General features: G+C 47.5%; 3 protein-coding genes and 1 pseudogene across 19 annotated transcripts; 1 reads left to right on the top strand and 3 right to left on the bottom strand.

Annotated features, from left to right (window-relative positions):
- The first annotated feature begins 5,775 nt into the window (after positions 1-5,775).
- LOC125515703 (receptor protein kinase-like protein ZAR1) lies at positions 5,776-8,778 on the top strand. Its single transcript, XM_048681218.1, has 2 exons — positions 5,776-7,301; positions 7,785-8,778. Exons 1-2 carry the CDS (start codon positions 5,864-5,866, stop codon positions 8,444-8,446), a joined length of 2,100 nt encoding a protein of 699 aa, XP_048537175.1. The 5' UTR covers positions 5,776-5,863; the 3' UTR covers positions 8,447-8,778.
- Positions 8,779-20,071: 11,293 nt separating this feature from the next.
- Positions 20,072-21,462, bottom strand: LOC125532893 (putative cyclin-dependent kinase F-2). Its single transcript, XM_048696761.1, has 2 exons — positions 20,191-21,462; positions 20,072-20,083 (listed from the first exon to the last, which is right to left on the bottom strand). Exons 1-2 carry the CDS (start codon positions 21,460-21,462, stop codon positions 20,072-20,074), a joined length of 1,284 nt encoding a protein of 427 aa, XP_048552718.1.
- Positions 21,463-33,690: 12,228 nt separating this feature from the next.
- LOC125515714 lies at positions 33,691-42,418 on the bottom strand. Of its 17 annotated transcripts, none has more exons than XM_048681296.1 (18): positions 41,726-42,418; positions 40,402-40,476; positions 40,066-40,130; positions 39,775-39,830; positions 39,124-39,195; positions 38,954-39,049; positions 38,784-38,816; positions 38,177-38,239; positions 37,996-38,091; positions 37,831-37,911; positions 37,151-37,222; positions 36,979-37,074; positions 36,815-36,895; positions 36,152-36,223; positions 35,951-36,046; positions 35,785-35,865; positions 34,548-34,658; positions 33,691-34,476 (listed from the first exon to the last, which is right to left on the bottom strand). In XM_048681296.1, exons 4-18 carry the CDS (start codon positions 39,812-39,814, stop codon positions 33,977-33,979), a joined length of 1,590 nt encoding a protein of 529 aa, XP_048537253.1. In that variant the 5' UTR covers positions 39,815-39,830; positions 40,066-40,130; positions 40,402-40,476; positions 41,726-42,418; the 3' UTR covers positions 33,691-33,976. The 17 variants fall into 17 exon arrangements, with proteins under 17 accessions (XP_048537253.1, XP_048537190.1, XP_048537194.1 ...); XM_048681233.1 differs by lacking the exon at positions 40,066-40,130 and adding an exon at positions 40,657-40,850 and having other exon boundaries at positions 41,020-42,418; XM_048681237.1 differs by lacking the exon at positions 40,066-40,130 and adding an exon at positions 40,657-40,850 and having other exon boundaries at positions 37,160-37,222; positions 40,966-42,418.
- A 16,299-nt stretch (positions 42,419-58,717) lies between these two features.
- Positions 58,718-59,813, bottom strand: LOC125532894 (annotated as a pseudogene).
- Between the last annotated feature and the right edge of the window lie 6,772 nt (positions 59,814-66,585).

A 66,585-nucleotide genomic window follows, 5' to 3' on the forward strand; every position in this document is an offset into this window, starting at 1 on the left:
AACAGATAAGTATTTCAAGACCCATATTTCTTAAACCGACGCTTTGGGAGCTGAATCAAAGGAGTTATTCTTCACAATATTTCTGTGACAAACCAATGTCGGAAAATTGATTATGAAGCTGGTCTGTTGACCCGGACTTCCCAGAAGGAGGAAATAACAAGGACTTAAGGGTGATCAGGTACCGGTTTACAAGAATTCTTAACCCGGAGCATAACCTGTCAAATTTGTTCTTGTGTTTATTTTGCAGCATAAGTTTACCATGGATAAATCCAAGCTAAACTTGGGGGCTAATGTCGGGGATATACCCCGCGGCGTAAACCGGCCGGAAGTATAACCCGGCCGGACTAGGTGTTTCATTGGTAAACCGCCAGAGGATTGGCGGTTTACGTGTCTGGCGGTTTACTGGTATGACAATTTACAAGCCTGAAGACTCATTGGTGAACCGGCGCGTGTTCCAGATGGATGACAAGGCCCAAGGTCCAGCAGGCCGGTTTAGGTTAATGGTGGGCCGGTTTAAGAGGAAAGGCATGAGGAACATTTATCGTACAAGGAGTTAAGACCTGGACTTGTATCCGGTTTGTATTAGAGATAGACTAGTCCTAATCCTAATAGGACTCTACATGTAACCCGCCCCTCCAACATATATAAGGAGGGGCGGGGCTCCTCAAAAGGGACAAGATTCACAAGTTCCACAGGTTGGACAAGTTAGATTTAAACAATAGCTCTCGAGATAGAGCACTCTTGTAACCGTGATCATGATCATCAATATCAATGAAGCAGGATGTAGGCTTTTACCTCCACCGTGAGGGGTCGAACCTGGGTAAAACATCGCGTCTCTCATCCCGCTCAACCCCTCTCAAGCTACCACATAGATGCGTTGGCCTCGCGACTAAGTCCTGACACTAAGGACATCTGCCGTGACAGTTCCACGACAATGACCATGGTGGAAGAAGATGCACCACCCACATGGTTCCATCACGATGAAGATGACCACGACTTGGTCTTCGACACCTCACCTACAACACATGAGAGATGCTCCGTAGGTAACATAGGTGATGGTGATTCTCTTGTCCCACTAGTGGACTATCTCACCAATGATTGCTTGCATGATGTTGATCCACCTATTCCTATGTTTCATGCTAGTGCGACTTCTTCATGTCATGACTCACCTATTTATGATAAATATGATGATGAGCATGTTGATTTGCCTAGTTGTGATGTTATGCTCCATAGGATATCATGTGAAAATTTTATTGGTCACATCATGTTTGACAATCCATTAACCTTGTCATATGCTATGAGTGAGATATCCCATATTGGATCATTTCAATCTCAACATAGTGACTATGCATGCCCCGTTACAATAAATCCCATTTGCACTTATGGCATAGATGACGAGATGATGGTCATTGGCTTTTGTTTTTCTTGTGATGATATTGCCATGCTTCCTTTACATGATTTGCGCAATTCATCTACTATGCCATGCCATGATCACATTGTTCCAAATATGCATTGTTTTAAATGTTGTCAATATTCTCCGTGTGATGTTTCCACTAATGATCATGAGGAGACCCCCATAGTTTCCTCATGCGTATTCGGAGATTTTGACGCATTCCATACTTGGCATGATTCCCATAATTGCTTGCACCATATGCATTCCATGAATAACAATGCTCTACATATATCCCATGATGCATTACACAATTTGAGTCTCCATTATGCTATACATAACAACAAACCTATCATGATGGATGACATGTTTCTATATCACGCATCTCATTTATTTAAGCATTGGCTATTTTGTGCTAACAAACACTTGCACGTGCGCATCATGATGGATGATGTGTACATCTACCACGCACACACAATTTTCCCTTTGTCTTTGTTTTGTGTAGGTACTCACGTATAATCGTCAACCTCTCAATCCCAAGAGTTGACAAAACGAGCTCTTGAGAGCAAAGATGACTTGGGATCCTGTGAACTATCCTTTCCACCACTCTCTTCGCGCAACGACTACGCGCATCTCTTTCACTTGGCTCTCACACGGCTATGGGCTATATACCGCTTCTTGCTCATTTTACCGTGTTCACTTTGCATGCTATGCTTGCTTCTATGCCTTTGCCATGCAATTGTGACCCTTGCTTGCATCTACCCATGATTCATCATTATGCTACTCCTATGTGTATTTGCATGCTTGGTGGAGATCCTTGTTGCTATTGCCATGTTTATCATGTGCCTCATGCTATTGATGCTATTTTGCTCATATCTTGCATTCATGCTTGTGCTGTGTCTTGTGCATTATTCATGACTAGCATTTGCACACATGACATACTTGATATGATTCCTTCTAGTACGTTGCATCTTCGCACTACTAGCTTGCTTGCCTTGATTCATATGATTGCTTGCTTTGTCGCATCACCCATGTTCCATTGTTACTTGCTTTCTTGGGTTGATGACGTATATATTCATGCCTCTCACATGATATATTTTGTTCATTGTCGCTTGCCTCCAATTGTTGAGTCTATGATTATTGATCTTGGAGACTTGTACACTTTACTTGTGATGCATGCTTGCTTGATTGCGCCTATTCTATTTGGTTGTTCTCACATCATATGCCTCCGTACTATGAAAGGCTCCCTTGCCATTTCTTATGATGAGCATGATACATCCACTTGTTGGGTATCTTACCACTCGAATGATAGGTTTTGCATCTCCGCTAACCTCATTTGTTTTTCCGAGTGTTTGTCATGTTCTTTCATTTTGAAGGATTCACAAGGCGGTACCGTCATGAGACAATTTGGTCATGTGAAGGCATACACGATGTGCAACACCAACATTTGCGAGAATCTCCTAAAGGTGAACTCCTTCCCTTTGAGCCATCCTCAATTACGCATATTGGATGGGTCACTCTTTCATTTTTGTCTTCTTCTTGTTGTCTACATGATACATCTCGTGAACGGAGGAGCGACATGGGAGATTGGCTCTATGGACCTTCAAGTTGAGGAGTGCTCGGACTTAGTGGATTCACCATCGGACCACCACTTCTACCACAACATTGAGCTATGGTACAACACCACCCATAACAAATTTGCATCTTATGCATGGATTGACTCACATTATGATTGCCTTGTTGCATCTCTTTCCATGTCATCCATGATATATGAGCTTGTGAATTTCCTTAGAAAATTTGTTGTGATCTTTCTTGATGGCATATTCATACATCATGATCATATTGCCCACCATCAATTGCATGATCACATAGTTACATTGAGCACCAATTACCATGTTCATGCTTTTGATACACCGTCTCTCTATGACATCATTTTGCACCGTGGTTGCATTTATCATTTTCACAACACAATTGTGTGCATAATGAATGTTTTCGCTCCCATGAATGCTTTGCATACCATTCCATCTCTTTTGGATAAGCTTCATGCACCTTGTCATGCTCAATCTTGTTGCACAGACTCATTCTTACATGACGGACACTTTGTGTGCTCTAACCATTGTATTTCTGAGTGTCGTTTGTGTTTGCTATTTTCGCATGTATACCACTCCGGCGACACCTTGGAGTACTTGGATTGCGCAACGTCTTCCACTCCATCCAACTACAAGTTCGTCCATGACAACCGTTTCCATGGTGATGAGGTTTTCGATCCGATGTCGGATCTTTCCCAAGGGAGGGGAGATGATGCGGAGCATCCTACGATCATCCCCATGTACACTTCGACTACTCCCCGAGCCCCAAGAGGACATACGATGAGACCTCGACCATACACCATTGGACACAAGGTGAACTCACTCCTCTTCGAACCGTCACTTTCCACATATGAGACATGGCTACTACCTCATGCATGGACCTTGCATATACTCAGGTACAACCGAGACGACCATGGAGGATCCAAGGACCAAGGCCAAGCATGGAAGAGGAGAAGCAAGAAGAAGCAAGGACAAGCTTCTGGAAAGCCCGGAACTTCCGGCCTCCGCCCGGAACTTCCGGCCCCCGGACCTTCCGACCTTCCCGGAACCTCCGGCCCCGGAGTCCAGACCAGCCCCGAGCGCGCCAACTCTCTGGATAGCCCGGAACCCGGCCGGAACCTGCCCGGAACTTTCGGAGCCCGGAACTTCCGGCCCCACCCGGAACTTCTGGCCTGCCTGCGTGCAAAGACTCGGGCCAAGGGCCCATGTATCCCCCCTATCACTTACCCCTTCGTGGGCTAGCACTATATATACTCCCCCACCTCCTCCTAGTTAGGGCAGCGTTGTGATAGCTCATTTGAGAGATAGAGCCTCGCTCATCCATATCGGATCTACTCCTTGAGAGAGACCGCGGCCCCTCTTCGGAGAAGATCCACCTTGGATTCAAGACCCCTTTACGGGAAGATCCCCTTGTGGATTCAAGACCTCCTCACGGAGAAGAACCGGTTACCCTATGTATCGTCCTTTGTTGGATTTGGATCGTGTATCTCTTTGTGTTTCGAGGATCTAGCACATGTGCGACTATTTCTTGTTGGTTGAGTGATTCTCTCGTGTTTTCCCTCATGATTTCCCTCGTTTTCCCCCTCGTGTTCCTCGTGTTCTTCGCGGGATCCGCTCCTTTCGTGAAAGATCGGGCCACTAGGGTTCTACCCTACATCATGTGAAAGCTTGGGTGAAGACCCTGTCTCGGCCTTGTGCCGTGACCAGCGATGGCGGCGGCTGTGGCCGTCGTGACCTTCTAGGAGGCTTCGCTGATTTGCTACCGCACCCCTTCTGCACGGATCCGACCATCTCGGCCTCTCCAGGGGAAACCCTTGATCGTTTGATCGGACAATGGCGGCGTCTTGGCGGCGTTTTCCCTCTTGGGGGCTTCGTCTCGGAGCTCGGCATCGGCAAGCGGAACCGGTGGTTGGCGGCGGTTGAGGCGTCCTAGCTTCTGTGGCAACGATGACGGCGATGAGCAATGTCGGAGGCGTGGCCTTGGTCGTGGTAGTCGGCTCTTCTTCTCCGGCGTGTTCGTGGGAGTGCCTCGACTGTCTGTTGTTGTGAAGTCGAAGTCGCCGTGGGGGGCCAGTGGTATACGATGACGCGGGACAGGTGGTTCGTTCGCTGATCCTTCGTGACGCCACCCATGCCTAGTTTTTTCTTAGTAGTTCATCGTCGGAGTCGGAGCTGCAATGTCTAGTATGGATTGTCTGGAGTGTTGTGCTGCAGCTTTTAGGCTGTTGTTTGCATCATGATTGAAAGCGTTGTTCACGCATTGTTAGTAAATTACAACATGATGGCTCGCACGATACTTTTGAAATCAAAACATTAGAATCATCGCAAGCTATGCACAAAAGAAGGGGGGAAAGAGGTCAAAATTTTCAGGTTCGAAGGATGTTAAAAACTTGTTGAACATCCAACGCTTTTGTTTTGCATAATCAAGTCGCTATTGATCAAGATAAAATTGGACAAACAGGATAGGAGGGACGACATATCCTCCGATTGAATGACCTCCAACGCGCCCGTACACTACCGTGGACATTGGATGATTACATTTGCGTTGAAGATGCCTTAGCTAGGTTGAGCAGGCACGTGCAGCCGCGTTACTTTCTCGAACACAATGCACTATTGCCCGTACTCACCAACTGTCGGCAATCATCGTCGGTCACCACCGCTCCTCACCAGTAAAAAAGTGACAATAGAATAACCCAAGCGAAGTTAGGAGGATTCCGGTGAGAAACCAGTTAAACACGAAACTACAACGTACAAGAAAATAATGCCACTGCCAGTTCTAATGAGTGCCGCCGGTCTTCATAAACGCAACGACTCCGAGCCTCACTCAGTGCCCCGGTCGGCCAGTCCCCACTGGAAAGCGCAGCGCCGCGTTCCGCCTCCTCCCATGGCCGCCGTCCTCCCGCTCCTCCTCCTCCTAGCCCTCGCGCTCCCCGCCGCCACCGACGCGCTCACCGCCGACGGCCAGGCGCTGCTCTCCTTCCGGGCCGCCGTCCTGCGTGACCCCACGGGGGCCCTCGCCGACTGGAACGCCTCCGATGCCGACCCCTGCTCCTGGAACGGCGTCGCCTGCGACGACGCCGCCATCCGCCGGGTCGTCGCGCTCTCCCTTCCCAGGAAGGGCCTCGTCGCCGCCCTACCGGCGTCCGCGCTCCCGGCCTCCCTCCGCCACCTCAACCTCCGCGGCAACCGCCTCTACGGCGCCCTGCCGCCCGCGCTCCTCGCCGGCGCCGCGGGGCTGCAGAGCCTCGTCCTCTACGGGAACGAGCTCGACGGGCCCGTCCCCGCGGAGCTCGGGGACCTCCCCTACCTCCAAATCTTGGACCTCTCCTCCAACTCTCTCAACGGCTCTCTCCCCGGGTCGATCCTGAAATGCAGGCGCCTCCGCAGGCTGTCCCTCGGCCGGAACAACCTCACGGGCCCGATCCCGCCGGGGTTCGGCCGGGAGCTCTCGGCGCTGGAGCAGCTCAATCTGTCCTACAACCGCTTCTCCGGCGCCGTCCCGGACGACATCGGGAACCTGTCCAGGCTCGAGGGGACGGTGGACCTGTCGCACAATGGCTTCTCCGGGCCGATTCCGGCGAGCCTGGGGAAATTGCCGGAGAAGGTCTACATTGATCTCTCCTATAACAACCTGTCAGGGCCGATTCCGCAGAATGGGGCGCTTGACAACCGTGGCCCCTCGGCGTTCTTGGGCAACCCAGGGCTGTGTGGGCCGCCGCTCGAGAGCCCCTGCTCGCCGCCATCGTCCAACCCGTCTGTTCCGAAGGATGGGGAGTCCGGTGCCGGGGGCAACGGGAGTGGGAGGAGCAAGGGGTTGGGGAAGGCTGCCATTGTGGCCATTGTTCTGGGTGATGTGGTAGGGATCTTGATCATTGCCCTGGTGTTCTTCTACTGCTACTGGAAGAAAGTTTCCCCCAAGGAGAAGGGACATGGTGCGGGCACCGGCTCCAAAGAGTCGAGGTCTGGTTGTTTTAGCAGGGACGAGCCTGAGACTCCAATAGAGCAGCACGACCTCGTGTTGTTGGACCAGAAAGTGAGGTTTGATCTCGATGAGCTGCTCAAGGCATCAGCATTTGTGCTCGGGAAGAGTGGGATAGGGATTGTGTACAAGGTAGTTCTTGAGGATGGGCTCACCATGGCGGTGAGGCGGCTCGGCGAGGGGGGATTGCAAAGGTTTAAGGAGTTTCGGACTGAGGTTGAGGCCATTGGCAAGGTTCAGCATCCCAATATTGTTACCTTGAGGGCCTACTACTGGTCGTTTGATGAGAAGTTGCTGATATATGATTACATTTCAAATGGCAGCCTCTCTTCAGCAATTCATGGTATGTGTTATCAACTGAGTCGAGCTCTCTAATGCCTAGTTTACATCATGTTTCCATTATTTTTTTGTCATTTCGTAGAACAGTTGACCAGTGATATTAATATGTAGATCAGGATCCTCATACTGATGTAATGCACTTCGACATTGATTAGTTTTGCCTTTGTGATACGATTTTTGTTGTTAACGCCGAAACTAGTACCTGGAGTTCAAGTGATATCTCTAGAATGCTCTTTCAGTCCATATAAATTGCTTTGATACAATATTGTCTCATTGGTACTCTGTTAAAGTTTGACTTTATTCATTTCTTTCTAAAAGTAATTTTTTAGAGGTAATTTACTTCTTTCTGGTGTACTGCCTCTTATATTTATGTACAGAGTGAGTAATTCTTTGCTAGCAAAGGTTACTAGAGTACATCCTCACTGCGTAGTACGACCTCTGTGTTTATTTAAGGCTAGTGTTGCATTGGCTGATTTATTACTTTCAGGTAAACCTGGGACAATGACATTCACACCATTGACATGGAATGCACGTCTAAAGATCATGAAAGGAGTTGCAAATGGGATGTCTTTTTTGCATGAATTCAGTCCCAAGAAGTATGTACATGGGGACTTGAGGCCGAACAATGTCCTTCTTGGAAAGGACATGGAACCGTATATTTCAGATTTCGGCCTCGGGCGACTAGCAAACATTGCTGGTGGAGCAGCACCTTCTTCGCAATCGGATCGGATTGGCGTCGAAAAGGCTCAGAGTCTGCAGCCAGATTCCTCAATGAGCCCTCTTGTGAGCAAAGAAGGTTCATGCTACCAAGCACCAGAAGCACTGAAAACATTGAAACCGTCGCAGAAATGGGATGTCTACTCCTATGGTGTGATCTTGCTCGAAATGATTACTGGTAGATCGCCCATCGCTCTCTTGGAAACTATGCAGATGGATCTTGTCCAGTGGGTCCAGTTCTGTATAGAAGAGAAGAAACCATCCGCTGATGTGCTCGATCCTTTTCTCGCCGGGGACTCTGAACAGGAAGGTGAGATGATCGCTGTACTCAAAGTCGCTCTCGCTTGCGTTCATGCTAATCCCGAGCGAAGACCGACGATGAGAAATGTCACAGAAACCTTGGAGCGCCTGAGCGCTTCAGTTTCAAGCTAGAAAAGCACCACCACGAAAGGGCGGCGATATGGTTGCAGAAAACATTTGATGGTTGTAAAGCTCAAGCATGGCAAAGAAGGTTAGGGGAACACCAAGTGACATTTAGTTAACCATGTAAAATTATCATTTTCGGGACCTTTAACAAGTTAGGTACCTACCATGTGTTAGCCTTTCTTCTTCTTTGGGAGCAGAGCATGTAGTATCTGTTGGTATTTGCTAGTACTCTGTGTGAGAAGGAATTCTGTGCACAGCTGCAGTTAACTCAGCGATGAATGTACCACTAGGTTGATCGGTTGAAGACTTGCAATGAAATCCCTTTCCTGATTGTTGTCTATCCTTGCAGTGAATATCAGGTGCAACAATTGCTCATGTTGCAGACAACTTGGCAGGTCCTCAATTGCAAATAGTGCACACAAAAATGGAAGCATGATATTAGGAAAATAAACATAATTTTTTTGTTCCTCTAGTGTATGATAGGCATGGATGCATGGTCAGGCATGTTCCTCAATTGCAAATATCATGTTGCTTAATTAGATAGGATGGAAGCATGCATGATAGTGGCATACTGTTGAGTACCTTTTGTTTTGCGGGGGATAGTGTTGAGTACTTTTGGTTCCTCAGATATCACAACTCTTGGTATTATATCATTAGAAAAATGATCCATTTGAAATATTATGTATGTATATCGCCTCTAGTGTTCTAAGGACCTCTCCGATTCAAAGGATTTTCTATTCGGATTTTAGAGGGTTGTAATCACCTCTCTGATCCAAAGGATTTTCTATTCGGATTTTAGAGGGTTGTAATCCATAGGATTTTTTCTTCGTGGGGTTGTTTGATATGTACTAGGATCCATCATTTGCACTACATTTGGAAAATCTTTCCATCAACTGAATTCTCTTGACAAAATCATCTAATTTGATAGGAATTTACTTTTGTAGAATTCTAGTGGTCATGATAATGTCATCCTGCATTTTTTTCTTCCTATTTCAGCATCTTTGGAATTAGGTGAATCAAAGAAGCCCTAGAATTTTGCTTTGAATACTCGTACGGTCTCCAAAAACAGTTTGCACAATTAATTTGTAATTACGATGTAATTGTATAATCTAAAGGACTGTGATATTTGGCACACGTGTGCCATATAAGCAAAACTGTCACACCGCTCACATGATCCCTCATCCTTTGACCTCGCCTCCTCCCAAACGACCCCGTAGGCTCGCCCAAGAAACCTGCTTCTCCCGCACATCTCGGGCACCCACCCCCGAGAAAATTGCCACTTCTTCACGTCTACCACATATTTTTTTGAATTTTTAGGGGGGGGGGGAGGAGAAAGCCTCCCCCACCTGAATCTTATATTTCCACGAACCAGTAGATACAAGGCGGGGCGGTCAGAGCGACACGCGAGGACGGCACATTACAACACGTACATATACAAGAAGGGAGAGAGGGGGGGGGGTTATGGGATTAGCCTCGCGGAGCAGCGAGCGCCAGAAGCTAAGCATCGATGTGGACACGATCCTCCTCGCGAAATCTCCCCCGCCAGAGCACCGCGTCGTCCCTACAGCATTTGAGAGTAGCACCCAGAGAGGGGTTTTCCCCCCGAAATACCACCGCATTCCTCCGTTTCCAGAGGTGCCAGACGCGGAGGAGGAGGAAAGCCGTCGGTGAGGCCTCCCCCATGGTCGGCCGGACGTCGAAGAGATGGAGGCCGCGGGCCGTCCCGGTACGCGGGTTGACGCCGATGCAGCGCCAGAAACGAGCGGCCACCTCACACTCAAAAAAGAGATGGTTGGCCGTCTCCAAGGAGGCCGGACAGCACGGGCAGCCAGCCCCCTGGGCGTCGACGATAGTTTTTCGGAGAAGGACGTCCCGGGTGTGAATCCTGGTCAGGGAGAGCAGCCAGGCGAAGAACTTCACACGGGATGGGGCAGCCGAGCTCCAGAGGAAGCCGGCGGCCGGCGACGAGACGCCGCCGAAGCGCAACATGGTGTACGTCGATCTCGATGAGAAAGCACCATGAGGAGCGCCACAGAAGACGGACCGGCGCCCGTCCGGAGCGGGCGTGCCCGGGCAGTCACGCAGCAACGAGAGCACCTCGGCCAGGTCCCGAGCAGCAGCGCAGATCAGGCGCGGGACCAGGTGTTGGGGAACGTAGTAATTTCAAAAAAATTCCTACGCACACACAAGATCATGGTGATGCATAGCAACGAGAGGGGGAGAGTGTGATCTACGTACCCTTGTAGATCGACAACGGAAGCGTTAACTTGGTTGATGTAGTCGTACGTCTACACGGCCCGACCGATCAAGCACCGAAACTACGGCACCTCCGAGTTCTAGCACACGTTCAGCTCGATGACGATCCCCGGACTCCGATCCAGCAAAGTGTCGGGGAAGAGTTCCGTCAGCACGACGGCGTGGTGACGATCTTGATGTACTACCGTCACAGGGCTTCGCCTAAGCACCGCTACAATATTATCGAGGACTATGGTGGAAGGGGGCACCGCACACGGCTAAGAATATGATCACGTGGATCAACTTGTGTGTCAAGGGGTGCCCCCTGCCCCCGTATATAAAGGATCAAGGGGAGGAGGCCGGCTGGCCCTCTATGGCGCGCCAAGGAGGAGTCCTCCTCCTAGTAGGAGTAGGACTCCTACTAGGAGGGGGAAAGAAGTGGGGAGGGAGAGGGAAAGGGGGGCGCCGCCCCCCCTCTCCTAGTCCAATTCGGACCAGGGGGGAGGAGGCGCGCGGCCCACCTTTGGCTGCCCCTCTCTCTCTCCACTAAGGCCCATATGGCCCATTACTTCTCCCGGGGGGGGGGGGTTCCGGTAACCCTCCGGCTCTCCGGTTTTCTCCGAAATCACCCGGAACACTTCCGGTGTCCGAATATAGCCGTCCAATATATCAATCTTTATGTCTCGGCCATTTCGAGACTCCTCTTCATGTCCGTGATCACATCCGGGACTCCGAACTTACTTCGGTACATCAAAATTCATAAACTCATAATATAACTGTCATCGAAACCTTAAGCGTGCGGACCCTACGGGTTCGAGAACAATGTAGACATGACCGAGACACGTCTCTGGTCAATAACCAATAGAAGAACCTGGATGCTCATATTGGCTCCTACATATTCTACGAAGATCTTTATCGGTCAGATCGCATAACAACATACGTTGTTCCCTTTGTCATCGGTATGTTACTTGCCCGAGATTCGATCGTCGGTATCTCAATACCTAGTTCAATCTCGTTACCGGCAAGTCTCTTTACTCGTTCCGTAATACATCATCTCGCAACTAACTCATTAGTTGCAATGCTTGCAAGGCTTGTGTGATGTGCATTACCGAGAGGGCCCAGAGATACCTCTCCGACAATCGGAGTGACAAATCCTAATCTCAAAATACGCCAACCCAACATGTACCTTTGGAGACACCTGTAGAGCACCTTTATAATCACCCATTTACGTTGTGACGTTTGTAGCACACAGAGTGTTCCTCCGGCAAACGGGAGTTGCATAATCTCATAGTCATAGGAACATGTATAAGTCATGAAGAAAGCAATAGCAACACACTAAACGATCGGGTGCTAAGCTAATGGAATGGGTCATGTCAATCAGATCATTCACCTAATGATGTGATCCCGTTAATCAAATAACAACTCCTTGTTCATGGTTAGGAAACATAACCATCTTTGATTAACGAGCTAGTCAAGTAGAGGCATACTAGTGACACTCTGTTTGTCTATGTATTCACACATGTATTATTTTTCTGGTTAATACAATTCTAGCATGAATAATAAACATTTATCATGATATAAGGAAATAAATAATAACTTTATTATTGCCTCTAGGGCATATTTCCTTCACTAGGAGGGCCGGCAGCCCCCCCTCCCCGCCGCACCTGGGCAGCCGTAGCCTCAGGCAGGGAGGCATGCGAGAAGAGGGCCGGGAAGGCACAACGCAGGGGACCGGGGGGGCAGCCAGCAGTCGTGCCAGAAGGAGGTCCCCCCCCCCCCGTCCCGACGGCAACCTTGGTGAGCGCACGGTAGAGTGGAAGAAGCGCCAGCAGGTCCGCCCAGTGCGGTCCTCTGTCCGCAGTCGCGCCGGCGCCAAGCAGCGATCGCCCGTGGTGGTCCGCCCAGAGCCACCGCGCCCACCGAGCGGGGGCCGCAGCATGGACACGATGCAACAGCTTGAGTAAGAGACAGTCATTTTGAGCAGAGATATCCCGCACCCCCAGCCCTCCCTCCGCCTTCGTCCGGCAAACCATGGACCAGGCAACCAAGCATTGGGCTCCCGATGCGCGGTCCGCCACGTTCCAAAGGAAAGAACAGCGGAGAGAGTCAAGCGCGGCCACGACCTTGGGCGGGAGGCGCAGAGCGGACATGGCATAGGACGGAATGGCGTCGAGGACGGCGTTGATCAACACCAGCCTCCCAGAGGGAGAGAGCAGGCGGGAACGCCACCCCGCCAGGTAGCGATCCACCTTAGCAATCATGGGGGCGAAGTCAGAGAGCTTGAGCTTGTCAATGGACAGTGGGAGCCCGAGGTAGGTCTGGGGGAACCCCCCAACTGCACACTGGATGGCAGTCACCGCCCCGGCGACCGTCGCGGCGTCCACGTGGATGGGGACGAGAGTGCTCTTGTGGTAGTTGATGGAGAGGCCGGTCACGGCGGCGAACAGGTCCAGGATGGCCCGTAGACGGGCAGCCCCCGCCAGGTCGGCACGCATGACGATGAGGGTGTCGTCTGCGTACTAAAGCACGAGCGGGGGCTCGCCGTCCACCAGCGGGTGCATCAGTACATCGTCTTGCCGGATCATGCGTTGGAGGACGTCGGCCACCAGGAGGAAGAGGTAGGGGGAGATCGGATCCCCCTGGCGCAGACCGCACCGGATCGTGAACCACCGCCCCGGCACACCGTTGAGCAGGACGGTCGAGCGAGAGGACTAGAAGATGGCGTCCATCCAATCACACCAAAGCTCGGGGAAGCCCTGAGCCCTCATGATCCGGCGGAGGCTCCTCCAGTCAATGGAGTCGAAAGCTTTCGCGAAATCGAGCTTGAGGATGAGGGTCGGGGAAGATCGCCGGTGACAGCACTGCACAAGCTCAGCCGCGTACGCGAAGTTTTCCGCAATGCTGCGCCCGGCCAAGAAGCCGGACTGGTCTTTGTCGATGAGAGCCCCGATCTGGCGCTGAAGGCGTGTCGTGAGGCCACGTCAGAGGATCTTCACGTCCCCGTTCTGCAAGGAGACGGGGCGGAAATCGCTAGGGCCAGGCACCCCCTCCTTCTTTGGCAGGGGGGCAATGTAGGCCCTGTTGATCCCATCGAGGCGGACCGCCCCGGCGTGAAACCCGTCGAACAAGGCCTGCAGGTCGCCCTCGACAGCCGGCCAGGCAGCCTGGTAGAAGGCGGGGCCGAACCCGTCGGGGCCCGGTGCACTTCCACCGTCCAGCTTCGACACAGCCGCTTTCATCTCGTCATGGCTGAACGGAGCGACGAGCGCGCTCCCGTCCACCCTGGGGGAGTTGGTGTAGAGCAGGTCGAGGTCGAACCCCCAGGAGGCGGAGCTGGGTTGCCCCAGCAGAGAGGTGTAGAAGACGCGCAGCGCCTCTGCCTTGCCGTTGTGCGACACGACCTCCGCGCCGTCGACCATGAGCGCCCGGATCGCGTTCCCGGGCCTGCGCTGAGACGCCATGGCGTGGAAGTAACGGGTGTTCTCGTCGCCGAACCGCACCGCCTTGCACTTCCCCCGCTGCCTCCAGAAAACACACTGGCGACGAATCGAGGCCACCAGGCAAAGACGAGCGTCGCCTCGCAGCAGGTCCTCTTCAGAAGAAAGAGAACGAAATTCTTCCAGGAAGTCAAACAGATCAATAACAAACTTGCAGTCGTTATCGGCTGTCGGAACAAATTTGTGCCGCTGTTTCCACACTTTGGCCGCAGCCCTAGCCGCTTTTTTATTGGACGCCAAGTTACCCGCCGCACAGCGTTGTCCGCCAGCCCTAGACCAGGAGGGAAGGATCAAAGGGAGGAAGAGAGGGTTTAGGAGCCAGGCGCGCTCGAAGAAGAACCTGGAGGAGGCTGGGATGCGAGTGGAGGCGACGGCCACTAGGGGGAAGTGATCCGAGGTGGTGCGGGGACGGGAGCTCAGAGAGGATTCGGGGAAGGTAACGTCCCAGTCGTTGTTGAAGAAGGCCCGATCGAGACGAGCCAAGGTTGGGGGGAGCGTTTGTTCGTCCACGTGAATAGACGGTTCGAAAGGGGGAGCTCGAACCAAGAGAGCGAATTGATAAGCCCATTGAAAAGGGCCGCCCTGGGGGCATTGAAGTTGGAGTTGTTCTTTTCGTGGGGGAAGCGGATGAGGTTGAAATCCCCCAGAACGAGCCAGGGTCCGGTGATGGTTGCCGCGACCGTGGAGAGGTCGGCGACAAGATCAGCAGACCGCGCGTGGTCGCTGGGGGCATAGACGTTAGTGAGCGAAAAAATGAGGGCGGAAGCGACGGACTCGAGGACGACGGTGAGGGAGAACTCCGAGGCGAGGGAAGAGACAAGGCGGTAGGAGATGGGGTCCCAGGCAGAGAGGATGCCCCCGCGGCTCCCATTCGCATCGAGCATGGCGTGAAGGGAAAGACGAGAGGGGAGGAAGGAGCGGCATTTTCCGGCGTCCACCGATGCCAGTTTGGTCTCCTGGAGACACGCAATGCAGGGGTCGGCAGCACACACGGCGTCTCGGACAAGCCCGCACTTGTTCGGGTCACCCAAGCCTTGCACATTCCAGCACAGCACGGTCAGTTTACGAAAAGCGGTGTTATCCATAACAGGAGGAGGCACCCCAAGTAGAGAGAAAGAACAGAAAAACAGCACGGTGGAACGGAGCATAAATCCTCAAACAAGCGAGGAGAAGCAGGGAGGCGACACCACAGGTGTAGGGAGAACGGAGACGCAGGTAGCCACTACACATCCTCGGGGACGGCACCGGGACGCTTGATCGCCGCGGCCGCCCTAAGGCCAGCCACGGAACGCCCCCCCCCCCAACGGGGCCACGGCGGCGTCAATGAGCTTGTCGCGCACGGCGCGAACTTGGAGGCGGGGCGAGCACCCAACGAGAGAGTCACGAAGGGCCCGCCGCTTGATCGCCTTGGCCTCCATGTTCACATGCATGCTGGATTCGAGCAGGGCAAGCCTGGTGCTGCGGCGCCCCCCGTCCTCAGAGAAGGCGCACGGCAGGGGCGGGGGCGGTTCCACGTCCTCCGCGCCCGCGTCATCAGGGGCGAGCTCGGTGATGCACACAGAGGAGCGCGCGAACGGCAGAGAGGAGATAGAAGGGGAGGTCGGCAGGAAGCGGTGCCCCAGCCAGGGCCCAGGCGGAGAGGGCGCTGCCACGAGGAGGGGCGGGGTGCCCAGAACACGGAGAACCGAGTTGAGATCACCACCCCCACCCCCATGGCCACCACCAGCGGCGCAAGGCGGGCGTGGCAGCCCGACAGGGGGGCCCGGAAGACAGGGCGCCCGAGAAGGGAGGAGGGGCGGTTGTGGGCGAACGGAGGATGCGGCTGAGCGAAAAGGGGGGATGTAGGAGCCGTCAGGGCGGAAGGAGGCGTCATCGGCTCGACCGAGACGACGCGAGAGGGCCACGCCCCCCCCCCCCCCGGCCAGACGTCACGAGGGACGTCGTGGGTCCGCTCCAGGAGCACCACCACCTTGACTGTGGCCAGCTCGCGCCCTGAGAGGACCAGGGGGTCGATCTCTAGCACCTTGCCGAACCTGGAGAACGCGACGGGGATGCCCTCCGGCGTGAGGTGCTCAGCAGGGAAACCCGTGGCGACGAGGAGGGCGCAAGAGCGGGCGCGCTGCGGCACCCTCCCGAAGTGCTCCTCCCGGTGAAGGTCGATGCGGGTGCCCTGGAAGTCGAAGGGCTGCTCGCGCATGGCCTCCTCACGGTCAAGCCAAGAGGTGAAGCAGAGGTAGAGGACGCCCACCGAGGACGGCACCGTTTCAACGGACAGGTGGCCAAGGTCGCAGAGGAGAGCCGCCTGCACCGCCGAGGTACTGTTGGAGAAGGCGTTGGGAGGCTCGATGGTCACCACCGCGAGGCGAAGGGCGGCCTCGTAATCGCCGGCAGGCATGAAGACATCAATGGCATCGGGATGAGCGGACTCCGCCGCGAGGGAGGGGCCGCTATAGCCAGATGACACATCCGAGGTGGAGGAGAGACGATTTTTATCGCTGGACGATGCCCGGTCCCGCGGAGCGAGGAGCTCAGGGGGGATCCCCGCCAGAGGGGCGGCCGGCTCCGGATGCCCAGCCCTAGCGGGAGGAGAGGGGGGAGGGAGGGGGGACCGGACGACCCCCATGGTGGAGACGTCACACATGCTGGGAGGGGAGCGAGGGCGGGAGGGGGAGGCGGAGACGCTCCCACCCGCCTCGGATCCCGAGGAGCGAGGCATGGTCGCCAGAGCCATAGTGGGAAGGCGGCACAGCCTGGAGGGGTGAGGGGTGGCGGGACGAGGCGATGGCGGTGGGGGAGGCGGGGGCGGGGAGGCGCGCGGGAGGGGGGCCGTCGCGCGGGGGGTGGGGGCAGGGCGAGGGTGAGCCATGGGGCAGCGGCGAGAGCGAGCACGGTGCCCGGACTGGCGGCACCGACGACACCGGACCGGGTCCCGGCAATCCTTCACAAAGTGCAGGGTGGAGAGGCACCGGAAGCACCCGTGGAGCGAAAGGAGGGGAAGGGCGCGAGGCGATGGGGGGAGACGGGAGGGGGCTGCGGGGGAGAGAAGGGCATGGAGATAAGGCCGGTCTTCGGGAGTGGAGGAGGGGCGAGGAGGGGAGAGAGGTTCAGTCCCCGTACGGGGGGCAGGCGGGGAGTCAATGTGGACGGGATGGGCGCCGCGCAAGTTCTCGATGTCGCTGACAGAAGCGACAGGGCAGAGCGGAAGCGGCAAAGCGGGATTAAACTCCCCCGTCTCCAGATCCGCGACCAACTCACCTCCAGGTATGCGACAGGGGGCACGAGCGACCGAGGGGGGGGGGGCGAAACGTCACCCGGGTGGGGCCAGGAGAGGAGACCAGGGAGGACAGACCTAGGGGGGTAGACGCTGGCGAGCCGAAAGGCTACCGCGCCTCCCCGTCGCCATGACGCCTCGCGTTAATGCGGTGGGTGGAGGGTGGGTGGAGGCACTAGCTCGGACGGGACCGGCAGCCTCGTGGGCCGCGGCAAGGGTCGGGTGGACCCCAATCTTGACAGAGGCACCGCCACCGACGCCGGAGGCGACGACGAGAGCCGCCGCGGCCGGACTGGCCACCGGGACGGCGAAAACCAGGTCCTCAACCACGGATGCACGTAAACGCAGGGGGGCGCACAGAAAAACAAGGACATGAGAGCAGAGATCCCAGGCGCGGAGAAGCAGGGGGCCGCCGACGGCGGCGTGACCCAAACCGTGCCGGCCGAGGAGGGAGGCAGAGGGGAACCTGGGGCTGGGCACACGCTGTGACCAAGGAGAGACAGCGCGCGGGCATGGAAGGAGATACCTGGGGGCGGGATGACAACGATGCGGCGGGCAGGCGATCTAGACCGAGGAGCAACGGGAGGACGGCAGCCAGGGGGCGGAGCAGGCTCCAGGCGGGGGCCGGCGACCAACGCGGGGGAAGTGGCTAACCTAACTAGTGGGGTGGGCGGAAGGTGCTCGTCGGCACCGGCAGGAGGGGCATCGCCCTCAGGATCACCAGAGCAGTCCATCCCCTGTGTGGGAGCGATGACAGTTGCCCTCTGCACCTCCATCGTCCGGAATGGCTTTCTCCCACGTCTATCACATGATTTCTCCTCGAGACAAAGTTACCATGATATTCGTATGCAAATTATCAGGCCTGTGTTGCATAACTTACCGTGCTATTTACATAGAACGTACCAGGTACTATGCTTCAACAACTACACCCCTTCAAAGTTACCACTGTGTTTTGTACACGAGTTATAAGGTCTTCGATGTGTAAAATACCATGGTACTTACACATAAGTTATCGGGTATATGTACATCAACCTCCCCCCGGTCAAAGTTACCATGATGGATTGTACATGAGTTACCGGGTCTACAGTTCGTATATTATCATGGTACTTGCACCTAAAAACCTGGGTGTGTTTTGGTAGCTTTTTCCATATGTCAAAAATTACCACGATGTTTTTGCGTAACTTATCACGCCTATAGCACGTGTGCTCCTCATGACACTAAACATTATGTGACTTTCCCGTGTCACGCCATGTGTTGTGTTCATCCAAGAGGCCCACGCGCGAGGCGAGTGTATGTTTTTAACAACTTATTTTCCTTTGGTAAAAAAAATTACCATCATGTTTATATTGCAAGTTATCGGTTATGGATGCTTATATTATCATGTTATTTACACAAAAATTATTGGGGATGTTTTGAACAACTTTTTTCCGGGACAAAAAGTTATCATGGTGATTCTAGGTAACCTATCAAGCCCGTAGTGCTTAAAATATCATGCTATTTACACAAAATTTACCAGAGGTATGTTTCAGCAGCAAATTCCGCCCCCACCCCTCGGGGTCAAAAACTTATCATGGTGTTTAGTTATCGCAGTGCATATGTTTTCATGCTATTTACACATAAAAATGCCAGGGGAGGGAGGTATACTACCGTGCTATTTACACAGAAGATACCGGAGTATCTTTTTCAAAAAAAAATCCCTACGGTCAAAGTTACCATGGTGTTTCTACCTCAGTTATCAGATGAGCGTTGCATATATTACCATCTATTTACACATAAATTATCAGGTATCTTTTCACATCTGTCTTCCCCAATGGTTAAAGTTACCACGATGTTTGTATCTAAATTATCAGGTCTATGGCGTGAATGTTATCGTGCTATTTACAGAAATTACCGGGGGGGGAGGGGGGCAGGTTTAACAAATTTATTCCCAATGATCAAAGTTACCACGATGTTTGAAACAAAAAGTTTTTCAGTGCTAACATAGGTTAAACAAATTTATTCCCAATGATCAAAGTTACCACGATGTTTGAAACAAAAAGTTTTTCAGTGCTAACATATTAAAGACAAAAACATGTCAAAAACAGTATTTCCCTTAGCTTGTTCAACAATGAGTGTCATAGGTGAGGTGGTTAGCTCCCTTTGTTGATTACCTGCAGACTAGGGATCAAATCCTAGTCCAAGCATTGTTTTTGCCAAAAATCGAGAAGGCGCGTGGGGCCATAATTGACGATTACGAAAATTAGAAGGGCATGAGCGGGTGTGCCTGATAAAATCGGGGAGAGCGTGCAGGAAAGGAAAGAAATCAGGAGGTCGGTCGGGGAAAGGAAGAAGATCGGGAGGGAACTGACGGCGCTGGAAACGTGTGGCAGTTTCACGATCTGTCACACGGTTGCCATATACATATTTTGTAATCTAAATAGTGTATATTATACAAAATTATTTTTCAAACAAATTCTTGAGCATCAACCTACATATTCGTACATATATTAATAATCAAAGTTCAAGAGTTTGATTATAGTTTTGTTTTGCCGTGTAATTTTTGTGAATATATTAGCAACCAAAATATGAAAAAAATGATTGAATTTTATCTTTATCGTGTATGTGCTTTTTGAACACCAACCTACATTTTTAAGGGGCAACCTACATGTTTGTACAAATATTAGTAGTCAAATTTTCAAAAGCATCCAGCGGCCCGGCCCACTAATCACACCACGGGGATTTCTATTCTACACTGCCTTCGACCTTACCGGTCGCCCAAAGCACGACAAAGCCATCTGCCAGGAGTGCGACGCCAGCGCGCGAATGCTCGCGGCCGCGCCATCGCTCTTCGAAACTGCAGCGGCTACAGGAGCGTGGTCGTCGTCGGCGTCAGCGAACCACGGAAGCCGGAGCGCGGAGGCCGCGTCCAGCCGCTTGCTGGGGCTGCACGTGAGCAGCCCTTTCAAGACCTTGAACCCGTCCTTGGACAGCGTCTGCTCCGGGAACAGCTCGCGCAGCCTGCCACCGCGCCGAGCTTGCCGCCACCGCTTCACCTCGCCGGCGAGGAACGAGAACGGCGACTTGAAGGCCTTAAGCGCCTTCTTCTTTTCTGGCACGCCGAGCACATCGAAGATCTTGTAGAGCTGGCCGGCCATGGTGTCCGCCCTCTCGAAGAGCACCTCGCCGGTGAGCATCTCGGCCATGACGCAGCCCAGGGACCACATGTCGACGCGCGTGTCGTAGCGCGGCTTCGCCAGCAGCATCTCCGGCGCCATGTACGACCTCGTTCCGGCGGCCAGGAACGCGCCGTCGGCGTTCTGCTCGGCCATGGACATCGCCAGCCCGTAGTCGCAGATCTTGACGACGAGGTCATCATCACCGCCGCCGCCGCCGCCGTCGTAGACGACGAGGACGTTGGACGGCTTGATGTCGCGGTGGATGATGCGGCGCTCGTGCATGGCGTCCGCGCCGGCCAGCAACTGCCGCATGACGCCGCGGACCTCGTCCTCCGTGAACGGGCGGCCGAGGCGGCCCATGCGGTCGTAGACGACCTGGTCCAGGCTCCGGCCGACGTACTCCATGACGATGGCGTAGTCGCTGGTGCCGGGCACGCGCGCGATTCCCTTGAGAGCGACGACGGAGGGGTGGCCGCCGCAGGCCGCCATGAAGCAGGCCTCTCGCAGGAGCTTGCCGACGAGCTGGTCGGAGCCGGGGCTGTGGCGCGTCGTCCAGCGGAGGCCCTTGAGGGCGATGGTCTGGCCGGTGGCGCGGTGGCGCGCCCTGAGGACGACGCCGAAGCGGCCCTCGCCGATCCTGCGCGCCTCCTGGTAGCTGCGTGAGCTGCCCATGCGCCGCCGCTTCCCGGTGCTTCTCGTCGCCCCCTCCTCCGCGGCGGAGGCGACGTCGTGGATCATGGCGGAGATGGCGGCGACTCGCCTGGCGCTCAGGGTTTCCGACGCAACGGCGTGGTCGATGACGGCGCAGATGGAGGCGACCCTGGAGGCGATCGTTGTCACTGCGCCGTCGTCATCCTTAGCCATGTCGCTAGCGGTGTCTGGACCTAGCTACGAACTAATTACCCTAGCTAACTAGCAAGACCATGATATCCGATCTGACGAAGGTCGAGCCGGTTGCGATACAGACTCCGGAAGACCTGGCGAGTGGCGAGTGGCGTTATGTTGGTGCACCGACGTGCGCGTGGGTTCGGAGCGCAGAAGCCAGCAGCAGAAGGTCGGTTCGATCTGTCTCTGCTATCAAGAACATCTCTAGGCTTTCCCCTAAAAACATTTAATCCACTAACAAAATTGTTTAGGAAATTAACACACACGACTAGACTTTCACACCCTGTTCAAGAATTCATCCGATTAACTATTTAACTTGCCGATTAATCCCTACTCATAGGGTCTCCGAGTAGCCGATTACCCGATAAATCGTCCGATTAATTGATTAAATGGCCGATTAACTTGCCGATTAGCCTATTAATCCCCTACTCACCAGCCGACCGAGCAGCTACCAGTTAACGATTTCCTCAACAATGCTTTCGCATGTACTCTCTCCATTCTGAATTACTTGTCGCAGGTATAGATGTATCTAGATGTATTTTAGTTTTAGATACATTCATTTCTACGACGAGTAATTTGAAACGGGGGAGCACCTTTAATTCCTCAAAGGGCGCTACTCTGCGCTGGCGCGCCGGCCAAAAAATTTGGCCAGTCCCGCATGGGCCACACGATATAGCTTTTATAAACCGTACGATTCAACCTTACAGAAAATGCTGAAGAAAAAAAACAGAGGATAATAAAAAGAGAAAAAAAGGGAAAGAGACCAGTGCCCTGCTCGTCCTCAGCCGCCGATGACCCGTGCTCGCCAAATCACGCCCATTTGCCTCACCGCACACGCTCACCGCCGATGCTCGCCGTCGTCGCTCCCAACAAAAAGGTCGTTGACCGTAGCGGCCTTTTCTCTTGCCTCCGTGTTGCATCCATGGTAGCTCCGCGGTGTCGACTGCAACACAGTCCCTCGCTGGTGCTGCCCACCGCCGGCGTGGTCACCGCCCCCCACGTCCGTCGCCGCAGCTCGCCACCACTCGCCGCAACTAAGAAAACAAAAAAAATCAGTTGAAGCAAAATTTTAGCCAGTTTCAGCAAAAAAATTGTAGGTTCCAGCAAAACCATGGACCTTCGTCGCCGGAACGTAGCAAAATTTTTGACCGGTCGTAGAAAAAAATAAAAGACGGTTCCAGCAACTCACCATGGTTGCAGCTTCCCTCGCAGGCATGGCCGTCATCGCCGACATGGTGACCCACCAGGTTTGAAGCTTGCCATTGTGTCGCTTGCAGCTCGCTAGACACCGGTTGTAGCACTGCCTCGTGCCGTTTGCAGCCTTGCCGGCGATGGGCGTCTCCGGTTGTAGCTCTGGTGTACCACGGCTTGCAACTCTGGCACGCATGGTTGAAGCTTCTGTGCTACATGGTTGTAGCAAAAAAACTTCATTGATCCCCTTCCTTCAGCAAAAAGCTACTACCGACGAAATAAAATGCTACAACCTATGACTCAAAAGTTGCTACTGTCAAAAGTGGGATTGTTGCGACCGGCGAAATCAAAAGTTGGAACCAGCGACGTGAAAAACTACTACCGACGGGAAAAAATGTTGGTACCAACGAATCAAAGATTGGTGCTCGTGGATGAAAATTGCTACAACCGGCAAAATAAAAAGCTGGAACCGACAGATCAAAAAGTTGCAACTGGTTAAAAATAAAAAACAAAGCCATAGCCGCACGGCGTCTTGCGAAAAAATGGTGTCGCCGGTGTGCGAGCGTCGTCGCCTCAAGCTCATAGGGGAGGGGGGGCGCAGAGCAGCTCGTCGTCGCCTCAACGCGGGCTTTGTGGGAGGTGGTGGTGAGGACGCACGTCGGCAGGGAGGTAGAGAGGGGATGGAGGGGGGGTGTGCTTGAAGGCCAAATCCATGGCGGTGTGGCGTTCATGGCGAGGGAAGAGGAAAGAAGACCGACCGGAGGAGAACGAAGAAGAGATAGGAAAGAAAACGAATGGGGGAGGACGAGAATAAGGTCAGGTGAGAGGATAAGGGCATGTACAATGGTGGCATATGGATACATATACCTCATGGGAAAAAGTAGTTTGAGGCAACTACACTGATTTTTTCTCCTCAATGCAAGCTACTACTAGTGGGCCTCATCAAGAAATAAAAAGCAGAAACTTTAATACACATGCATCTCTACTCCTTACTTCAACCTTTTCAGCTTTTTATATTGGACCACACTTTTTCTTCCCAAGCACCTGCCTCTTGAAGAGGATCCCGCTTCTCTATCCGTCCTGGCATCCGATCCTACATGGCACATGGGGCATCACCATGAGGCTATGCATTGGTCATGCCCTAAGATCAGGTGAAAAAAGCGGTGCGTGGGCCCTTGTGATGAGGACATCAATACCATTGTTACATCCACATCCCCTACTGTTAGATATACTGGACCAATTACTAGAGCTCGCGCACGCCAATTAAATTACCAGGTACTTTCGTTTCTTGGTAATGATTCTAATGTTCATGAGAATATGATGCTGCCTAAATTGGATACATTTGTTTTGCTTACAAATGAAGGGCCTAGCTTGGAGAAGGATGAACATTGGAGCAAGAACACGCATGGAGTTGATGGCATGCGCAAGGGGATCAAGAACAGAGTTACAAGTGATGATTTCAGGACTTTGAAGCCACCATAAGGAGTGCATGAAGCCTTGAACGAAATATACAAGATGCCACTTCATAATATTCGTTCATAGGCTATTCTAGGTGCTGCGTCACCTTATTATTGGGCCAGGCCCATGTAATTTCGAAATACTTAAGTATAGGCTATTTTTAGAGTCCGTATGTGTGGGGAAACAAGAGTTGGGGTTGGTTTCGGACCCCACCCTCAAGGGCCACGAAATCCCCCCCCCCTCTTCCTCCATATATACAGCCCTTAGGGCGTCGTTTAGACTTTGGGTTTTGTTTAGATTAAAAGTTCGCCATAGCTGCAACTTCTCGTACGTCGTTTGTGTCCAAGGACCAGACCAAGACGTCACAGAACCCCACCTTGATCAATAAAGTTTTCATCCTATATTCGCAATATCCAGATTGCAATCTCAGTTTCTTACTTGTTCTTCGTTTGCTTGCAGGAAACAGACCCTCGTGGTCAGGTTGATCGTGCTCCGGCGTGGTCAATAACCCCTCGGAAGTTGGTTTAGCGATTGCTAAGGCGCGACGTCTCTCATGTTCGTAGTCGGATCGTCAAGGTCGACTCCCACAGAAACGATAGCCACCATCTCATCGAAATATCGGGACACCTTTGCCTCTATCAAGTGGTATCAGATTTCCAGGTTGTTCGGTGAGATTTTACAGTTTTTCGTAGATTAGATCGAGTCTGTTCTTCATACCTACAGTCCACGAAAAAGCCACAAAAAAAATTAGGGTTAGTTCATCATATCTGAACCAATCTGAGCCTTTGCATACTCTTTTTAAGGGTTTTTGCTTTGTTGAATTTGCGGTTGCATCTCGTGTCAAGTTGCTGGTCTTAGAGTCTAGTCTTTTAGAGTTTCGAGTTCTGGTCATAAGTTGTCACGCCGCCGCCGCACCATCATCATCGCCTTGCCATCTACCACCATTGCTTATCCGCCACCGCTCTGAATCCGTATCCATATACCACCACCAATCTGTATCCATATACCACCACCAATCTGTATCCATATACCACCACTGCTACAATATACCACCACCGCTGCCATATACCACAACCATATATCCACCACCAATCTGAGTTCTTCTCATATTAGGTTTGTTTTTGAGATCAATCTAAATTCCGATTCGCGTTTCCTTGCCTGCGTAGGTCTCGGGAAAAAAAAGTCTGGAGACCCCCGGGCAGTTTTTAGGCCAAAATTTCGGCGACCAAAAATATTTTTTCCCTATTCTATTTTTAGGCTTTTCTGAGTCTTTTGAGCCACGTGCCATCATAGTGATTTTTTGTCGCACTTTTTCGTCGTTGCTGCCCTGATTTCCGGAAAAAAAAAGTCGAAATTTTTTTTTCGTGCCCATCCTATCAGTTTGACGAGGGAGGAGTTTTGAGACACTCTCCATTATAGTGATTTTTTGCAAAAAAAAGAGGAGCGCAAAAAAAAGAGCGAATTTTTTTCCAGAGTGTGCTTTTCCCTTTTTACGTGCAGCGCCGTGATTTTGTTAGTGTTCTAGGCTCGCGTCTCTAGCACGGTCTAGCCTAGGACCAGCACAGTACCGTCGTTGAGCGTTTATTCAACTTTGCATCTCTGAATTAATTATTGCTGATCCTTTTTGCTACCATACTATAAGCCTTCCCAGCTCCACATACATCTACGTCGTGCGTTTGACTCTCCCTGGCAATCGCTCTATCCATGCTTTTGAGAGTTTTGACTACAACGGTTGCCGATCACCGCCTGCTGCTGGGTAAGAACTGGTAAGAATTTAAGATTTGCTTGACGGATTTGTGACACCCGCCACCACCACTACTTGTTAGTAGTCTGTAGGATCATATTCTTGTGTGTTTCTATTGCTGCTAACCATGCCAGGATCACAAGCCGACGAGACTGACTGGGAGAACTTGACGAACAAGGAGCTTCATGATAAGTTTCAGCAAATGATGAGTAGACAGGTGCAAGATGTGCTAAACAGATTTGAAAAGGCCATGGAGAAGATAGATGGCATGGAGAAGACGTTTGAAACAAAGCTCGATAACAAGTTTGCTGAATTGCTTTCGCGTTTTCCACCACCACCACCGGTTGCTCCTGCCGCACCTCTGCAACAACAGCAACAACACCGACTACCTCCACGTCGGGAAACAACCCTCCACCGAGCGAGCCGTGTCCCTCTTCAGCCAGGCCAAACTGCTGGTGTTGCTATTGATACTTCTGTGGCTCCTACTGCTGATGTGGAGGAGGATGATTATGTGGGAGATTACGAGGATGAGGTTGATCAAAATCAGAACTACGTGCCACCACCAGCACAGCAACCACCAGGTCGTCCACATGCAAATACTGGCAATGGTAGGGCTCACCCTCAGGTACGAGATCATGACCATCTCCCTAAACTAAAATTGAATATTCCACCATTTGAGGGTAGATATGTTCCTGATATATATCTTACTTGGGAGTTAGAAACTGAACAACGATTTACATGTTTACAATATCCCGAGGAGAGACGTGTTCCTGCTGCTGTTTGTGCATTCACTAGTTTTGCATGTGTTTGGTGGTCTGAGCATTGTAGATTATATCCTATTCCAGCTACTTGGGCTGCTTTGAAAACTGCTATGCGTACTCGTTGGGTTCCACCATATTATCAACATGAATTACTTCAAAAATTGTAGCGATTAAGACAAGGAAAAAATTCTGTAGAGGAATATTATCAGGAATTGCAAACTGGCATGATTAGATGTGGTATTGTTGAGGATAATGAAGCTATGCTTGCATGTTTTATGGGTGGATTAAATAGAGAGATTCAGACCATTCTAGAGTATAAGGAGTATACTAATATCACTCGTTTATTCCATCTTGCTTGTAAAGCTGAACGTGAAGTGCAGGATCGATAGGCATTGGCGCGTACTAACTTTTCTGCAGGTCGACCTTCATCCTGGACACCACGTGCATCATCTACTTCCACACGTTCTGCTACACCAGCACCTCCGTCGTCTGCCACCTCCAACCGTGATACAATAAAGCAGGCACAATCACCACTATCTGCCAAGAGCACACCTTCTGGGCCTGCAAAGAGCTCTTCTTCATCCATGGCATCAACAGGGCAAACACATGATATTATTTGTCGACGTTGCAAGGGTGGAGGTCATTATGCGAGAGAATGCCCATCTAAGCGTGTGATGATTGTTACTGAGGATGGTGGGTATGAGTCCGCTAGTGACTATGATGAGGAGACTTTGGCTCTTATTACACGTGACGAACACGGTGGAGACGATTCTGATCATGAGACGCAATACATGGCTCCTGAAGATGCTGACAGGTATGAATGTTTAGTTGCTCAACGTGTTTTGAGTGTGCAGGTTACACAAGCTGAGCAAAATCATAGGCATAATTTGTTCCATACCAAGGGAGTTGTGAAGGAACGTTCTGTTCGCGTGATCATAGATGGAGGGAGTTGCAACAACTTGGCTAGCATGGAGATGGTGGAGAAGCTATCTCTCACCACAAGACCACATCCACATCCTTACTACATCCAATGGTTCAACAACAGCGGCAAGGTTAAGGTAACACGTATTGTTCGAGTGCATTTTAGTATCTCTACATATGCTGATTATGTTGATTGTGATGTGGTACCTATGCAAGCATGTTCCTTATTACTTGGTAGACCATAGAAATTTGATAAAAATTTTGTACACCATGGTAGAAACAATCAGTATACTCTTGTTTATAACGATAAAAATATTACTTTGCTTCCTATGACTCCTGATTCCATTTTGAAAGATGATATTAATAGAGCTAATAAAGCAAAACAGGAGACAAATAAGAGTGAAAATCAGATTGTGGCAAAAGAATTTGAGCACCAAATGAAGCCTAATAATAAGTCATCTACTGTTGTTTCTGAAATTAAATTGAAAAGTGCATGTTTACTTGCCACCAAATCTGATATTGATGAGCTAGATTTTAGCAAATCTGTTTGCTATGCTTTTGTGTGCAAAGAGGCATTATTCATTCGAGGACGTGCCTTCCTCTTTGCCCCCTGCTGTCACTAACATTTTGCAGGAGTTCGCTGACGTCTTTCCACAAGACGTGCCACCGGGATTACCACCTATTCGAGGGATTGAGCATCAAATTGACTTAATTCCCGGTGCTTCGCTACCCAACCGTGCACCATACCATACCAATCCAGAGGAGACGAAGGAGATTATGCGTCAAGTACAGGAGCTGCTCGACAAAGGTTATATACGCGAATCTCTTAGTCCTTGTGTTGTTCCTATTATACTAGTGCCTAAAAAGGATGGTACGTCGCGTATGTGTGTTGATTGTAGAGGCATTAATAATATTACTATTCGTTATCGTCATCCTATTCCTAGGCTTGATGATATGCTTGATGAATTGAGTGGCTCTACAATATTCTCCAAAGTTGATTTGCGTAGTGGATACCATCAAATTCGTATGAAATTGGAAGATGAATGGAAAACAGCATTTAAAACTAAGTTTGGTTTATATGAGTGGTTATTCATGCCTTTTGGGTTAACTAATGCGCCTAGTACTTTTATGAGACTAATGAATGAAGTTTTATGTGCTTTCATTGGATGATTTGTGGTAGTCTATTTTGATGATATACTGATTTATAGCAAATCTTTGGAAGAACATTTGGAACATTTACGTGCTGTTTTTATCGCTCTACGTGATGCACGTTTGTTTGGTAACCTTGGGAAGTGCACCTTTTGCACCGACCGAGTATCTTTTCTTGGCTATGTTGTTACTCCACAGGGAATTGAAGTTGATAAAGTCAAGATTGAAGTTATTGAGAGTTGGCCGCAGCCCAAAACGGTCACACAAGTGAGGAGTTTCCTTGGCCTCGCTGGTTTCTATAGGCGTTTTGTGAGAGATTTCAGCACCATTGCTGCACCTCTCAACGAGCTTACAAACAAGGATGTGCCTTTTGTTTGGGGTACCGCACAGGAAGAAGCCTTCACGGTATTGAAAGATAAGTTGACACATGCTCCTTTACTCCAACTTCCTGATTTTAATAAGACTTTTGAGCTTGAATGCTAGTGGAATTAGATTAGGAGGTGTGTTATTACAAGACGGCAAACCTGTTGCATACTTTTCTGAAAAATTGAGTGGGCCTAGTCTAAACTATTCTACTTATGATAAAGAATTATATGATCTTATTCGGACTTTAGAAACATGGTAACATTATTTATGGCCCAAAGAATTTGTTATACATTTTGATCATGAATCTTTGAAACACATTAAAAGTCAAGCAAAACTGAACCATAGACATGCTAAATGGGTTGAATTCATTGAGAATTTCCCTTATGTCATTAAACACAAGAAGGGTAAAGAAAATGTTATTGCTGATGCATTGTCTCATCGTTATACTATGCTTTCACAACTTGACTTTAAAATATTTGGTTTGGAGACCATCAAAGATGAATATGTGCATGATGCTGAATTTCAAGATGTATTGCAGAATTGTAAAGAAGGTAGAACGTGGAACAAGTTCGTTGTTAATAATGGATTTGTGTTTTGTTCTAACAAGCTATGCATTCCAGCTAGCTCCGTTCGTCTTTCGTTGTTGCAGGAGGCGCATGGAGGAGGACTAATGGGACACTCTGGCGTGAAGAAGACAGAGGACGTACTTGCTACACATTTCTTTTGGCCAAAGATGAGACGGGATGTTGAGCGTTTTGTTGCTCGCTGCACTACATGTCAAAAAGCTAAGTCACGACTCAATCCTCATGGTTTATATATGCCTTTGCTTGTACCTAGTGTTTCTTGGGAGGATATATCTATGGACTCTGTTTTAGGTTTACCTCGAACAAAGAAGGGGAGGGATAGCATATTTGTTGTCGTGAATAGATTCTCGAAAATGGCACACTTTATACCATGTCATAAAAGCGATGATGTTGTTAATGTTGCTGATTTGTTCTTTCGTGAAATTATTCGCTTGCATGGTGTGCCAAATACTATTGTTTCAGATCGTGATACTAAATTTCTTAGCCACTTTTGGAGATGTTTATGGGCTAAGTTAGGGACTAAACTGCTTTTTAGTACTACTTGTCACCCCCAAACTGATGGACAAACTGAAGTAGTCAATAGAACATTGTCTACTCTGCTTAGGGCTGTTTTGAAGAATAATAAGAAAATGTGGGAAGAATGCTTGCCTCATATTGAATTTGCTTATAATCGTTCATTGCATTCTACTACTAAGATGTGCCCTTTTGAAATTGTGTATGGTTTCCTACCTTGTGCACCTATTGATTTGTTGCCTCTTCCATCTTCGGAGAAGGTTAATTTTGATGCTAAAGAACATTCTGAATTGATTTTAAAAATGCATGAGTTAACTAAGGAAAACATTGAGCGTATGAACGCTAAATATAAACTTGCTGGAGATAAGGGTAGAAAACATGTTGTGTTTGCACCTGGAGATCTTGTTTGGTTACATTTGCGTAAAGATAGATTTCCTAATTTGCGCAAATCAAAGCTAATGCCACGTGCTGATGGTCCTTTTAAGGTGTTAGAGAAAATAAATGATAATGCATATAAACTTGAGCTACCTGCAGATTTTGGGGTTAGTCCCACTTTTAACATTGCAGATTTGAAGCCTTATTTGGGTGAGGAAGATGAGCTTCCGTCGAGGACGACTTCATTTCAAGAAGGGGAGGATGATGAGGACATCAATACCATTGTTACATCCACATCCCCTACTGTTACATATACTGGACCAATTACTAGAGCTCGCGCACGCCAATTAAATTACCAGGTACTTTCGTTTCTTGGTAATGATTTTAATGTTCATGAGAATATGATGCTGCCTAAATTGGATACATTTGTTTTGCTTACAAATGAAGGGCCTAGCTTGGAGAAGGATGAACATTGGAGCAAGAACACGCATGGAGTTGATGGCATGCGCAAGAGGATCAAGAACGGAGTTACTAGTGATGATTTCAGGACTTTGAAGCCACCATAAAGAGTGCATGAAGCCTTGGACGAAATATACAAGATGCCACTTCATAATATTCGTCCATAGGCTATTCTAGGTGCTGCGTCACCTTATTATTGGGGCAGGCCCATGTAATTTCGAAATACTTAAGTATAGGTTATTTTTAGAGTCCGTATGTGTGGGGAAACAAGAGTTAGGGTTGGTTTCGGACCCCACCCTCAAGGGCCACGAAATTGCCCCCCCCCCTCTTCCTCCATATATACAGCCCTTAGGGCGTCGTTTAGACTTTGGGTTTTGTTTAGATTAAAAGTTCGCCATAGCTGCAACTTCTCGTACTTCGTTTGTGTCCAACGACCAGACCAAGACGTCACAGAACCCCACCTTGATCAATAAAGTTTTCATCCTATATTCGCAATATCCAGATTGCAATCTCAGTTTCTTGCTTGTTCTTCGTTTGCTTGCAGGAAACAGACCCTCGTGGTCAGGTTGATCGTGCTCCGGCGTGGTCAATAACCCCTCGGAAGTTGGTTTAGCGATTGCTAAGGCGCGACGTCTCGCACGTTCGTAGTCGGATCGTCAAGGTCGACTCCCACAGAAACGATAGCCACCATCTCATTGAAACATCGGGACACCTTTGCCTCTATCACCTTGATCTGACGCGCTCATTCCGTAGGATCTACGCGTAGCGCACGTCCGGTCGAACGTTCGGCCGGCGTACCGATCGGAAACGTTTACCTTCCTCAAAACATAGTTTTTGATCCCTAAAACTTACCTCTCCGGTGGTTTATGAATTACGGTGGATGGGCTAGATCTGGGCTTCGAGGCCTTGAGGCGCAGGGATGTGTTGCTGCCCAGTGCGGTCTACGTCTCCTCCGGTGTCTGTGGCTAGTCGACGTCCTTTGCTGGTGCGGCTCTGGTCCGATGCTCGGCAAGCTGCGTTCCCCTCCAGCTTCCTTCGCTCGCCGGCGTCCTCATAGGTTCGCCCCAACGGTTCGGATGTGCGTCCCCAGATCTTGGCTTGTTGGCATCACCGATCGCCGTCGCATCCCCTGTGCCGCCCTCTTCGCCCCGCCATGTTTCCAACCTCCTCCACACTGATGCCTTGTGCTTCTCCGCTAGCACCAAAGTTCGCGCGTCTGGCGGCGCCCGTTGCCACCTTTATCTTCGGTGGCGGGCGCAACTCTCCTTCTTGCAGTGGTAGACTGATTTCCTCGTCTTTGGATACTAATCTGTTGGTTTTGAGGTTGCTCAGACATATGCCAGGGCTAAATCCTGCTCGGTTTGCCAATGCTGGCAGCATCGACACCTGCGGGTGTCGCCTTCCTTCATGAAGGCGTTGTTATGGCCTCTATCTGTGCCCCTCTTTGAGCACTAGGGAAAGCCTTAGGTTCAGTTCTTCGGATCAGATGGCGACAACGTCAGGATGTCATTTTCCTTCATGTAGTCGTCGTCTTGATTGCTCGCGGTGTCTTCGTTATGGATTTTAGATTTCGAGATGTTGGATGTGGTATTGATTTGGGCTACTTCCCATCACATGGGCATCCAGGGGGTAATGTATGACTTCGCCGGTGCTCCCTCCACGGCTTCTTCCTCTGGCCCAGCCAGGTCCGCAACCCACTTGCCGACTCTCTAGGCGCTAATGGTGGGGGTGTGGGGGGGGGGGGGGGGGGGGGGGGGGGGGGGGAGGGTGCGTTGATCCTGATGATCGTGACGCAGCTTGAGAACCCTATGTTTTGTGTCCTCGCCTTCCATGGTTGTAGTCTATGTTCTTAGTAATATGTACCCTAGATCAGCAACAACAGTTCTTATTGTGCAACGACGAATTTTATGTGTATCCTAGATTAAGTCTCAAATTAATATGTTATGAAAGCATATGTTCGAATAATAAAGTTTGTACGCAAACTTTTGAAGGAAAAGAATTTTTGGGGGGATTAAGTTTCGGGAGAAAGGCAAGAAGATGAAGGTTTAATTCCACAAAAAAGGGATAGGGGATAGAATGGAGAATTAAAGTTATGGAGGATGAACTAGAGATGCTCTAAGAAACTCCAATTTGGACACCGGCTCTCCTTGTGTGCCAGGACAGACTCATCGTCACGTTTGCATCTACAGTGCCCGGCAGATAGACAACAATGGAGCAAAAACAACACACATGCTAAGGATATAGTTTAATCTCACAACTCTAAGGAGCAATCCAAAACAATTGCCCTATGTTTGCGACACATATTCAGGAAGCTACATTCAACTATTCGAGGTTTACATTCCAAATAACCTGAAGCAGATACTTGTATAGAAAGAAAGAAATTATGTATGTATAGGGAATTCCCAGTACAGAGGGCAAGTTGTACTATACGGCACAAAATGTCTCCAGCACAGCACAGGCTTTCTAAACACTAGTACTAATATATCAGACTATATAAATGTAGCATGACATTTGTAATACAAATTACCAAAGAAACATACTCCCACCGTACCATAATATAAGAACGTTTTTGACACTAGTGTAGTGTCAAAAACGCTCTTATATTATGGGACGGAGGGAGTAGAATCATGAAAGATGTTGTAGGAAAAGCAGGACACTGATCGATAGAGTAAGTGAACAACCACCAAAGAACAACTGTAATCATTTCTATTCATCAGTATATGGTCTATCCAGGTTTACATCACAACCTATCACAACTGGGTGCACAAGTACAGCAAGAAGACAGACAAGACACTATCCATGTATGTGAGATGTTGAAAGAACGTCGTTACTGTATGTGTGCTTCAACTTCACTATATCTAATCTACAGTACTACACTCAAGATGAAAGCTTGCACCTGCCATTTACCTACACCATGAAGCTTTCTACTGAGTAGCCGGTGAATCGTTTTCAAACTCAAAGAGTATTTAAGCTCACTGATCTAGGTAAGGGACAAGCCATTCTGGCGGATCATTGAAGAACATATAGGACTCCCGTAGGTGCAAAACATTGAGAGCCAACTCACAAGCAGCACGATTGGATTCTTCTGGAATGTCCCGGACTACGAAATGTGGGTATCCCTGGCTCAGGAATTCTTTCAGCTGCACTACATCTGGCGGTTGATCCGAAGAGGCGTATAGCGGGTTGAGCAGAGGGAGCAGATGGGACTCCAGCGTGATACTAGCTGGTTGATAGGACAGAGCGATTTTGATCCCTTTGCAACAAGCAGCTGCAAGCAGAAGAGCTGGCTCCCTGCGTAGTATCGGACTAAAGCATGATGCACCGACGAATTGTGCCGTGCTGCCATTCCTAATCAACACCCCTGCAGCACTATTAATTCCATCCTCTGCAACCAAAGAAGCAACGTTCAACCTCAGCGTCGTCACCTTCATCGATGCAGGTCTCTTTCCTTTGATATCTACTGTGGGCAGCACTGCAATATGACACACACGTTGATGCACATGTAATCTTCTGGAAACAACAAGTGTCAATAAAGATTTTAACCTTTTCTTTTCTGCTCTGACCCAGGGTGGCACGGCCATAGTGGTCCGACCGTCCGTGTACCATGCTTTTGTGGCGAAAAAATATTATCCAAGAGTTCATTGAATGCTTGTGCTGGAAAAACATCAGAGAAAGAACCATCACATAAAACATTAGACAAAGCATATTACTAAACATTGCTGCAATATAATTGGCTTCACCTTCTCGTTGAAATAGCATTGCATGAAAAATCAAGGAAAAATGCAATTAATTACTCAGAAGTTATTTCAAGTTTCGACCTCTACTTGGATATACTCCCTCCGTCCCATAATGTAAGACGTTTTTTGAGGGGAGTACAAGATAGAGGTGGCAAAGAAGGTAGAATCTGTGATAGCTTATTCTATCTGCTCATAGGTGGACTAGAAATGATCTTTCAGAATGAACTAGAAAAAACTTTCACTGGGTTCTGTGCCAGTGAGGCGGTGACCTCATAGGACCCCTATTCCAGTGTTGCTTCATAATGTGTATATTCAACTAGACAAAATACAGAAATATTGTATCTCTGAACATAAACTCATAATATGTGCAAAATAAACATGTCTGAATTAGAGCAACAAAGCACAGATGCATGCAAAGGATGAACGAAGTATTTAGATGGTAACTAGGCATCTATATATATGTACCACTAGATTTCACTGTATTATAAAGCAAACATGCCCGGTGGCTTATCGACTCTGTCAGTTAAGTGGGCAAATGGTAAAATCATCGAAAAGTAGCAAGAAGTTCCATCTTATTAATTCCAATTTTCCAAACATTCTAGACTACTTGCCGAAGTAGAAAATCATATCACGAATACACTGGCAATCTCTCAATAATAATATACTTTGTTTTTCGTGATTGGCATGTCTAGCAGGAGTAGTGAACAAATATTAATGAACAAGTAGTGAACAAATATTAATGAACAAGTAGTGAACAAATATTTCTTTATACTTTCTTTTTTCAATTAGTATTATATTAATGAACAAGTACTAGTGAACAAATATTTCCTCGTTGTATTAGGACAGTGGACTCATGACTTTACCATGGTACAAAGCAAGAAACTTGTCAGCACTAATTTAAGTTAACAGGCAGGTTCACAGGTCATTGGGATTTCTTTATTTTTTGTGAATTGGCATGCAAGCAGGAGTGACATGACATACTAATAAACATGTTAAGTGACGCACCACGGATTCAGGGTAAGAAAACAGGAAATGTTACTAACCAAGTGTAGGATTATCCCGCAATGGAACATATGCTGAAGCATGAGTTCCGGAGTTAAAAGCAGATGTTTCATCAAGTGGCACTACAAATCAGACATGATGATCAGTCCAAATGCATACTTATGTAAGAAAAAATGTAGAGTTAGTAAACATGTAACATTTACTAACCATCATTCGAGTTTGCCTGCACTGGAGGAAAAGTTGCAGTATAATTCCTTGAGTTAGAAGCAGATAACTGATTATGCATTACAGCATCTCTGACCTCTGCACACATTTTATGATGCCATGATGGTTAGAAGAAATACAACGTTTTTATTTTTGAGGTATAGAGGATAGGGGACAGAAGTAAAACAACGAACTTAGAAATACCATTACTACAAGGTTCGTTGGTCAACATCCTTTCAGAATATGAACTTGAATTGTGTGGGTGCATATTATGACCTGTAAAAGAATGACACAGATCATCCACCATAGATATACATACATTTACCTTGATCAATTTGTAACTGACCACGAAAGTGAATATCACATAAAAGGGTAAGGAGCAGTACACAGAAACCTTGTCAACAAGTATATGAATATTTAACATAGGTGCATATTGACTGCAGAGCAACTTGGTAACTAAGCAGCTATGCTAAGTTTTGAACTTAAGTTTCTGTTAGCAAATGTTCTTACTGTTTCAGAAAACCTTGGAGTAGTTGATAGGAGTTCATCTTGTTAATTTCAAACATTCCAGACTACACTGCCAAAGCTGGAACTTGAATCGCTAATACACTGGCAATCCTTTCAGTAATAAGATATGAATGAATAAGCAGCAAACAAATATTTCCTCATTGTATGAAGACAGCAGACTCATGACTTACCATTGTACAAAGCAAGAAATTTCCCAGCATTAATTAAGTTAACAGGCAAAGCTCACAAGTCATAAGGATTTTTCTTTCTTTGTGAATTGGCATGTCAAGCAGGAGAGACATGACAAACTATCAAGAATGCAGGTAAGATAGGGGTAAGAAAATAGGAAACACTACTAACCAAGTGTATAATAACCTCGTGATGGAACATATTCTGAAGCATGAGTTCCAGGGTTAAAGGTAGATGTTTCATCAAGAATCACTACATACCAGACTTGATCAGCTCAAATACATACTTATATGAGAAAAGTTATAAAGTAAGCAAACATGGAACATTTTACTAACCATCATTCGAGTTTAATTGCAGTTGAGGAAATGTTGCAGTATGATTCCGTGAGTAAGAAGCAGATAATTGATTATGCGTTGCAGTATCTCTGAGCCCTGCACACATGTGATGATTGTTAGTAGAAATACACAGTTCGGATAGATAGAAGTAAAACACCAAATTTAGCTATACCATTACTACCAGGTTTGTTAGTCAACATCCTTCCAGAATTTGAATTTGAATTTTGTGGGTGCATCTTATGACCTGTAAAGAATATCGCAGATTATCCACCATAGATATACACCCATTTACCTGGATCTATTTTTAACTGACTACGAAAGTAAATATTAGATGCAGGACAAGGAGTGGTAAACAGAAACCTTGTCAACAAGTATACGAGTATATTTACCATAGGTGTATATTGACAGAAGAGCAACTTGGTAAACTGAGCAGATATGCTAAGCTACTAACTTTAGTTTCTATTAACAAATGATTGTCCTGTTACAGAAAACCTTGGAGTAGTTGATAGGAGTTCATCTTGTTTATTTCAAACATTCCAGACTACATTGGCAAAGTTGAAACTTGAATCGCTAATGCACTGGCAATCCTTTCAGTAATAAGAGATGAAGGAATAAGCAGCAAACAAATATTTCCTCGTTGTATCAAGACAACAGACTCGTGACTTACCATGGTACAAAGCAAGAAACTTGTCGGCGTTAATTTTAAGTTAACAAGCAAAGTTCAAAAGTCATCAGGATTTTCCTTTCTCTGTGAATTTGCATGTCAAGCAGGAGTGGCATGACAAACTAATAACATGTTAACTGATGTATCAAGAATGCAGGGAGGGTAAGAAAACAAGAAACACTACTAACCAAGTGTGTAATAACCCCCTGATGGAACATATGCTGAAGCATGAGTTCCAGGGTTAAAGGCAAATGTTTCATCAAGCATCACTACACATCAGACATTATGATCAGCTCAGTACATACTTATGTAAGATAAATTATAAAGTAAGCAAACATGGAACATTTACTAACCATCATTCGAGTTTAATTGCAGTTGAGGAAATGTTGCAGTATGATTCCGTGAGTAAGAAGCAGATAATTGATTATGCGTTGCAGTATCTCTGAGCCCTGCACATGTGTGATGATTGTTAGTAGAAATACAAAGTTCAGATAAATAGAAGTAAAACACCAAATTTAGCTGTGCCATTACTACCAGGTTCGTTGGTCGACATCCTTCCAGAATATGAACTTGAATTGTGTGGGTGCATATCATGACCTGTAAAATAATAGCACAGATCATCCACCTAAGATACACACCCGTTTACCTGAATCTATTTGCGACTGACTACGAAAGTAAATATTAGATGCAGGACAAGGAGTGGTACACAGAAACCTTGTCAACTTCGTAAACTGAGCAGCTATGCTAAGTTGCTAACTTTTAGTTTCAATTAAGAATCATTCGTCCTGTTTCAGAAAACTTTGGGAGTAGTTGATAGGAGTTCCATCTTATTTATTCCAAACGTTCCAGACTACATTGCCAAAATTGAACTTGAATCATCGCAATCCTTTCAGTTACCCTATATGAATGAACAAGTAGCGAACAAATATTTCCTTGCTGTATCAAGACAGCACACTCGTGAGTCACCATGGTAAAAAGCAAGAAACTTGTTAGCATTACTTTCAAGTTAACAGACAAAGCGCACAAGTCATCAGGCTTTCGCTCTTTCTTTGTGAATTGGCATGTCAAGCAGGAGCGACATGACAATTAATAAACATGGTAATTAACAATGCAGGGTAAGGAATCGGGAATTGTTACTAACCAAGCTTAGAATTATTCCGCAATGGAACATATGCTGAAGCATGAGTTCCGGAGTTAAAAGCAGGGGTTCCATCAAGCATCACCACACATCAGACATGAATGATGATCGTTCTAAATACATACTTATGGGAGAAAAATTGTAGAGTAGGAAGACATGGAACATTTACCGACCATCAGTTGAGTTTGCTTGCTGTGGAGGAAATGTTGCAGTATGATTCCTTGGGTTAGAAGCAGATAATTGATTATGCATTGCAGCATGTCTGAAGTCTGCACACATGTACCATGATGGTTAGTAGAAACAGACAGTTCGGATAGAAGTGAAACACCGAATTTTGCTATACCATTACTGCCAGGTTCATTGGTCAACATCCTTCCAGAATATGAACTTGAATTGTGTGGATGCATATTATAACCTGTATAAGAATGACACAGATCATCCACCATAGATATACAACCATTCACCTTGATCTATTTGTGACTTACTATGAGAGTAAATAGTAGATAAAGAACAAGTAGCAGTACACAGAAATCTTGCCGGCAAGTATAGGAGTATATCTACCATAATCCATAGGTGTATATTGACTGCAGAGCAACTTGATAAACTAAGCAGCTATACACTAAGTTGCTAACGTAATTTCTCTTGGCAAACGTTCCTCCTGTCAGAAAAGCTTGCAGTAGTTGATAGGATTTTGAGAAATAATGAATTACCTGAAAGATAATGTAACCAAAACCTGCATGTTCAATCTTGGATAAACATGGCAGTAGAAAAATAAAATCCTTGTGGCAATCATCTTGATCGTATATGTACAGTCATACGTTCACAACATATACAATGTACTGTGAAAATAATCTTGACAAAATGCCAATAAAAACGGCCATCTATGAGTTATAAACTCATAACAGGGAAAATCCTCAGGTAAATCTGTAAATGACGTTCAACAAAATGCTCAGTGACACCAAGAGAAGATATGCTAGAGGTTATAGTGCTGAACCTGCATCTGAAGTAAAATTGGATGGACCACCACCAACCATCTGGGATGAAAAAAGTCTGCAAAAATAGAACAAACATTTAATTTATATGCAGAGATAAACTCAAATCATTATATGTCTAGCTAATTGAGATAGCATATCAACATTTTAAGAAGCAACACAAGTAGCATCCTTTTGTAAAACGGAAGATGGTTTCATTTTTCCCGAATGAGATGGTGCCTTGCCAACATAAATAACTTCCACGGAAAGAATTCGACAGAAGATTTATCTTGTAACACGAGACTAAGCCAAACCTTTTAAGTTACAGAACAAAACTGAACAGAATTTGCCATAACCATTCTATCGAGTAGCAGAAATTCTGCACAGGAGATTAAAGGAAATCAATCAAGTGCTTGAGCACCATTCCAATAACAAAATTGTAGTATTATTATACGCGCTATACTACACTGAATCGCTCATTACGCAAGCAACAAATCGGCACCAGAGACCAGATGGAACTAACCGTAGATGCTTAGGACCATTTCTCGGGGTACAAACATCGAACAGATAGCGGGCGACACATGGTAGGAAACTAGGAACACGGCATTACGAGGAAGAGCACGAGCCTCTGCGAGATTTCAAGTACCAACCTGCTTTGGGTCGCGTTCAGCCATGCGTTTCGGGCCCAATCCACGATCAGCGTCTTGTCTCCGGGAACCAAACCTCTGGAGGACGAGAAAACAACGCAACCAAATTAGTAGTCCTACTACTAGAGGAAGCGCGAGAAGCAGGCGCAGGAATCGTGGCGGCTAGCCCCGGGAGGAAGCGGGGGAAGGAGCGTCGCATGGGCCAGAGCAAGAGCTGGATCCATGAAGCGAGACGCCACCGAGAGGCGAGGACCGCACCTTCGCATGAGCAGCAGGAGAGTCTCCGCGACGTATTTGATCTGGCGGCAGTGCGGGTCCTCGGACGCCCCGGGTATGGAATTCAGGTAGTGGAGGAGGTCGTACGGCTTGCGGCGCATGACGAGCTCGTGGACGCGGCCCGGGTCGAGGTGGCGGGAGCCATTGCCGGAGCCCGAGGAGCCCATCATCTGTGCCTGCACGAGCGCGCGCGCGCGGAGAGAGAGAACCGGAAGTGACTACGCGGGAGAAGGGAAGGGAAGGGAACGGAGCAGCGGAGCGGGAGCGCGACGGTGGAGGAGAGGGGCTTACGTCAATGGCGGCGGCGTGGGGCGGCGCGTAGGCTGAGGGAGGAGAGGGGCTTACGTCAATGGCGGCGGCGTGGGGCGGCGCATAGGCTGAGGGAGGAGAGGCGGGGGTGGTCGGTGGGCGAGGAAGCCGAGAATGGAAAAACGGGGTGCGCCGCGACGCCGCTTCCTCTTCCTCTTCGATCTCTTCGTAGGCACGGCGGAGACGGCCGGGGCCGCGTGCGTGGGTTGGACGCCAAACGCTTTGGCGGCGCCGGAAGGAAACGCGGCCCAGTGGGTTGTGAAGGAGCGTCGAAAGGGGCCTATGTGCTTTTGGTGGGGACTGGACATACCACCACCACGGACAAGATTTGGGCCCAATAATACAGGGTTGTCTATTTGAAAGAGAATAAAAAAGTAAAACGAGTAAAACTTAAAATCTTGTTCTTCGTGACCCGATATTCCTAATATAAGAGCGCTTTCTACACTAGTGTAGTAGTGTCAAATACGTGCTTATATTATGGGACAAAGAGAGTAGTTTTCGAGCTTCTCGTCTCAAAAGGAGTTATTTATCTAAAACCACCACACTTGGTGTTAGGATAACAACTTGATATCACATTTGAGTCAGGGCACAAAAAATCACCAACTCTGTGCCTAATCAATAACGCGGAGCACTGATTGTTTAATTTGGTCGGAAAAAAGCAAAACCGACGGGTAGGTCCCACCTGACGGGCTGACGTGGCGTGCTTGTGTGGACAATTTACTGAGTTGGATGAGGGCCCCACCTGTCAATGACTAGAGTCTTCTTCTTTCTCTCTCCAATTTTCTTATGGGCATTTCAACAAACACGCTATGGGCGTATCTTCATCGGCGCCCGGATCAGGTGAGGTCGCGCAGCAGTGCACCGGGGAACGCGCGATGCAGCTGCAGCAAGGAGAAGCTCAGGCGACACCCATGGTGGTATTCTTTGGCTATGAAGGCGATGGTGGGCTCAAGCGCAGGGGACGCCGATGGCAGACTTGCGGCCGCCGCAGGACATGCCCTCCATGGCGCGCGGCCAGGGCCTCCCTGGGCATCGCCGCCCGCCACCGGGTACAACAGCTCCAGCGCCGCCGACACGTGCTCCATCATGGCGCCCATGGGGCCTGACGCCGCAACCGCCTCCATTAATTAGCATGTGCCCGCGCAAGAGACGCCTAGGGGCGGCCCCATGCTTCTGGTTTGCCGCCAGCCAGGCGCCGCCCGCCACTGCTCGCAATTTCACTGCCAACTCGCGCCGCCAGTCACTGCTCGCGCCGCCAGGCAACGGCCGATGCAGTGCACGCATGCGTTCGTCCGGGGAGACATCTGGCCATGGAGGCACGAGGTCCAGCGGGGCGGATTTTAGGTTGCTGGGACGACGGGTTAGCTCGTTGGTGATGGGGTATCTCGCTGGGGTTGGGCTCCGGCAGCGGTGCAGGATAAGGAAGTGGTGGGGGTTGGTGGATTGGAGGGAAAGAGAGAGGAAGAAGAGAGAGGCTGACAAGTGGGGCATTGGGCCAACTGAGCGAATTATCCACATAGGCACTCCACGTCAATCTGACAGGCGGGCCCCACCTGTTGGTTTTGCTGTTATTGCAACCAAATTCGAGCATCAGTGCTTCGCGTTACGCATTAGGCATAGAACCGGTGTTTTTTTGTGCCCTGACTCATATGTGGTACTCCCTTCTTCCATCTATATAGGGCCTAATGCGTTTTTTGAGGTTAACTTTGACCAAATGTTAGAGTAATAATATATGATATGCAACTTACACAAAGGATAACATCAAATTCGTATGTGAAAGGAGATTTCAATGATATAATTTTTACATTATGCATGTCATGTACTATTAATCTTGTCAATAGTCAAAGGCGGCTTTGAAAAAAGCATTAGGCCCTATATAGATGGAAGGAGGGAGTACCAAGTTGTTACCCTAGTCCGAAGTGTGGTGGTTTTGGGTAAACAACTCTCTCAAAAGTATTACAACTTCATATATGTTTTGCTTCCAATGTTTTTTTCAGAAAGTAAGGTCTGGTGGCTTGCAATTCAGGAGCTTAAAAGAAAATGTGAAGTTATAGGTTTGAAACTGCAAATGTTGTATTGATCGGTTTGCGATTTCAATTAGGGTGCTTTTTCTTAAATCAAACTGGTCCACGTCAATGAAAAAATATGTTCCTTCAGAGCCATCCAATCAAAAGCAGATTTGACCGTGGTCATGGAGGCGGCACACGCAGAAATGTCAGTTCGACATGGCAATGAGTACCCGCTACCCACAATCTTGATGGGTAAAACTCCTATTAGGTTAAGGATTTGGAAAAGTTAAATACCTATGGGTCTGTAAATGGCAAAAAATGTACCCAACGGGTAAGCCGAGTATGGATATAGGAAGGCAATACCTATACTTGTGTACCCGCCTACCCGTATATTAGCACATCTAACATGTAGGTCCCTTATGTCATTCAGTAAAAAATGAAAAACCCTATCCTAACAGCTAGAGCACACACACAAAATACTCTCCCCTCACCCACCCATTGCGTCGTCACACTCATAGAACACAAACCCCATCTCCTCATCTTGCCTCAGCTGAAATGCTAAATATACATGCTAAATTTTTGTGTTTTATATACTGAAATGCTGAGATTTATACATGGTAAAATGTGAATTGAAAGGTGATCGAGATGGATATTTTTACCCTGGTTATTACCCACGGCTGGGTATGGGTATGGGAACAATATAAAACCCGAGGTGCAGGTACAAGCACTGGCGGAGCTACTCACGGGCAAAACCCGTGCCGTGACCCGCCCAACAAATCACTAAACATAAGTTATATACATATGCAGCACACCCAGTTGGCACTTGGCAAGCCATAGTCCAGTCCGTTAGACCAGCACACCACCCGCAAAAAAAAAAGAAGAGGAAGAAAAGACCAGCACACACACATCTGAACACAGCCAGGCTTGTCTCGCATCCATCTCCTATTCTCTCTCTACGCCTCGTCCAGTACTAGAGCACGGCACCGGCCGACGGCGGAGGTCCAGCAGTCAGGGAAGCAGTCGGAGCTAGGCAGGTAGTGGCAACTCCACAGTGTGGAGATCCCCGATCCATCCCCCATCTGATGTGGAGGCACTAGCGGTGGCGAGCCTGCAGTGGAGGCAAGCAGAGCAACGAGCGGAATTGGTAGCACAGACTTGTTCAGTCAGCTGATCTTTATAAATTATAATTTAGGTGTCATCTGTCATGGACAAAGGTAGCTAGTGAGGAATTGATTTGGTTTTTAAAAGGAAAAGATATGATGCTTTTTTTGCGAAATGAACTCAAGGAAAAGATATGATGTGAATGAACTCGAGGAAGATCCTTCATCACCAGCAAATCATCCTCTACCCTTGGTTGAATTGGAACAACAGCAGCAGCAAATCAAAATGAAGGACTTCAACCAAATGAACATGTACTATTTAAAGGTATTGAATTCTTGCAGTGAGATCCAGGATTACGCCCACATATTTGGCTTATGCTATTTAGTACGTGTCGCACATCTGCTGATCTTATAGTCAATGAGAGCAAAAGTATCTGTTGATCTTGTGGCCAATGAGAGCAAAAGTATGCACTATGCGTACTGAAATGGTATATACAGTTCAATTTTTGTGTGCTCTTCATTAGCTTGGCCCGCCCAATTTTTTCTTTATAGCTCCGGCACTGGGTACAAGTATGAATTTAGAAGAAAAACAATTGGGACAGATATGGGTTTGGGTGAGCATTACTCGCACCGTGCCATGTCGATTATCAACCCACTGAATAGAAGCGTTTCCGTAAAAGGACGCCCATAGTTCAGGTAGACAAGTTGACATTTCCTTTCCATGAACCCAAATCGAGCATTTTACACACATAAGTGCAAACTTGCATTGCACTTCTTACTCAACACATCTAAACAAAGATCAAAATACAGCAGAAAAGCGAACAAATACGGCCGATTGTATAGATGATCCTGTAAAATTTGATGGAAGCGTTCCTACTCCTCGTAAGAAGCCGCGTGGTGTATATTTATGTGCGACAGGAAAAGCCCCTGTTCGTGGCGTACAAGGCAAGGCTGATCGCTAGGATACAGCTCGTACAGAGAAGAGAGAACGAGGTAGTTACGAGAGGGAATAGAGATAGGAGACAATTGAGATTACAATAGGTTTAAACCGTATCATCTAACACCCTCCCTTAATCTCAACTATCATATATTCAAATTTTTCTTGAATTCTTCAAATGGCTTGACTGGCAAAGCTTTAGTGAAACCGTCTGCCACTTGATCCTTGGAAGGAATAAACCGTATGTCCAGCTTCTTCTCTGCAACTCTTTCTCTCACAAAGTGAAAATCAATTTCAATATGTTTGGTTCTACCACGAAAGACTGGATTAGCAGAAAGATAGGTTGCTCCCAAATTATCACAACATAAGCAAGATGCACGAAGTTGTTTAATTCCTAATTCATGAAGTAATGACTCCAACCAAATAATTTCAGCAGTAGCATTTGCTAAAGATTTGTACTCAGCTTCTGTACTTGACCTTGATACTGTAGCCTGTTTTCTGGCACTCCAGGAAATGAGATTAGATCCAAAAAAATACTGCAAAACCTCCAGTTGATTTTCTGTCATCACTACATTCTGCCCAGTCAGCATCAGAAAAAGCATTAACAAGAGTAGAACTGGAGCGTCTAAACTGAAGACGCAAACTTACAGTATACTTTATGTATCTCACAATCCTTTTAACAGCTGTCCAGTGTGCAGTAGTAGGTGCATATAAATACTGACAAACCTTGTTAACAGCAAAAGATATATACGGTCTTGTCAATGTCAAATATTGCAAAGCTCCCACAGTACTCCTGTATCTTGTGCTTTCTTCTTCCTTAAGAGGTTCATCTTCAAATGCTGAAAGTTTCTCTGAAGAAGATAATGGTGTGGGTGATGGCTTACAATCCTTCATCCCCATCCGAGTTAGAAGTTCGGTAGCATATTTTTCCTGATTAAGTACTATCCCATCTTGAATCTTCTTAACTTCAATACCTAGGAAGAAGTGTAGATCATCAAGATCCTTGAGAGCAAATTCTGAACTCAGATCACGTAGAAGAGCATTAGTGGCACTTTGTGAAGAACTTGCAATAATAATATCATCAACATATATCAACACAAATACAACTATGGTTGCCTTGTTATAAATAAAAAGTGATGTATCAGCCTTGGATGCAACAAAACCAAGGTGCCTCAACTGAGAGCTCAATCTTGAGTACCACGCCCTTGGTGCTTGTTTCAGACCATAAAGAGCTTTGTCAAGCTTGCAAACATAGTGGGATGTTTTCTTATTCTCATACCCAGGTGGTTGTCTTATGTAAACCTCCTCTTCCAGAATACCATGCAAAAACGCATTATGAACATCTAGCTACCTCAAACTCCATCCTCTGGGCACAGCAATAGCTAGCACAAGTCTGATAGTTGCAGCTTTAACAACAGGACTAAAAGTATCTTCATAATCTAGACCATAACGTTGTTTAAAACCTTTTGCAACTAAACATGCTTTATATCTATCAATTGAGCCATCTGCCTTTTTCTTAATCCTGTAAACCCACTTACGGTCAATGATATTTTTACCTCTCTGTTATGGTACAAGATGCCAAGTCTTGTTCCTCATGAGTGCAGAGTATTCTTCATCCATTGCATTTTTCCACTTTGGATCTCCAAGTGCAATCTCTAAATTTGTTGGTTCTCCTGCAATACACAACATGCCATACGGTATCGTACCATCAGTTCAAATTTTTGGGTTTCTTATACCTCTCTGTAGTCGGGTTGTAACACGTGAAACGACAACTAGTTGTGGTTGAACAGGACGTATATTCTGTTGCATAGGAGTTGGTGTGGAAGATCTGACCATAGAAGATCCTGAGGAAGAATCTGACCCGCTTTGCACATCGAATCCAGATCCGAAGCTGGTAGCCTGTGGTGTGGCCAAACTTGCCGCCGCTTCAGCGCTGGTTGCCGCAGAAGATCCAGCGTCCTCCTCTATCTGCGCCTGCATGTGGCATGTGGAGCGCAGAAAACCGGGTTCTGTCTCTTGCGCATGCCCACGCGTGAGACCCGGAGCCAGCCCCGCAGCTGATGACGTGGCGCTCATTCGCTGGATGAACCGGCGCTTGAACAACGCGCCTCCCTGAGCGGATCCTCTCACGCGATCCGAGGAATCCTGACGATCAGGAGTTCCAGGTGACACCGGATCCTCCTCGTGTCCAGCACCCATGTCTTCTTCCTCCTCATGAAATATAGCACCGTTTTCAGCTAAATTTTCATCATTTTGTGCACCATTTTCCTCTGCATTTTCTCCATGATCCTGCACAGGTAAAGACACAGTACCGGCACTGGTTGAATTATCATTTTGGTCAATACAATTGTCGCCCCCATGATCAAAATCTCGTAGAATGGAAGGAAGAAAAAGGATTTCTTTCCTAAGGAGAGCTCCGGCATTAGGATGAAGAGATGCAAAGAGGAAAAACAGACTCATCAAATACGACATCACGAGAGATGTAGACCCTACCAGTAGAGATGTCTAGACATTTGACTCCCTTGTGAATTGGGCTATACCCAAGAAAAGCACATTGCTTTGAACGGAAAGCAAGTCTGCGTGTATTGTAGGGTCTAAGGTTGGGCCAGCATGCACAACCGAACACACAGAGAGATTTGTAATCTAGAGTAATGCCATAAAGTCGTGTGATGGGTGTTTCAAACTTGATGACTTTACTTGGGAGCAAGTTTATGAGATATGTAGCGGTCAAGAATGCTTCATCCCAAAATTTGAGTGGCATGGATGCATTAGCTAGTAGGGCTAGCCCTACCTCAACAACATGGCGATGTTTTCTTTCTGCAAAACCATTCTGTTGGTGAGCATGAGGACATGAAACATGATGCGAGATGCCAAGTTGCTGAAAGAAAGAATTGAGTTTCTTGTATTCACCACCCCAGTCAGTTTGCATGGCAATGATCTTAGTGTTTAATTGTCTTTCAACAAGATTTTGAAAATTCTTGAAAACTTGAAACACTTCAGATCGTTTCTTAAGAAGATAGATCCAAGTAAATTTGCTATAGTCATCAATAAAACTTACATAATATAAGTGTCTACCAACTGAAACAGGAGCTGGCCCCAAACATCTGAGAATACACGTTGTAAGGGTGCAGTAGAGATACTGGTAGAAATAGGATATGGTAGCTGATGACTTTTAGCTTGCTGACATGGATCACAAACTGACTCAATGCTAGACTCATGGGAAGCTTATTTTTGCTAAGAACTAGTTTAACAATAACTGATGAAGGATGACCTAATCGACTATGCCACTTTGCAGAAGACGGCTTGATGGCGACAAAAGCTTGCTTATTTGACGATGACGACGACGATGATGATATAAGTGGGTAGAGACCTCCCACACACTTGCCCCTAAGAAGGATTCTCCTCGTGTCCAAGTCCTTAACCAAAAAGAAGTAAGGATAAAATTCAATGAGAACACAATTATCAAGAGTAAACCTATGAACAGAGACACGATTTTTTGAAGTTTCAGGAACATAAAGAACCCTATTTAGATGCTAATTTTTCATGGGAGTTTTGACAACTGAACGACCAACATGAGTAATTTTCATACCAGAACCGCTTGTGGTGTGAATTTGATCCGGTCCATGGTACTTGTCCCTGATGGTTAGCTTGTCCAACTCTCCCGTGATATGATTTGTTGCTCCGGTATCCGCATACCAATTAGTGTCGATGCCATAGCTGTTGGTGACAGCATTTGCTTCCTTTTCCTCATAATCATCGTCCTCATAGCGATCCCAACACGCACGAGCACCTCCTGCATGAAACTTGTAACAGATTTGGCACTCGGGGTAATCCCGAGTTGGTTGTTGACGTTGCTGTTGTTGGGGACGTCCTCGATAGCTTCTGCCACTGTTGGTGCCGGAACCAGAAGGAGTGGGAGGGCGCCTTCCTCTGCCACGCCCCATGTTGCCTCGGGCACGGCCTCTGTTGCTGCGCCCACGACCCCTGTATGCCAAATTCGCTGAAGAGTTGAAGCCGGCGCCATCTGTTCCATCACCCAACATTTCCACCCTTTGGTCAAAGGCGGAAATTTGGGCAAAGAGCTCGTCAACTGTAATGGTCGTCTTGACAGCGCCGATGGCAGCCACCACGGGATCGTAGTCGCGATCGAGACCTGCGAGTACATAGTCCACCATCTCAGGGTCTGAAACAGGGCGACCTGCTGCTGCAAGTTCATCCCTGAGATTCTTCATCTTGGCGATGAAGGCGGAGCTCGACATCGTGCCCTTCTTTGTGGTGGTGATGGCGATCCGCAGATTTGTGATGCGAGACTGTGACTGTGATGTAAAGATTGTGGTAATTGCAGTCCATAGTGTTGGGGAACGTAGTAATTTCAAAAAATTTCCTACGTACACGCAAGATCATGGTGATGCATAGCAACGAGAGGGGAGAGTGTGATCTACGTACCCTTGTAGATCGACAACGGAAGCGCTAACTTGGTTGATGTAGTCGTACGTCTTCACAGCCCGACCGATCAAGCACCGAAACTACGGCACCTCCGAGTTCTAGCACACGTTCAGCTCGATGACGATCCCCGGACTCCGATCCAGCAAAGTGTCGGGGAAGAGTTCCGTCAGCACGACGGCGTGGTGACGATCTTGATGTACTACTGTCGCAGGGCTTCGCCTAAGCACCGCTACAATATTATCGAGGACTATGGTGGAAGGGGGCACCGCACACGGCTAAGAATATGATCACGTGGATCAACTTGTGTGTCTAGGGGTGCCCCCTGCCCCCGTATATAAAGGAGCAAGGGGAGGAGGCCGGCCGGCCCCTATGGCGCGCCAAGGAGGAGTCCTCCTCCTAGTAGGAGTAGGACTCCTACTAGGAGGGGGAAAGAAGTGGGGAGGGAGAAGGAAAGGGAGGCGCCCCCCTCTCCTAGTCCAATTCGGACCAGGGGGGAGGAGGCGCGCGGCCCACCTTTGGCTGCCCCTCTCTCTCTCCACTAAGGCCCATATGGCCCATTACTTCTCCCGGAGGGGTTCCGGTAACCCTCCGGCTCTCCGGTTTTCTCCGAAATCACCCGGAACACTTCCGGTGTCCGAATATAGCCGTCCAATATATCAATCTTTATGTCTCGACCATTTCGAGACTCCTCGTCATGTCCGTGATCACATCCGGGACTCCGAACAACCTTCGGTACATCAAAATGCATAAACTCATAATATAACTGTCATCGTAACCTTAAGCGTGCGGACCCTACGGGTTCAAGAACAATGTAGACATGACCGAGACATGTCTCCGGTCAATAACCAATAGCGGAACCTGGATGCTCATATTGGCTCCTACATATTCTACGAAGATCTTTTATCGGTCAGACAGCATAACAACATACGTTGTTCCCTTTGTCATCGGTATGTTACTTGCCCGAGATTCGATCGTCGGTATCCTATGCCTAGTTCAATCTCGTTACCGGCAAGTCTCTTTACTCGTTCTGTAATACATCATCCCGCAACTAACTCATTAGTTGCAATGCTTGCAAGGCTTAAGTGATGTGCATTACCGAGAGGGCCCAGCGATACCTCTCCGACAATCGGAGTGACAAATCCTAATCTCGAAATACGCCAACCCAACATGTACCTTTGGAGACACCTGTAGAGCTCCTTTATAATCACCCAGTTACGTTGTGACGTTTGGTAGCACACAAAGTGTTCCTCTGGCAAACGGGAGTTGCATAATCTCATAGTCATAGGAACATGTATAAGTCATGAAGAAAGCAATAACAACATACTAAACGATCGGGTGCTAAGCTAATGGAATGGGTCATGTCAATCAGATCATTCAACTAATGAGGTGATCCCGTTAATCAAATAACAACTCTTTGTCCATGGTTAGGAAACATAATCATCTTTGATTAACGAGCTAGTCAAGTAGAGGCATACTAGTGACACTCTGTTTGTCTATGTATTCACACATGTATTATGTTTCCGGTTAATACAATTCTAGCATGAATAATAAACTTTTATCATGATATAAGGAAATAAATAATAACTTTATTATTGCCTCTAGGGCATATTTCCTTCAGTCTCCCACTTGCACTAGAGTCAATAATCTAGATTACACAGTAATGATTCTAACACCCATGGAGCCTTGGTGCTGATCATGTTTTGCTCGTGGAAGAGGCTTAGTCAACGGGTCTGCAACATTCAGATCCGTATGTATCTTGCAGATCTCTATGTCTCCCACCTGGACTAGATCCCGGATGGAATTGAAGCGTCTCTTGATGTGCTTGGTTCTCTTGTGAAATCTGGATTCCTTCGCCAAGGCAATTGCACCAGTATTGTCACAAAAGATTTTCATTGGACCCGATGCACTAGGTATGACACCTAGATCGGATATGAACTCCTTCATCCAGACTCCTTCATTCGCTGCTTCCGAAGCAGCTATGTATTCCACTTCACACGTAGATCCCGCCACGGCGCTCTGTTTAGAACTGCACCAACTGACAGCTCCACCGTTTAATGTAAACACGTATCCGGTTTGCGATTTAGAATCGTCCAGATCAGTGTCAAAGCTTGCATCAACGTAACCGTTTACGATGAGCTCTTTGTCACCTCCATATACGAGAAACGTATCCTTAGTCCTTTTTCAGGTACTTCAGGATGTTCTTGACCGCTATCCAGTGATCCACTCCTGGATTACTTTGCTACCTTCCTGCTAGACTTATAGTAAGGCACACATCAGGTCTGGTACACAACATTGCATACATGATAGAGCCTATGGCTGAAGCATAGGGAACATCTTTCATTTTCTCTCTATCTTCTGCAGTGGTCGGGCATTGAGTCTGACTCAACTTCACACCTTGTAACACAGGCAAGAACCCTTTCTTTGCTTGATCCATTTTGAACTTCTTCAAAATCTTGTCAAGGTATGTGCTTTGTGAAAGTCCAATTAAACGTCTTGATCTATCTCTATAGATCTTTATGCCTAATATGTAAGCAGCTTCACCGAGGTCTTTCATTGAAAAACTCTTATTCAAGTATCCCTTTATGCTATCCAGAAATTCTATATCATTTCCAATCAGTAATATGTCATCCACATATAATATCAGAAATGCTACAGAGCTCCCATTCACTTTCTTGTAAATACGGGCTTCTCCAAAAGTCTGTATAAAACCAAATGCTTTGATCACACTATCAAAACCTTTATTCCAACTCCGAGAGGCTTGCACCAGTCCATAAATGGATCGCTGGAGCTTGCACACTTTGTTAGCTCCCTTTGGATCGACAAAACCTTCCGGTTGCATCATATACAACTCTTCTTCCAAAAATGCATTCAGGAATGCAGTTTTGACATCCATCTGCCAAATTTCATAATCATAAAATGCGGCAATTGCTAACATGATTCGGACAGACTTAAGCATCGCTACGGGTGAAAAGGTCTCATCGTAGTCAACCCCTTGAACTTGCCGAAACCCTTTTGCGACAAGTCGAGCTTTGTAGACAGTAATATTACCGTCGGCGTCAGTCTTCTTCTTGAAGATCCATTTATTCTCAATTGCTTTCCGATCATTGGGCAAGTCAACCAAAGTCCACACTTTGTTCTCATACATGGATCCCATCTCAGATTTCATGGCTTCAAACCATTTTGCGGAATCTGGGCTCACCATCGCTTCTTCATAGTTCGTAGGTTCATCATGATCTAGTAGCATGACTTCCAGAACTAGATTACCGTACCACTCTGGTACGGATCTCACTCTGGTTGATCTACAAGGTTCAGTAGTATCTTGTTCTAAAGTTTCATGATCATTATCATTAGCTTCCTCACTAATTGGTGTAGGTGTCACAGAAACAGTTTTCTGTGATGCACTACTTTCCAATAAGGGAGCAGGTACAGTTACCTCGTCAAGTTCTACTTTCCTCCCACTCAATTCTTTCGAGAGAAACTCCTTCTCTAGAAAGTTTCCGAATTTAGCAACAAAAGTCTTGCCTTCGGATCTGTGATAGAAGGTGTATCCAATAGTCTCCTTTGGATATCCTATGAAGACACATTTCTCCGATTTGGGTTCGAGCTTATCAGGTTGAAGCTTTTTCACATAAGCATCGCAGCCCCAAACTTTCAGAAACAACAACTTTGGTTTCTTGCCAAACCATAGTTCATAAGGCGTCGTCTCAACGGATTTTGATGGTGCCCTATTTAACGTGAATGCGGCCGTCTCCAAAGCATAACCCCAAAACGATAGCGGTAAATCAGTAAGAGACATCATAGATCGCACCAAATCTAGTAAAGTACGATTACGAGTTCGGACACACCATTACGCTGTGGTGTTCCGGGTGGCGTGAGTTGCGAAACTATTCCGCATTGTTTCAAATGTACACCAAACTCGTAACTCAAATATTCTCCTCCACTATCAGATCGTAGAAACTTTATTTTCTTGTTACGATGATTTTCAACTTGACTCTGAAATTCTTTGAACTTTTCAAACGTTTCAGACTTATGTTTCATTAAGTAGATATACCCATATCTGCTTAAGTCATCTGTGAAGGTGAGAAAATAACGATATCCGCCACGAGCCTCAATATTCATCGGACCACATACATCTGTATGTATGATTTCCAACAAATCTGTTGGTCTCTCCATAGTACCGGAGAACGGCGTTTTAGTCGTCTTGCCCATGAGGCACGGTTCACAAGTACCAAGTGATTCATAATCAAGTGGTTCCAAAAGTCCATCAGTATGGAGTTTCTTCATGCGCTTTATACCGATATGACCTAAACGGCAGTGCCACAAATAAGTTGCACTATCATTATCAACTCTGCATCTTTTGGCTTCAACATTATGAATATGTGTGTTACTACTATCGAGATTCAATAAGAATAGACCACTCTTCAAGGGTGCATGACCATAAAAGATATTACTCATATAAATAGAACAACCATTATTCTCTTATTTAAATGAATAACCATCTCGCATCAAACAAGATCCAGATATAATGTTCATGCTTAACGCTGGATCCAAATAACAATTATTTAGGTCTAATATTAATCCCGAAGGTAGATGTAGAGGTAGCATGCCGACCGCGATCACATCGACTTTGGAACCGTTTTCCACGCGCATCGTCACCTCGTCCTTAGCCAATCTTAGCTTAATTCGTAGTCCCTATTTTGAGTTGCAAATATTAGCAACAGAACCAGTATCAAATACCCAGGTGCTACTGCGAGCATTAGTAAGGTACACATCAATAACATGTATATCACATATACCTTTGTTCGCCTTGCCATCCTTCTTATCCGTCAAATACTTGGGGCAGTTCCGCTTCCAGTGACCAGTCTGCTTGCAGTAGAAGCACTCAGTTTCAAGCTTAGGTCCAGACTTGGGTTTCTTCTCTTGAGCAGCAACTTGCTTGCTGTTCTTCTTGAAGTTCCCCTTCTTCTTCCCTTTGCCCTTTTTCTTGAAACTAGTGGTCTTGTTGACCATCAACACTTGATGCTCCTTTTTGATTTCTACCTCCGCAGCTTTTAGCATTGCGAAGAGCTCAGGAATAGTCTTATTCATCCCTTGCATATTATAGTTCATCACGAAGCTCTTGTAGCTTGGTGGCAGTGATTGGAGAATTCTGTCAATGACGCAATCATCTGGAATATTAACTCCCATTTGAATCAAGTGATTATTATACCCAGACATTTTGAGTATATGCTCACTGATAGAACTGTTCTCCTCCATCTTGCAGCTATAGAACTTATTGGAGACTTCATATCTCTCAATCCGGGCATTTGCTTGAAATATTAACTTCAACTCCTGGAACATCTCATATGCTCCATGACGTTCAAAACGTCGTTGAAGTCCCGGTTCTAAGCTGTAAAGCATGGCACACTGAACTATCGAGTAGTCATCAGCTTTGCTCTGCCAGACGTTCACAACATCTGGTGTTGCTCCAGCAGCAGGCCTGGCACCCAGCGGTGCTTCCAGAACGTAATTCTTCTGTGCAGCAATGAGGATAATCCTCAAGTTACGGACCTAGTCCGTGTAATTGCTACCATTATCTTTCAACTTTGCTTTCTCAAGGAACGCATTAAAATTCAACGGAACAACAGCACGGGCCATTTATCTACAATCATACATAAACAAGCAAGATACTATCAGGTACTAAGTTCATGATAAATTTAGGTTCAATTAATCATATTACTTAAAGAACTCCCACTTAGATAGACTTAGATAGACATCCCTCTAATTCTCTAAGTGATTACGTGATCCAAATCAACTAAACCATGTCCGATCATCACGTGAGATGGAGTAGTTTCATTGGTGAACATCACTATGTTGATCATATCTACTATATGATTCACGCTCGACCTTTCGGTCTCCGTGTTCCGAGGCCATATCTGTATATGCTTGGCTCGTCAAGTATAACCTGAGTATTTCGCATGTGCAACTGTTTTGCACCCGTTGTATTTGAACGTAGAGCCTATCACACCCGATCATCACGTGGTGTCTCAGCACGAAGAACTTTCGCAACGGTGCATAATCAGGGAGAACACTTCTTGATAATTTAGTGAGAGATCATCTTATAATGCTACCGTCAATCAAAGCAAGATAAGATGCATAAAAGATAAACATCATATGCAATCAATATAAGTGATATGATATGGCCATCATCATCTTGTGCTTGTGATCTCCATCTCCGAAGCACCGTCATGATCACCATCGTCACCGGCACGGCACCTTGATCTCCATCGTAGCATCGTTGTCGTCTCGCCAATCTTATGCTTCCACGACTATCGCTACCGCTTAGTGATAAAGTAAAGCATTACAGCGCGATTGCATTGCATACAATAAAGCGACAACCATATGGCTCCTGCCAGTTGCCGATAACTCGGTTACAAAACATGATCATCTCATACAATAAAATTTAGCATCATGTCTTGACCAAATCACATCACAACATGCCCTGCAAAAACAAGTTAGACGTCCTCTACTTTGTTGTTGCATGTTTTACGTGGCTGCTACGGGCTTAAGCAAGAACCAATCTTACCTACGCATCAAAACCACAACGATAGTTTGTCAAGTTGGTGCTGTTTTAACCTTCACAAGGACCGGGCGTAGCCACACTCGGTTCAACTAAAGTTGGAGAAACTGTCACCCACAAGCCACCTATGTGCAAAGCACGTCGGGAGAACCGGTCTCGCGTAAGCGTACGCGTAATGTCGGTCCGGGCCGCTTCGTCCAACAATACCGCCGAACCAAAGTATGACATGCTGGTAAGCAGTATGACTTATATCGCCCACTACTCACTTGTGTTCTACTCGTGCAAATAACATCAACATATAAAACCTAGGCTCGCATGCCACTGTTGGGGAACGTAGTAATTTCAAAAAATTTCCTACGTACACGCAAGATCATGGTGATGCATAGCAACGAGAGGGGAGAGTGTGATCTACGTACCCTTGTAGATTGACAACGGAAGCGTTAACTTGGTTGATGTAGTCGTACGTCTTCACGGCCCGACCGATCAAGCACCGAAACTACGGCACCTCCGAGTTCTAGCACACGTTCAGCTCGATGACGATCCCCGGACTCCGATCCAGCAAAGTGTCGGGGAAGAGTTCCGTCAGCACGATGGCGTGGTGACGATCTTGATGTACTACTGTCGCAGGGCTTCGCCTAAGCACCGCTACAATATTATCGAGGACTATGGTGGAAGGGGGCACCGCACACGGCTAAGAATATGATCACGTGGATCAACTTGTGTGTCTAGGGGTGCCCCCTGCCCCCGTATATAAAGGAGCAAGGGGAGGAGGCCGTCCGGCCCCTATAGCGCGCCAAGGAGGAGTCCTGCTCCTAGTAGGAGTAGGACTCCTACTAGGAGGGGGAAAGAAGTGGGGAGGGAGAAGGAAAGGGGGGCGCCGCCCCCCCTCTCCTAGTCCAATTCGGACCATGGGGGGAGGAGGCGCGCGGCCCACCTTTGGCTGCCCCTCTATCTCTCCACTAAGGCTCATATGGCCCATTACTTCTCCCGGGGGGGTTCCAGTAACCCTCCGGCTCTCCGGTTTTCTTCGAAATCACCCGGAACACTTCCGGTGTACGAATATAGCCGTCCAATATATCAATCTTTATGTCTCGACCATTTCAAGACTCCTCGTCATGTCCGTGATCATATCCGGGACTCCGAACAACCTTCGGTACATCAAAATGCATAAACTCATAATATAACTGTCATCGTAACCTTAAGCGTGCGGACCCTACGGGTTCGAGAACAATGTAGACATGACCGAGACACGTCTCCGGTCAATAACCAATAGCGGAACCTGGATGCTCATATTGGCTCCTACATATTCTACGAAGATCTTTTATCGGTCAGACCGCATAACAACATACGTTGTTCCCTTTGTCATCGGTATGTTACTTGCCCGAGATTCGATCGTCGGTATCCTATACCTAGTTCAATCTCGTTACCGGCAAGTCTCTTTACTCGTTCTGTAATACATCATCCCGCAACTAACTCATTAGTTGCAATGCTTGCAAGGCTTAAGTGATGTGCATTACCGAGAGGGCCCAGAGATACCTCTCCGACAATCGGAGTGACAAATCCTAATCTCGAAATACGCCAACCCAACATGTACGTTTGGAGACACCTGTAGAGCTCCTTTATAATCACCCAGTTACGTTGTGACGTTTGGTAGCACACAAAGTGTTCCTCTAGCAAACGGGAGTTGCATAATCTCATAGTCATAGGAACATGTATAAGTCATGAAGAAAGCAATAACAACATACTAAATGATCGGGTGCTAAGCTAATGGAATGGGTCATGTCAATCAGATCATTCAACTAATGATGTGATCCCGTTAATCAAATAACAACTCTTTGTCCATGGTTAGGAAACATAACCATCTTTGATTAACGAGCTAGTCAAGTAGAGGCATACTAGTGACACTCTGTTTGTCTATGTATTCACACATGTATTATGTTTCCGGTTAATACAATTCTAGCATGAATAATAAACTTTTATCATGATATAAGGAAATAAATAATAACTTTATTATTGGCTCTAGGGCATATTTCCTTCACATAGATCATAAGTATTTTCTTTACTAATAACCTGAGCAAGGATCTCTTTTGAGAGAGAATTCAGCAAATGACTCAGAACTTGTTGATCCTTCTGCAGCCATGGCGCATACAGTGGGTTTGGCACCGTAGCCATGGTCTTGTCCGACTGCTGCTCCTCCACCGTGGCTGGGGGTGCGACGTCGGTTCCATCTAGGAGCCCTATGACCTGCGCTTCTCGCAGGCCGGGCATCACTTGGGCTTTCCATAGGAGATAGTTCCCCTTTGTCAACTTCTCGGCTGGTGGAGGACCAAGGTTGAGGACGACTGTAGTCGAGGAAGCCATGCCGATGGAGAGGTTTTCGGTGGCTAGATTGGGAAGAGGATGGCTCTGTATATCATGTAAGATTTGATGGAAGCGTTCCTACTCCTCGTAAGGAGCCGCGTGATGTATATTTATGTGCGACAGGAAAAGCCCCTGTTCGTGGCGTACAAGGCAAGGCTGATCGCTAGGATACAACTCGTACAGAGAAGAGAGAACGAGGTAGTTACGAGAGGGAATAGAGATAGGAGACAGTTGAGATTACAATAGGTTTAAATCGTATCATCTAACAGATCCAAGACACAATGAAGCTGACAAACAAAAACAGGGGAAGGAAGGAAGGAGATCAGAGAGTGGTCTTGGACGCCCTCCTTACCAGCACAGCCCAGCACATGACCCTGTACACGAGGAAGAAGCACAGCATGACCCCCACGTTGACCCACCTCATGCCCTCGTCCACCCCTCTCCCCCTCAGCACGTCGCCGCCGGTGCTCAGGCACACGCCGTCGCCGTTCATGGCGTCCCCTCCCACCCACGCCACGCACTTCTCCCTGGCGCTGCCCCCGTACTCGTTGATGAGCAGCAGGTCCAGCGGGTACCTGTACATGGACACGTAGTACATGAAGGCCCAGTACCTCGGGATGCTCTCCTTGGGTATGAAGTAGCCGGAGAAGAGGAAGAAGACGCCCAGGAAGATGCAGATGAGCGAGTTGCCGAGGATGAAGTCCGGGGACACGGCGCTGAGGAAGAGCACCAAGGAGCTGGCCATGAGCACGATGAGCCACACGGCGAGGACGAAGAACCCGAACGCCGCGAGGGAGGCGCGGAGGCCCACCAGCCAGTACACCGGCGCCGAGAAGAGGACCGCCACGGCGAGCAGGCACGGCGCGAACACCAGCGCGTTGGCGACCACGTAAGAGGACAGGCGGTAGGCGCGGCGGGACTCGGGAGGCCTCGCGCATCAGCACGCGCCGCTCGTGGAGGAGGATGGGCAGCGCCTCCACGGTGGAGGAGAGGAGGAAGCTGAGGCTGAAGGCGAAGAGGCCCAGCCGGAGCGCCAGCCCGTCCGGGTCGGCGCGCACGCGGAAGAAGACGCTGCATGCCGAGGCCCAGGCCGCCGACCACCGCCTGCGCCGCCCGCGCCGCGAAGAGCTGCTGCGTGCGGTACATGGTGCGCCAGCAGCGCACTGTCAGCGCCGCCACCTCCGTGGTGCGGCTGCGGTACCCGTGCTCTGGGACCTGAAGGCTGCCGTTGGCAACGCCGGGGCTTTCCCTTTCCTCCTCGTACTGGTCGTTGTCCCAGAGTCAACGCGGCACCTGCTGGAATACTGAAAGCCTGAAAGCAATTCACACGGAGTTGGGTTCATTCTCCTGGGTGAGCCGCCGCCTCCAACGTCGCTGGCCGCCGCCTCCTCAAAATTAGGGTTCTTTGTGCCTTTCATCGGCGCCGGTGCCGGTCCGTTCCGTCTCCGGTAATCTTAAGGCCATGGAGGCAGAGTGAATCTCGGTCCTTGCCGGTGAGAGGGCTCCGTTTTCATATCTTTTTTCGAGCTTTGTTAGGGTTTGTGTCCGAAAGCGAGACGGTGACGGCTCCATAAAGATGGAATAAAGGTCTCCCCGTCTAGTCCCTGTTCCGGTGATGCGTGTAGCATCATCGGTGGGCGTGTGTAGTGTTGGAAACGTAGTAATTTCAAAAAAAATAAAATCCTACGCACACGCAAGATCATGGTGATGCATAGCAACGAGAGGGGAGAATGTCGTCCACGTACCCTCGTAGACCGTAAGCGGAAGCGTTATGAGAACGCGGTCGATGTAGTCGTACGTCTTCACGATCCGACTGATCCAAGTACCGAACGCACGGCACCTCCGAGTTCAGCACACGTTCAGCTCGGTGACGTCCCACGAACTCACGATCCAGCAGAGCTTCGCGGGAGAGTTCCGTCAGCACGACGACGTGATGACGGTGATGATGATGCTACCGATGCAGGGCTTCGCCTAAGCACCGCTACGATATGACCGAGGTGGATTATGATGGAGGGAGGCACCACACACGGCTAAAAGATCAACTGATCAACTTGTGTGTCTATGGGGTGCCCCCTTCCCCCGTATATAAAGGAGTGGAGGAGGGGGAGGGGCCGGCCCTCCTAGGCGCGCCCCAAGGGGAGTCCTACTCCCACCGGGAGTAGGACTCCAACCCTTCCAAGAGTAGGAGTAGGAGAGAGGGGGAAGGAAAGGGGGGGGGGGCGCCCCCCTCCTTGTCCAATTCGGACTAGAGGGGGAGAGCATGCGGCCTGCCCTGGCTGCCCCTCCTCTTCTCCACTAAGGCCCAATAGGCCCATTACACTCCTCGGGGGGTTCCGGTAACCCCCCGGTACTCCGGTATTTGTCTGAACTTGTTCGGAACCCTTCCAAAGTCCAAACATAGTCATCCAATATATCGATCTTTATGTCTTGACCATTTCGAGACTCCTCGTCTTGTCCGTGATCATATCCGGGACTCCGAACTACCTTCGGCACATCAAAACACATAAACTCATATTACCGATCGTGACCGAACGTTAAGCGTGCGGACCCTACGGGTTCGAGAACTATGTAGACATGACCGAGACTCGTCTCCGGTCAATAACCAATAGCAGAACCTGTATGCTCATATTGGCTCCTAGATATTCCACGAAGATCTTTATCGGTCAAATCGCATAACAACATACGTTGTTCCCTTTGTTATTGGTATGTTACTTGCCCGAGATTCGATCGTCGGTATCTCAATACCTAGTTCAATCTCGTTACTGGCAAGTCTCTTTACTCGTTCCGTAATACATCATCCCACAACTAACTCATTAGCTGCATTGCTTGCAAGGCTTATAGTGATGTGCATTACCGAGAGGGCTCAGAGATACCTCTCCGACAATCGGAGTGACAAATCCCAATTTTGATCTATGCCAACTCAACAAGTACCATCGTAGACACCTGTAAAGCACCTTTATAATCACCCAGTTTGTGACGTTTGGTAGCACATAAAGTGTTCCTCCGGTATTCGAGAGTTGCATAATCTCATAGTCATAGGAACATGTATAAGTCATGAAGAAAGCAATAACAATATACTAAACGATCGAATGCTAAGCTAACGGAATGGGTCAAGTCAATCACATCATTTTCTAATGATGTGATCCCGTTAATCAAATGACAACTCATGTCTATGGCTAGGAAACTTAACCATCTTTGATTCAACGAGCTAGTCAAGTAGAGGCATACTAGTGACACTTAGTTTGTCTATATATTCACACATGTACTAAGTTTACGGTTAATACAATTCTAGCATGAATAATAAACATTTATCATGATATAAGGAAATATAAATAACAACTTTATTATTGCCTCTAGGGCATATTTTCTTCAGTCTCACACTTGCACTAGAGTCAATAATCTAGATTACACAGTAATGATTCTAACACCCATGGAGTCTTGGTGCTGATCATGTTTTGCTCGTGAGAGAGGCTTAGTCAACGGGTTTGCAACATTCAGATCTGTATGTATCTTGCAAATCTCTATGTCTCCCTCCTTGACTTGGTCGCGGATGGAATTGAAGCGTCTCTTGATGTGCTTGGTTCTCTTGTGAAATCTGGATTCCTTTGCCAAGTTAACTGCACCAGCATTGTCACAAAAGATTTTCATTGGACCTGATGCACTAGGTATGACACCTAGATCGGATATGAACTCCTTCATCCAGACTCCTTCATTTGCTGCTTCCGAAGCAGCTATGTACTCCACTTCACACGTAGATCCTTGTCATGTCCGTGATCATATCCGGGACTCCGAACTACCTTCAGTACATCAAAACACAAAAACTCATAATACCGATCGTCACAGAACTTTAAGCGTGCGGACCCTACGAGTTCGAGAACTATGTAGACATGACCGAGACATGTCTCCGGTCAATAACCAATAGCGGAACCTAGATGCTCATATTGGTTCCTACATATTCTACGAAGATCTTTATCGGTCAAACCGCATAACAACATACGTTGTTCCCTTTGTCATCGGTATGTTACTTGCCCGAGATTCGATCGTCGGTATCTCAATACCTAGCTCAATCTCATTACCGGCAAGTCTCTTTAATCGTTCCATAATGCATCATCCCGCAACTAACTCATTAGTCACATTGCTTGCAAGGCTTATTGTGATGTGCATTACCGAGAGGGCCCAGAGATACCTCTCCGACAATCGGAGTGACAAATCCTAATCTCGATCTATGCCAACTCAACAAACACCATCGGAGACACCTGTAGAGATCCTTTATAATCACCCAGTTACGTTGTGACGTTTGGTAGCATACAAAGTGTTCTTTCGGTATTCGGGAGTTGCATAATCTCATAGTCACAGGAACATGTATAAGTCATGGAGAAAGCAATAGCAGTAAACTAAACGATCAAGTACTAAGCTAACAGAATGGGTCAACTCAATCACATCATTCTCCTAATGATGTGATCCCGTTAATCAAATGACAACTCATGTCCATGGCTAGGAAACTTAACCATCTTTGATTAATGAGCTAGTCAAGTAGACCATACTAGTGACACTATATTTGTCTATGTATTCACACATGTATTATGTTTCCGGTTAATACAACTCTAGCATGAATAATAAACATTTATCATGATATGAGGAAATAAATAATAACTTTATTATTGCCTCTAGGTCATATTTCCTTCAGTCTCCCACTTGCACTAGAGTCAATAATCTAGATTACACAGTAATGATTCTAACACCCATGGAGTCTTGGTGTTGATCATGTTTTGCTCGTGGAAGAGGCTTAGTCAACGGGTCTGCAACATTCAGATCTGTATGTATCTTGCAAATCACTATGTCTCCCACCTGGAGTTGCTCCGGATGGAATTGAAGCGTCTCTTGATGTGCTTGGTTCTCTTGTGAAATCTGGATTCCTTTGCCAAGGCAATTGCACCAGTATTGTCACAAAAGATTTTCATTGGACCCGATGCACTAGGTATGACACCTAGATCGGATATGAACTCCTTTATCCAGACTCCTTCATTTGCTGCTTCCGAAGCAGCTATGTACTCCGCTTCACACGTAGATCCCGCCACGACGCTTTGCTTAGACCTGCACCAACTGACAGCTCCACCGTTCAATATAAACACGTATCCGGTTTGTGACTTAGAGTCATCTGGATCAGTGTCAAAGCTTGCATCAACGTAACCATTTATGACAAGCTCTTTGTCACCTCCATAAACGAGAAACATATCCTTAGTTCTTTTCAGGTATTTCAGGATGTTCTTGACCGCTGTCCAGTGATCCACTCTTGGATTACTTTGGTACCTCCCTGCTAAACTAATAGCAAGGCACACATCAGGTCTGGTACACAGCATTGCATACATGATAGAGCCTATGGCTGAAGCATAGGGAACATCTTTCATTTTCTCTCTATCTTCTGCAGTGGTCAGGCATTGAGTCTGACTCAACTTCACACCTTGTAACACAGGCAAGAACCCTTTCTTTGCTTGATCCATTTTGAACTTCTTCAAAATCTTGTCAAGGTATGTGCTTTGTGAAAGTCCAATTAAACGTCTTGATCTATCTCTATAGATCTTTATGCCTAATATGTAAGCAGCTTCACCGAGGTCTTTCATTGAAAAACTCTTATTCAAGTATCCCTTTATGCTATCCAGAAATTCTATATCATTTCCAATCAGTAATATGTCATCCACATATAATATTAGAAATGCTACAGAGCTCCCACTCACTTTCTTGTAAATACAGGCTTCTCCAAAAGTCTGTATAAAGCCATATGCTTTGATCACACTATCAAAACCTTTATTCCAACTCCGAGATGCTTGCACCTGTCCATAGATGGATCGCTGGAGCTTGCATACTTTGTTAGCATCCTTTGGATCGATAAAACCTTCAGGTTGCATAATATACAACTCTTCTTCCAGAAATCCATTCAGGAATGCAGTCTTTACATCCATTTGCCAAATTTCATAATCATAGAATGCGGCAATTGCTAACATGATTCGGGCGGACTTAAGCATCGCTACGGGTGAGAAAGTCTCATCGTAGTTAACTCCTTGAACTTGTCGAAAACCTTTCGCAACAAGTCGAGCTTTGTAGACAGTAACATTACCGTCAGCGTCTGTCTTCTTCTTGAAGATCCATTTATTCTCGATGGCTTGCCGATCATCAGGCAAGGCAACCAAAGTCCACACTTTGTTCTCATACATGGATCCTATCTCGGATTTCATGGCCTCAAGCCATTTTGCGGAATCTGGGCTCATCATCGCTTCCTCATAGTTCGTAGGTTCGTCATGGTCAAGTAACATGACCTCCAGAACAGGATTGCCGTACCACTCTGGTGCGGATCTTACTCTGCTTGACCTACGAGGTTCAGTAATAACTTGATCTGAAGTTACATGATCATCATCATTAACTTCCTCACTAATTGGTGTAGGAGTGACAGGAACAGATTTCTGTGATGAACTACTTTCCAATAAGGGAGCAGGTACAGTTACCTCATCAAGTTCTACTTTCCTCCCACTCACTTCTTTCGAGAGAAATTCCTTCTCTAGAAAGGATCCATTCTTAGCAACGAATGTCTTGCCTTCGGATCTGTGATAGAAGGTGTACCCAACAGTCTCCTTTGGGTATCCTATGAAGACACATTTCTCCGATTCGGGTTCGAACTTATCAGGTTGAAGCTTTTCACATAAGCATCGCAGCCCCAAACTTTAAGAAACGAAAACTTTGGTTTCTTGCCAAACCACAGTTCATAAGGCGTCATCTCAACGGATTTAGACGGTGCCCTATTTAATGTGAATGCAGCTGTCTCTAAAGCATAACCCCAAAACGATAGCGGTAAATAAGTAAGAGACATCATAGATTGCACCATATCTAGTAAAGTACGATTACGATGTTCGGACACACCATTACGCTGTAGTGTTCCGGGTGGCGTGAGTTGCGAAACTATTCCGCATTGTTTCAAATGAAGACCAAACTCGTAACTCAAATATTCTCCTCCATGATCAGATTGTAGAAACTTTATTTTCTTGTTACGATGATTTTCCACTTCACTCTGAAATTCTTTGAACTTTTCAAATGTTTCAGACTTATGTTTCATTAAGTATATATACCCATATCTGCTCAAATCATCTGTGAATGTGAGAAAATAACGATACCCGCCGTGAGCCTCAACATTCATCGGACCACATACATCAGTATGTATGATTTCCAACAAATCTGTTGCTCGCTTAGTTCCGGAGAACGACGTTTTAGTCATCTTGCCCATGAGGCATGGTTTGCAAGTACCAAGTGATTCCAAAAGTGCATCAGAATGGAGTTTCTTCATGCGCTTTACACCAATATGACCTAAACGGCAGTGCCACAAATAATTTGCACTATCATTGTCAACTCTGCATCTTTTAGCGTCAATATTATGAATATGTGTATCACTACTATCGAGATTCATCAAAAATAGACCACTCTTCTAGGGTGCATGACCATAAAAGATATTACTCATATAAGAAGAACAACCATTATTCTAAGATTTAAATAATAACCGTCTCGCATCAAACAAGATACAGATATAATGTTCATGCTCAACGCTGGCACCAAATAACAATTATTCAGGTCTAAAACTAATCCCGAAGGTAGATGTAGAGGTAGCGTGCCGTCGTGGGTTTGTCACGGCAGATGTCCTCGTGAAAGGACTTAGTCGTGGAGCCATCGCTACGGGTTAGCTTAAAGGGGTTAAACCGGACAAGGGGACACGAGGGGTTTTATACTAGTTCGGCCCCTTCGATGAAGGTAAAAGCCTACGTCTAGTTGTGATTGGTATTGCTAGGGTTTCGATCACCAAGGAGCGAATCCGCTTTGCCTGGCTCTCGATTTGTTGTCTGTCGTCCCTAAACCGCTGTCGGGTCATCCCTTTATATACACAGGTTGACGCCCGCCGGTTTACAGAGTCCCGAGGCCGGATCATAAACATGTCCGGCTCGGTCTCTATTCCTTCTACTTACAATACAAGTTACATGAGAAAGTCGGTTTACATCTACAGGCTTTAACTCGCCTTTGGGCCTTGGGCCTTCGTAAAGCTAATCCGGCCACTCCTGGCCGGTTTATGTCTAGTTGTAATATCCCCAACATTAGGCCCCAGATTGGTTTGAACTTGTTCATGTCAATCTTCAACACTTAGAAAAATTCCTC

The sequence above is a fragment of the Triticum urartu genome, chromosome 1, assembly GCF_003073215.2.
Source record: "Triticum urartu cultivar G1812 chromosome 1, Tu2.1, whole genome shotgun sequence".
Lineage (NCBI taxonomy): Eukaryota > Viridiplantae > Streptophyta > Magnoliopsida > Poales > Poaceae > Triticum > Triticum urartu.

Excerpts from the sequence above, each read along its gene's own strand:
- LOC125515703 (XM_048681218.1), top strand. The coding sequence starts at position 5,864 with ATGGCCGCCGTCCTCCCGCTCCTCCTCCTCCTAGCCCTCGCGCTCCCC. Across the intron at positions 7,302-7,784 it reads CCTCTCTTCAGCAATTCATG|GTAAACCTGGGACAATGACA; the intron begins GTATGTGTTATC and ends TATTACTTTCAG.
- LOC125532893 (XM_048696761.1), bottom strand. The coding sequence starts at position 21,462 with ATGGCTAAGGATGACGACGGCGCAGTGACAACGATCGCCTCCAGGGTC.
- LOC125515714 (XM_048681233.1), bottom strand. The coding sequence starts at position 40,844 with ATGATGGGCTCCTCGGGCTCCGGCAATGGCTCCCGCCACCTCGACCCG. Across the intron at positions 39,831-40,401 it reads CTGAACGCGACCCAAAGCAG|ACTTTTTTCATCCCAGATGG; the intron begins GTTGGTACTTGA and ends CTATTTTTGCAG. Across the intron at positions 39,196-39,774 it reads CAATTTTACTTCAGATGCAG|GTTATAATATGCATCCACAC; the intron begins GTTCAGCACTAT and ends ATTCTTATACAG.